Raw genomic sequence first — 72,089 nt, forward strand, 5'->3', positions numbered from 1 at the left:
TGTTGTTTAAAAAAAAGATAATCCCTTTATTACCCATTCCCCAGCTTTTCATAACCAACACTGTTATAGAAATACATTTTTACCTCTGTGATTGCCTTGTATCTAAGCCTCTGCAGACTGCCCCCTTATTTCAGTTCTTTTGACAAACTTGCATTTTAGCCAATCAGTGCTCACTCCAGGGTAACTTCATGTGCATGCGTTCAATGTTATCTATATGAAACACATTAACTAATGCCATCTAGTTGTCAAAATGCTTTCAGATTAGAGACAGTCTTCAAGGTCTAAGAAATTAGTATATGACCCTCCTAGGTTTAGCTTTCAACTAAGAATAGCAAAAGAACAAAACAAAATTAGTGATAAAAGTACATGGGAAAGTTGTTTAAAATTACATTCCCTATTTAAATCATGAAAGTTTTTTTGGGACTTGACTGTCTCTTTAATGGTAATTAGAGACACTTTCCTAAAAAAATATGCTTTCATGTCAATCATGTCACAGGGAATGTGTTAGCTAAATTGTTATAGTGAAATATGCAGAGATTCAGAAACGTACAGACTAGGTGTGATGATAAGATGTGCCAGCTAAATATACCATAAGAACATGCAAATGTGTGAGGCAACTGAAACTGTACCAAAGTGAAAAAAACTGTTTATGAAATGAAGTCACCTGCAGAAAATTTATATCATAATAGTATGTTATTGAGTTATTATTGTTTATTTTATTTTATTTATTTACTTTATGTATTTATTTTTAATTCATAATGTGTATGTGCTTGTTTTGTAAATGGATTTCATAATCGTTATTCTCACATTCCTAAAAAGTCTGCAGCATCTGCACTTATTGACAGTGCATATTAAAATTAAAGTAGACTTATTTTTATTCTGGCTCATAGACTCAAAGCAAATTCATGCATATTTTGCTTCTATTATCAAATTTCTACATGCAAACCTGTGCCCCATAGCTTAAAGTGCTATAAAACATGTTGAAATCTGTGCATATCCTAAAAGGTCTAATTAAGTAAAATTAATTTGCATAAAAAAATGTTTAAAAATTGCTGGCATTTTAAAATAATTTTCAAAAATAAGCTAAATTTGTTACATAGCCATGCTGTCTGTAGTGGTCTGATCCACCCCATTATCAGTGTTTAGCATAAGAAACACAGGCATTGTATTTCAACTGAGTTCACAGCAGCTTATTTGCTTCTAGTTATGCTCCAGCAGATACTGAGTATTAAAGGGAGATGAAACCCAAATTTTTACTTTCATGAATTAGAAAGAGCGTTTAATTTTAAACAACTTTCTAATTTACTTCTATTATCTAATTTGCTTCATTTTCTTGATATACTTTGCCGAAAAGCATATCTAGATAGGCTCAGTAGCTGCTGATTGGTGGCTGCACATAGATGCCTCGTGTGATTGGGTCACACATGTTAATTGCTATTTATTCAACAAAGGATATCTAAAGAATGAAGCAAATTAGATAATAGAAGTAAATTGGAAAGTTGTTTAAAATGGAATTCTCTACCTGAATTATGAAAGAAATATGTTGGGTTTAGTGTCCCTTTAAAGTCTTGCATTCTACCCTATCAATGGTGGATATATATTCAGCCATAAAAGGAATTGTGTGGGGGGAGTTAGAGCTGTACAATTCGGAAACTTAAAAGAAAGGGTTAATGACGAGGCACTGCAGTATAAAATTGCAGGTAAAGTAATTAAAGTACATATTATATTTTGTCTCTATCCCAACTTGTTCTCCTTTAAAAAGCTGCAAATTTACTTCTACCTCTGATTATAGGTTTAACCCTTTTGATGAAGTTTAACACATAGAAAGAGAAAGATGTTTGTTTAAAAAGAAAACACTCTTATGAAATAGAGAATGTATATGGTATATTAACTGATCACTGGGCATCTATTGTTCAAAGGTTAATATTTAATTGTTAGTACTACTTATTTGTCTATTGTATTAACAACCAGAAGTAACAACAAAAATCTTCACAGTCTTCAAAGGGACACTAAAGTCAAAATTACACTCATTACACATTGCACAGATCATGCAGTTTTAAGAGAGTTTCCTATTGACTTCTATTAACAAATTTTGCACGGTCTTTTTATATTTACACTTTCTGAGGCACAAGCTCCTACTTAGTTAACAGGGTATACGTATACTAATCTGTGATCGGCTGAAGGCTGTCACATAATACAGGGGGCCAGCAAATGGGCGGGGGATACATTTGTTAGAAAAAAAAACTGTTTTATTTGAAATTAAGAGTGTTATTGCATTGTCTTTTTTTTATTGTGCACCTGATAATTATGCAATTCTACTGTATTTGGTGGTCCTTTAACCTTTGGCATTCATAGGAGGCTGCCATGAATTGCCAAGCAAGTGGTTCCTGCCCTCTCTGGCAGCCAATAAGGTTAGTTTAGATTTTCATTGTTTCCTCCAGTTGAGACGTTTTACTGATAATACATTTATTCCAAAGTCTGGAAAGAACATGTCATTTTAATGTGTACAGTGTAAAAGAGTGGCAAGGAAATTTGCAAATTGTTACACTCACAAGCCCCAAGGCAGAACGCGCTGTGATGTGAGATGTCATCGCAGAAAATGCAGCATGTCTGCAGAAAGAACAGGACACATCCAGGAACTGTTAGTGCTTATCTTTGCTGTGCTGTTCCTTTCAAAAAGCACTGTGCTCTGGCTGCACTTTGTATGTTTTCCTTAATACAGTGCAGCCAGAGTTGCATGCTTTTTGATGAGAACAGTCAAATATGGGGCAACGTATTGTTTAGGATTTTTTAACCCCACACCTCTTAGTCTTTTACCGGTTTGCAAAGCTGTGACTACTGAATGCAAGATGTTCTTGTGAGCAATACACCTTTTTTATTACTAGATTTGTACCTTGTAATTATGTGAGGTTACACCAAGAGCAAAGGAAACATTTACTCAAGAGACATTTTAAAAACATAACAAAAAGTATTTTTTTTTTCTCTGCAGCTAATTTGCAATGCAATTTTCAGCTGCTGCAATATATTATAAAACGTTATTCTCCATTTAACTAACACATTATTTAGTTGGTGCTTTAGTATAACTGCCTAATTTAAAATTGAATTTCAAAATTACCTGCAGAAAAATGTCACAAATAAATTTCATTGCAGAAAGAGAAAAAGAGGTTCTGCTTACAGGCTCACAAGTGCAAAATAGCCCATAATTGACCATAAAAAGAAAGCAATAACATTAATAGAAATATTAAAACATAAGGATCTCTGTTAAAAATAATGTGAAAACAAGAGAATATACCTTCACATTAAAAGGACATGACAGTTAAAATGAAACTTTCATGATTTATATAGATCATACAATTATAAAAAGTCTTTTCAATTTACTTCTGTTATCAAATTTACTTTATTCTCTTTGTCTCCTTTGTTGAAAAGCATACATATATAGGCTCAGGAGCAGAAATGAAGTACTAAGTGCTAGCTGGTGATTGGTGGCTACACACATGTCTCTAGTTATTTGCTCACCAGATATGTTCAGCTAGTTCCCAGTAGTGCATTGCTGCTCTGGAGCTGACTTAAAATATGCAAATGTTAAACACATAGGGCTAGATTACAAGTGGAGCGCAAATGTGCCCATTTGTGGGAGCATGATAATTAACCAGCCATTACAAGTGGCTGGTTATTGCTACTACTCAGAAAATTAACCAAAGATTAGATTTAATAATAAAAAAATAAAAAAAACTGCACTAGGCAGTTTTTGGGCTTTAAAGTTGGTGGGGGTGGGGTGTTAGAAAAAAAAAAAAAGGTACTGAAAAGTGTCTTTACATTGCGGTCTATGGGAACTGAATGTTCCCATAGACCGCAATGTAAATATATATGTGTTAATATGGGTATATACACATATTGCACATTCACAAAAGAAGGTAGACTTAGTCCCTCATAGTAAACCTTTCAAACTTGAAATGCTGCTCTGATAAATACTCATTGTCCACTCTTCTTGAGCCACAACGATTAAAACAGCAATTCCGGATATCTTTGTGAGGAGCCACACCACTGTAAACTCTGCTTTGCAATATCGGTGTCTCTGCTCTACTCACTGCTGGAACCTTGCTGTACGTGAGACACGGCTCACGGCGTGCTCCCCCGGTGATGGATGATGAAGTCACTCCTGGATGCGACTGTCCACTGTGATCAGAGTAGCAATAGCAGAGCGGGTGGATGCGCTTAGCTGGAACTTGAAACCTGATTCACAAAAAGAAGTAAGCGCTCCATTCTTTTAAAAACAAAAACATCTTTATTGCGTCCATTAAAAATAGTCCATCTGGATAATACAAAAACAGAAATAGGTGGTGTAGTGGAAGCAGGACTATGTATAGACAAACTATTTTTAATGGACACAATAAAGATGTTTTTGTTTTTAAAAGAATGGAGCGCTTACTTATTTTTGTGAATCAGGTATATACACATATTAACACATAAATATATATAGTAAATATACTATGTGACAGCACCGCTTATCTAATAAGCCAGTTAACAACAAATGGTATGCCCCGTGCCCGGGATAAGATGTAGTCTGACCACCCTAATAATATATAATACAAAAAGATCCCAGCACTGGATTATATAACAATTTATTCAGATATATGATGACATCGTTGTAATGATTTAAGTATCTATATCTGAATAAATTGTTATATAATCCAGTGCTGGAATCTTTTTGTATTACATAAATATATATGTATATTTTCATATACATTCATATTAAAAAATGCTGCCCATCAATGTGCTAGTTACATTCTTCGCTGCGTGGGGTGGTTCTAATGCCTTCTGTGATGGCATCAGAATGGGGCTCCCTTAGGAACCTATGGAAGCGCGCCCTTGTGCGCTAGTATTAGACAGTGGAGTGCTAATATCGCTTTCATGCAACCAATATTTAGTGCTCCACTTGTAATCTGCCCATAGTTATATATAACCAAAGTGTAATAATAAAATGCTCTAACACATTAGAGCATTTTCTTTTTTAACTTTTTATGTCTCTTTAAGGGAAATAAGAATGGAGAATATTAAATTCTACCTATCTTTTACTTTGACTTTTACTGATAAAAACAGCAAAACAATGCATTCTATACTAACAATATGACTATTGCTAGCCTTGTTGTTTGCAGGCCCAAGCCGGGATTGGCTAAGCACATTTTAGATCTTGACAAACTTGCATTGGGTATATGAATAAGTGCAAATAATGTGAGAGTAAGATGTATTTATTTATTATAGTAAACTTCAAAAGCTTTCAGTGCATGTCACTAAAGTGTGAAAGGCGAGTGCACTTAAAAAAATGAGAGGGCAAGTCCTGGAGTATCCCATATTTATGGCTCAAGTACCCTCAGCTATACATATTCAAAGGTAGAAAAACTTGGTTCTTAACAATAGCATTTGGGGGGTTGACTACAAAGCTAGATATATAGGTTGCAGGGAGCATTGGCCTACTTGCTAACTATCCCAAATTTCCAGGAACAGTCAGTTGTTTGGCCTCCTATTCCTTGTTACAACTATCTAAGGAATCCTTCCTAGAATGAAAATATCTGCCCTGAGGTGTGGGATTGGCACAGACTGTGGGCATCAGAGATGAGGTCTTTGTGGTTCCTATGTGTGTATTTTCTTGTTTTTTTGTGGGATCAGAGTCTTGTGCACTTTACATTAAAAAAGCAAATTAATGAAATATTATATTTAATTTTGCATACGTTAAACTACTTCAGTTTACAGATTAGATTGGATAATTCAAGAGTGGAAACTTTCAAATGTTGACATCTTGTTAGGGTTTTCTATTACCTATTCCTATCTGTGCAGCCCTACAAGACTCAACACACACAGGACATGATTCTATACCATTACAGCTGTATAATGCATGAGACAGCCCAGCAATTCAAAACGCTTAATTCATTTAGGTCCCTGTACAACCATGTAGGTCATTATACATTTATATAGGATAAACCCTCCCATATTCAGTCTTAGGAATAAAATACCAAGAGATTTATTTTCTGCTCTTTTGAAAGACCAAGGCTTCAAAAGACCTTTTCACTTTTCAGTATATTTATGGGTCTTCTAGAAATAGCCTCTATTTATGTAAAAGAAGGGAATTTCACGGGCCCTCTGTAGAGAGATTTCCATTCATTCATTCATCTCAGTGACATTTTATTAGGGTAGGATAATAGGACAGGTTTATTGGGATATTGCTTCAGGGAAATGTCTAATGATGATTTGATTTACAAGATGCAGAATGCACATGGCAGAGGGATGGCAAAGTCATAGATCCTTACATGCAGTATACTAAGGGCTTGTACTTCAATGTTCTAGTGCAAGAAAGCGGAAAGCTTTTTAATGACAAAACAATTCAAACCCAATATTTAACAGATACTTTGTAACAGTGCAGATAGCCTGAGATTCTATTTCATTTATCCGACAAAGACAAAGAAAGGAGTTAATGATACAGAAAAAATATATTAACTTAAAATACACGTACAATGACAAAATGACCTAACTTCCTAAATGGGACAACTTAATGTTCAGATATAAATGGTTATTTAGCTTCCAGGAAGGAATCACTCTGAATGTAGAGTTTTAAGATTTATTCAGGTAAAACTCATAACCTGATATATATATTCCTAATATGAAAGTGACATCTTTAAATAATGGAGAAGCTCAGACTGAAATCTGATTCTTATAATTGTTTAATTACCTGTATTTCCCCTACAGGAGTAATAAGATTTGTTTTTGCTACACATCAGTAAACCACAGCTCCTACTATTTTATTCATATACTGTAGATTAATGCACATTTATCTATATATAAAACCCTTGTCTAGCATCTATCTAGCTGGCTACTAAGATTGGTACATTTATCAAGCTATGTTCTATGGTACAAATGAGATACCGTTTAATTGTTCAAATAATTTAAACAGTCTGCAAACTGATTTTTGTAATGCAATAAACTTGAGGTTCCTCTTAATGACAGACAGCACCCTCCTTTTTCTGCATGCACCCATCTGTTGTGCAATATCACTAAAATGTTTTAGGCAGAAGCTTGTTACTCCAAAGGCTTTTGTGCTGAAATTTATGATCACCAAGGCAGGCACCCCCCGTGCCACACTTCTAAACGACAACTATTCTTGTGCCTTTGTGCCCTTTTTAAAGCATTACTTACACTTGCCCAGATTTGCCCTGGTTACCTGAAAACACAAAGGTTTACAGCCCATCTGTACAGAGTAGGTCTGTGGCCCCTGACATCTGTCTTAACATTGCAGTTACTCACAGCCAGTTTATACTGACCTCAGGTCACCTCAGTACAAATATAGGGAGTTGGTGGCTTGTCTGTCTTTGTCACAAAATTAACTCCAATGCTTGTAAGGCAGAAGGGGACGTGTGCCTACTTCAAACATAGAAAAAGTACAGGAAAGTAGCATATTTTAGGTGGGAAAATATCATGCATTAGTAAAGGGGGTAATGGTCGAGGGAGTGGGAGTTGCATTTGTTTTGAGTTATGATCCAATTCCTAATATTTTGTCATTTTTTATTCCCTACTAGTAAAATCTCTATGTAACTTGATACAGTTACTATAGCTCTAAGACACATGCCATTTAAATATATATATAAATATATATATATATATATATATATATATATATATATATATATATATATATATATATATATATATATATACATACATACATACATACATACACACACACCTGGAACTCAGTACTGGAGTCTGGTTTGGTAAGATAAAAAAAAAAACAATGTTTAAGATAGATGTCAAATGCTAGATTCCAGCACTTTGACTTGCACGCAAACACTGCCAGAAGAAAAAAATTTATGCGCACGTTAGTGCATGTATTACAAGCTTAAAGTAAAATATTTGTGCACGAGTGAAACTAGTCATGCGATAACTTCAGGACTTCAGATATCACGATCGCCCTAACTTCTCCCCATAGACTTCAATGGAGAGTGCAAACTTGAAAAAAATAACTAACACATATCGCTCACGTGGTAACCCAACAGGACTTAAACCTGCAGTGCTGCTTATGAAATTTTTACATAGGTATAGGTACTGTATATACAGATATATATAGGTATATATTTTTAAAATTACATAGAACATTTTCCCCTATGTGAAGGACATTGGAATGTAAAATATTTATAGTAAATAAACACTAAAACATATTTTAAATATTAAATTGAATAAAAAAAATTTTTTTCCTTATTTTCAGGTATTTAAATGGAAAGGGTTCCAAAAGTATATATGTATGCATATACATATATACACATTTAAACATAAATACACAAGTATACACACATATACATATGTAGATATACATACATACACACATATATGTATGTATATATACACATTATAGCCTTTTCCATTGAAATACCTTATCATATACCAAATACCTTTTAACCCTTATAACGTTTTATTAGATATTATATATATGAGTGTAACACTTTATTTTAATGTATTTAGGTTGTGTTAAATGCAACTTTTTTTAACCCTAAAACTTTACTCAAGGTCTTTAGTTGCACTAACCAATGAGTGCAAATTTAGTTTGCGCTTCTGCTATCGTGTTTACTTTCAACTTGTAATTCGAGCACAAGTTAACGCAGCCAGGATATTTTAATATTGCTTTTGCGCTAACATTAGTGCACCACTTGTAATCTAGCCGTATATCTATAATAATAAAAAAAAAATGATAGATGAAAAATGGTCTTGATGATGGAAAGTGATCTCTTTTACTTCTGTACACTATTGTTGAATAGTAATTGACAGGACACCCTAAGTTGTCTTGACTCATAACATTTGAAAGGTGAAAATATTGCAGATATCTCATGGTTAATGTAAATTAAGTATTATTGTGTTTGTAATGAAATGTAAACTTTTAGTGATACATTGGTGGGATTACTGAGTGTTTGCACCAGGGAGAGCACTAAGGAAACTATAAGTACTGAATCAAGGGGGACACAGGAAATGTGTGAAATAGATCACTTTTATTGACAACTTATACAAAACAAATTAAAGATTATATATTAGACAATACTTTCGGCTAGATTACGAGTTTTGCGGTAAACTGAAAAAGCAGCGTGAACAGGTCCGACTCCTAACGCTGCTTTTTCACTACCGCTGCAATTACGAGTCTTGCAGGTTTAGGGGCCCGCACACTTTTTTGGCCTTAACGCAAAATGACTTATGTAAACTTCGTAAACCCTTTTTTCTATGGGACTTCCATAGCGCCGGTATTACGAGTCTGTCCTGGGAGGCCAAAAAGTGAGCGGTACAACCTCTACCTCCAAGATTCCTAACGCATTCTAAAGTCAGTAGTTATGAGTTTTACACTACAATGCCGTAGCATAAAACTCATAACTAAAGTGCTAAAAAGTACACTAACACCCATAAACTACCTATTAACCCCTAAACCGAGGCCCTCCCGCATTGCAAACACTATAATAAATTTTTTAACCCCTAATCTGCTGCTCCGGACATCGCCGCCACTAGAATAAACATATTAACCCCTAAACTGCCGCACTTCCACCTCGCAAACACTAGTTAAATATTATTAACCCCTAATCTGCCGCCCCTAACATCACCGCAACCTACATTATATTTATTAACCCCTAATCTGCCGCCCCTAACATCGCCACCACCTACATTATATTTATTAACCCCTAATCTGCCGCCCCCAATGTCGCTGCAACCTACCTACACTTATTAACCCCTAATCTGCCGCCCCAACGTTGCAGCCACTATTCTAAATTTATTAACCCCTAAACCTGTCTACCCTAACACCCCCTAACTTAAATATAATTAAAATAAATCTAAATAAAACCTACAATTATTATCTAAATTATTCCTATTTAAAACTAAATACTTACCTATAAAATAAACCCTAAGCTAGCTACAATATAACTAATAGTTACATTGTATCTAGCTTAGGGTTTATTTTTATTTTACAGGCAAGTTTGTATTTATTTTAACTAGGTACAATAGTTACTAAATAGTGATTAACTATTTACTAACTACCTAGCTAAAATAAATACAAATTTACCTGTAAAATGAAACCTAACCTAAGTTACACTAACATTTAACACTACACTACAATTAAATCAGTTACCTACATTAAATACAATTAAATAAATTAAATTAAATTAGCTAAATCACAAAAAAACAAGCAAACACTAAATTACAGAAAATAAAAAAACAAATTACAAGATATTTAAACTAATTACACCTAATCTAATAGCCCTATAAAAATAAACCCCCCCCCCCCAAATAAAAAAACCCCACCACCCACACAACCAACCCCCAAAATAAAAGCCTAACTAAAAAAACCTAAGATCCCCATTGCCCTGAAAAGGGCATTTGGATGGGCATTGCCCTTAAAAGGGCATTTAGCTCTATTGCAGACCCAAAGCCCTAACCTAAAAAATAAACCCACCCAATACACCCTTAAAAACATCCTAACACTAACCCCCAAAGACTCACTTACCGGGAGAAGTCTTCATCCAAGCGGCAAGATGTCCTCAACGAAGCCGGCAAAAGTGGTCCCCCAGACAGGCAGAAATGGTCCTCCAGATGGGCAGAAGTCTTCATCCAGATGGCATCTTCTATCTTCATCCTTCTGGCGCGGAGCGGGTCCATCTTCAAGACATCCGACACGGAGCATCTTCTTCAACCAACGGACTGAAGTTACCTTTAAATGACGTCATCCAAGATGGCATCCCTTAGATTCCGATTGGCTGATAGAATTCTATCAGCCAATCGGAATTAAGGTAGAAAAATGATTGGATCAGCCAATAGGATTGAGCTCGCATTCCATTGGCTGATTGGAACAGGATGAAGATAGAAGATTCCATCTGGATGAAGACTTCTGCCCATCTGGAGGACCACTTCTGCCAGCTTTGTTGAGGACATCTTGCCGCTTGGATGAAGACTTCTCCCGGTAAGTGAATCTTCGGGGGTTAGTGTTAGGATTTAAGGGTGTATTGGGTGGGTTTATTTTTTAGGTTAGGGCTTTGGGCCTGCAATAGAGCTAAATGCCCTTTATTGGCTTTTTTATTTTGATAGGGCTATTAGATTAGGTGTAATTAGTTTAAATATCTTGTAATTTGTTTTTTATTTTCTGTAATTTACTGTTTTTGTTTGTGATTTAGCTAATTTAATTTATTTAATTGTATTTAATTTAGGTAATTGATTTAATTGTAGTGTAGTGTTAGGTGTTAGTGTAACTTAAGTTAGGTTTTATTTTACAGGTAAATTTGTATTTATTTTAGCTAGGTAGTTATTAAATAGTTAATAACTATTTAATAACTATTCTACCTAGTTAAAATAAATACAAATTTGCCTGTAAAATAAAAATAAACCCTAAGATAGCTACAATGTAACTATTAGTTATATTGTAGCTAGCTTAGGGTTTATTTTATAGGTAAGTATTTAGTTTTAAATAGGAATTATTTAGTTAATGATAGTAATTTTTATTTAGATTTATTTAAGTTAGGGGGTGTTAGGTTTAGGGTTAGACGTAGGTTAAGGGGTTAATAAATTTAGAATAGTGGCTGCGACGTTGGGGGCGGCAGATTAGGGGTTAATAAATATAATGTAGGTGTCGGCGATGTTGAGGGCTGCAGATTAGGGGTTAATAAATATAATGTAGGTGGCGGCGATGTCCGGAGCGGCAGATTAGGGCTTAATAAGTATAATGTAGGTGACGGCGGTGGCAGATTAGGGGTTAATAAGTGTAAGATTAGGGGTGTTTAACTGTAAACATAACTTTAGTTTCCCCATAGGAATCAATGGGGCTGTGTTACTGAGATTTACGCTGCTTTTTTGCAGGTGTTAAAAGACTTTTTCTCATTCGACTCTCCCATTGATGTCTATTGGGAGATCGTGCACAAGCACGTACGACCAGCTCACCGCTGACTTAAGCAGCGCTGGTATTGGAGTGTAGTGTGGAGCTCAATTTTGCTCTATGCTCACTTCTTGTCTTTTAACGCCGGATTTGTAAAAACCCGTAATACCAGCACTGCAGGTAAGTGAGCGGTGAGAAAAAACTGCACGGTAGCACCGCACAGCTCATAACGCAAAACATATCTGGCCGTTTGATTGTTAATGGCTTGTTAGTTGCTAAAGATGACATACACTGGCAGGGAAGAAGATAACAGTCATCAAACACAGGAGGAACTCCATCTTGTCAGGTGACTTTGTAGAAGATATTCAGCCAAGTCTTATCTCGAATGGAAAAGTCCAGGTTCAATACTGAAGCAACCAAACTTTCTGGCTGCATTTATATCTCCCTGCATGGTGTCAGAGAGACAGTTGTGGCTTGCCTGCAGCTCTTTGCCCCCCTTCCATCGAATCACAGAACTAACGTTTTAGCAGTGACGGTGCTACTGTCAAACAAATTGTTTAAAAATATTATTTCAAGGACCACTCAATGCAGTGGAATTGCATAATTAACAAGTTCATAATAAAAAGACAACTATTTAACAACTGCTCTGAATTTCAAATAAGCAGTAGATTTTTTTCTGACAAATGTATTTTCCCCCCCATTTTCCGGCCCCCTGTATCATGTGACAGACATCAGCCAATCACAGACTAGTTTAAGTATACCTTGTGTGCTTGTGCACATGCTCAGTAGTGTGTATATAAAAAGACTGTGCAAAATTTGATAATGGATATAAACTGGAAAGTGTCTTAAAACTGCATGCTCTTTTTGAATCATAAAAGTTTATTTTGACTTCAGTTTCCTTTTAATTAATCATGATAAATGTAGTTTCTCATAGCTCTATGCAGTACTGAAAGCCTATATTGTTTATGTCGTGCAAAGAGCTGAAATGTAAGCAAGGCCTTATTTCCAAGGCCTTAGCTGACCTGCAATTATATGTGTTAACTAAAAGCACAGTTTTAATATGAAGTGCTAATACATTAAGGGCCAGATTATGAGTGGAGTGCAAAATTGCACTTTCGCAAGCATGATATTTGCGCTCCACTAAGTAATACCTGTGCACACAGATGTGCTTTGGTATTCCAAGTAAAGTGCAATGCGAACGCGACCTCACGTTCACATTGCAGGGAAGCTTTGTGCTCACGAGAGCGCATTTCCATAGGCTCCAATGGAGCCTCGTTCTCATGCCGTGAGACACGCTGGGAACCTAGCGCAGCAATGGGCAGCAAAGTGTAAACCTACAGTATATGTATATGAATATTTACATATATATTTATGTGTTTGTATATACACATATTAACACATGCATATAAGCATATACATATATATTTACAGTGAACACACAGTCCCCATAGGCCGCACGTTTTAGTGACTTTTTTTTTTTTTTTAACACCCCACATCCGCACTCTTTAAGCCCTAAAACTGCTTTGTGCAGTTATCAGTTAAAAAAATAAAAAATGCTGCTCTTTTCTTATTTTATAAAACTACACTACACTGTATTGTGGGGGCAATTGGCAGACCTTTTTAAAATTAAGCAGAGATCTAATTTAAGGAGCACTAATTGCTACTGTGTGCTCGCGGTAGCATTAACCAGCCACTTGTAATGGCTGGTTATTTATTGTCTGCCCGTAAACAGGCAAATTTGCCCATTTACAGGCGTGCGATAAATTAGGGCCCTAACTGATTAATTATTTGTGCATGGAATCATGAATAGTTTCCAATTCATTATAAGTAACACAAGTGGAGAATCTCCAGTACCTCATACAGCTGTCCCAATAACATTCCCCAAAATGTTTACAATCTATTGTTATAATCATGGTGTCTGCTTTTCACATAAACCAGTGGGATGTCTTGAATAGCTTGCTATAAGCAATGTAAGGTCTGGTGATATGAAGAAAAAGATAACTACATATTTTGGTGTCATATTGGGGCATCCTACACATAGAATCCCCCCCCCCCCTACTTACTGAAGGTCCAACAACTGAATTAAGAGTCTCATCAACTCAAAAAGCCATCTAGCAGTGTTCTTATAAATAAATGGAAATGTTGTCACATACAGGCAACTGGTAAAGTAGGAGACAAGGTGCTTATAATCTAGTGCAGATATGTTTTAATATGGATTTATGCCCACAGCTTGGGTGTCACGCAGAGTAAAAAGTTGATAAGGAGATTTTATAATTTTACTATTGCTTGCATATGACTATAGGCAAGATTACAAATCAAGTTGCAAATCAGTTGCAAAAACACAGCACGCATTATGGCTTTTTTGCATTTGTGGTTGCGCAGCTATTATAAGTTGCAAAATAACTTATATTGCAGGTGTGTTAAGCCACAAATCTAAACAGCCAAATCACGTGCGCGTTCACGTATTCCAGATAGAAGTCAATGGAGAAGAGAAATAGAAAAACCCCCCACAAAAACCCTAATATGTTGCGCAAAGCTCTTGATGTATTCTCCTCGAAAAGTGTATATGAAAAAGGGAATTCTTCATATTGTGAAAATGTTTTCTTGACGGAATATGTTTTATTTATAAATAAATATTTCTCTATATATGTGATGATTTTTGGACTGATGTATCTATTTATAGCGAGATATGAATATATATATATATATATGTCTAGACATCTCGAGATCTATATGCGAAAATCCCTCTGAGATATTGTTTAATGTGCATAAGATTGAAATGTAAAACCTTTTCATTATCTCCATAGCTAAACATATCTCTATACATATAAATCCATGTTTCTCTATGTATGTATGTGTATGTAGGTCAATGTAAAATACCTGCGTCTGCTTTTTTTTTCTAACACCCGAGATCCCGTATTTTTGATACGTTACAATTTTGGTGTGCAATATTTTTTTTTACATTTTTATTAGACAGTGTTAATATGAGTAACTGTACTTTGTATTGTATTTTTGAAGTGTTTTGCGAAACTTTTATGTTACGCAAAACTGTTAACTACAGCTTTTCGAGCACGGAAAAGATTGTTGCATAAAAGGCGAATGCACACTCACAATCACAATTTTTCAAGACTTGTAATAGCTGTGTTATGGAAATTAATTGTGAGAAGACCATATCGTGCGTGGAAAACTCATAACGCGTGACTTGTAATCTTGCATTAAGTGTTTAACCCCTGCAGAGAGGTTTAGTCAGCTCCAGAGCAGCAATGGGAACTAGTTGAGCAAAACTAGAAAGCCATTTGCAGGAGGCATATGTATATAGCAACCAATCACCAGCTAGATCCCAGTAGAGTTTTGCAGCTTCTTAGCCTATATATGTATGTTTTTTTTAACGAGATAGCAAGTAGCTATGAACTCTAGTTGTATATTAAGAGACCCTATTCCAATGAGCTCTACAGTTTAGTTGTATAATAGTTGATCATGTGCCAAGTAGTGTGAACGCTAGTTGTATATTGGAAGACTCTATTCCAAGGATCTCTACATTCTAGTGGTATAATGGGAGATTAGGTGCAGAGAAGCTTGTACTGTAGTTGTTTAACTAGCAACAGTGTCTGTGCCAAGGAGTTGCAAACTAAACTGTATAGTGGAAGACCTTGTGCCAAGGAGTTGCAAACTAAACTGTATAGTGGAAGACCTTGTGCCAAGGAGTTGCAAACTAAACTGTATAATGGTAGACCTGGTGCCAAGGAGTTGCAAACTAAACTGTATAGTGGTAGACCTGGTGCCAAGGAGTTGCAAACTAAACTGAATAATGGAAGACCTTGTGCCAAGGAGTTGCAAACTAAACTGTATAATGGAAGACCTTGTGCCAAGGAGTTGCAAACTAAACTGTATAATGGAAGACCTTGTGCCAAGGAGTTGCAAACTAAACTGTATAGTGGGAGACCCTGTACCAGTTGCACCCTAGTTGTATTAAGGGAGACCCTGTGCCAAGGAGCTTGAACTCTAATCTTATAATGTGAGTCCTTGCCCAATGGGTTCTATATTCTAATAGTATAATCAAAGGCTGTATACCATGTTTGTTACACTTTAGTGCCATATTGAAACGTCAGGCCCAACTCAAGCAAGTCTGCAGCCCTCCCTACACGTACAAAAGTAAAAGTTATTTTGCGGGTGAGATATATAGGGATACACAGTGGTCCCTATGGGTCTGTTTCAGATTTTAATATATACAGTGTAAGTAAAATTAGATTAGGCCTATAGTATACAGTTCTATTTTTCTGTATGATTTCCTTCTGCACACTGAGCACATGGTATACATAGAAGAAATCTTTAATTTCCCTTTAAAATGTGACAGTCAAATAATATATAAATAGAAGAACATGAAAAACACAACACAGCAGTATGTTTTGCAAAATGAGTACTGAGCAAGAGTAAGACATAAATATAAATTCCTTCAAGGTTGACTGAAGGACTGAATAGCCATAGCTTCCAACAAACATATATGTTTCTTATATTACAAACAAGTTAATGTGACACACTATTTGAGGTCTGTTCACCAGGACACACTATTGTTTAGAAAAATCACACAAATAAATTAAAAATCAAATTGTACAAATCCCTTCCTGTATGAACTCTTAGAATCTGAAATCTGCAACAGGAGTAAGTTTGTCATGTCTCACACATAGGGCTAGATTACAAGTGGAGCGGTATTTTGCACTTCCACTAGAGCGCTATCGTCACTAGGATTAAGCTTCTTGCGCTAGTTGGGTTGTGTTCGTATTACAAGTTGAAAGTAAGCTGTTTTTACTCTAGCGGTAACCCGACTAATGCAAAAATCCGAACTTAGAATATAAAACCAAACTCTTGCGCAAACCCGATCGCATATTCTCATTTGCACTAATCCAACATGAAAATATGAATATTTCATATTCCAATGTTCTTTACATAACTGAATAGGTTCTATGTATTCATAAATACATATTTCTACATATATCTGATTTGTTTTTTTGCATACATATATAGTTATACCTATGCATATAGATGATTATATATAGGTATAGATATATACAGATATATATATATAAGAATATCTATTTAAAAATTACATACAACATATTCTGCTTTGTGCAGAACATTGGAACAGGGTTGGTCCCAGAAGAAATTAAATGGGGGGCATTTTTTTTCACGAGGGGACACGCATTTACAAAGCATGTATGAGTGTGAAAATAAGAGCAGAGTGACTGTCTATGATTAAGGCTCCATAGGAGCTGAAACGCGTCAGACGCCCACCCCAGCCCCCCTCACGGCCTTACCCATAGCCATTTCATCAGCCTAAGTTACACGGAGCTCTTACTTTTAATAAACTCACCTTGCTTTGAGCCTTTTGTCTGGACCTTCTTTCCTTGTGTGTATATATATATATATATATATATATATATATATATATATATATATATATATATGTTTATATGTGTATATATATATATATATATATATATATATATGTGTGTGTGTATATATATATATATATATATATGTTTATATGTGTGTATATATATATATATATATATATATATATATACAGGGAGTGCAGAATTATTAGGCAAATTAGTATTTTGACCACATCATCCTCTTTATGCATGTTGTCTTACTCCAAGCTGTATAGGCTCGAAAGCCTACTACCAATTAAGCATATTAGGTGATGTGCATCTCTGTAATGAGAAGGGGTGTGGTATAATGACATCAATACCCTATATCAGGTGTGCATAATTATTAGGCAACTTCCTTTCCTTTGGCAAAATGGGTCAAAAGAAGGACTTGACAGGCTCAGAAAAGTAAAAAATAGTGAGATATCTTGCAGAGGGATGCAGCACTCTTAAAATTGCAAAGCTTCTGAAGCGTGATCATCGAACAATCAAGCGTTTCATTCAAAATAGTCACAAGAAGCGTGTGGAAAAACCAAGGCGCAAAATAACTGCCCATGAACTGAGAAAAGTCAAGCATGCAGCTGCCAAGATGCCACTTGCCACCAGTTTGGCCATATTTCAGAGCTGCAACATCACTGGAGTGCCCAAAAGCACAAGGTGTGCAATACTCAGAGACATGGCCAAGGTAAGAAAGGCTGAAAGACGACCACCACTGAACAAGACACACAAGCTGAAACGTCAAGACTGGGCCAAGAAATATCTCAAGACTGATTTTTCTAAGGTTTTATGGACTGATGAAATGAGAGTGAGTCTTGATGGGCCAGATGGATGGGCCCGTGGCTGGATTGGTAAAGGGCAGAGAGCTCCAGTCTGACTCAGACGCCAGCAAGGTGGAGGTGGAGTATTGGACACACAAGGATAACAAGGGCACTATATAGGCAAGCTCCTCACTGGTTTCAATTATTTTAAGATACTGTATTTAATTGTAGTATCTTTATTCTATATTCCTTTTGAGGAGTGGTGCTAGCATCTAATACTGAACTTGCAGAAAAATTGGGATATTTTCCCAGGAAAGAAATGCTGTGTAGCACTCTCTGCCCAGACTGGGGTAGAGCCACTAGTACCTTTTAAAATTTAACTTTTATTTTTCACTTTAAAAAGAATGGGTGAACACAAACAAATTAAAATATCTCTATCTCTAAATAGCTAGTGCCAAATATTTCTGGTTGCTATTAAATTATTCAAGTGACCGGCTGTCTTTGATATTTTTATGTGTAGTTTTGTTAGATCAGTCGGTACTTTGTTATATTAGTCAAATCAGGTTGATCAAAACCTTGTAATGGGTATCTGTTGTGTTTAGCTGTCTCTTATATTTTTCGAGGCTTGTATTAGTGTAAAGTTGGTTAGAATTAAGCCTGAGTGATAGCAAGGATTGTCAGGTTTTATTCATATTTGTACATAGATCTTGGTAGTGGTTGGGTATTTTGAGATCTATTTTGCTTTATTATATAAGTGTACGTATGCCCTTATTTGGGTATCTCTTATATGCAGAGTTATTTTTATAAGTTCCACTCTTGTTTTACATAAATTCTGCAAGCATATAACTGAAATCGGTTATTTTCCTTATAAATAAAGTAATCTCTTATTTATGTTGCGTGTATTTTTTGTAAACACTTGATTCAATAAGAACACCAATGTGCCTGAATTTTTGCTAATAGTTTTTTCTAAGACCCACTGTTCAAAATCTTTCTTTCTATATATATCCTTTTTATTATCGATGGTGGGCTAATTATATATATATATCTCAGTTTCCTTCCTTATTAGGCACTCAGAGGCTGTTTTTATTTCTAGTTTCAGCTTCCACCTGAGATTTTTATCACTCAATGATGCTTTAATTCTTTGTTTTTGGTGTATTCCCGGGTAGGCATATAGATTCTATGTCCATATAATCTAGATTGTTATGTTAATTCCTACTTGGTGATACCCTAATCGTGTGTATGTGTCGCTCGTGCCTGCTCCAACAATGTTCATAAATACATATTTCTACATATATCTGATTTGTTTTTTTGCATACATATATAGTTATACCTATGCATATAGATGATTATATATAGGTATAGATATATACAGATATATATATATATAAGAATATCTATTTAAAAATTACATACAACATATTCTGCTTTGTGCAGAACATTGGAACAGGGTTGGTCCCAGAAGAAATTAAATGGGGGGCATTTTTTTTCACGAGGGGACACGCATTTACAAAGCATGTATGAGTGTGAAAATAAGAGCAGACCTACATATTCTGCAGGAAAATGTAGCTTCTGGCTGGCTTATCCCGCACTATTAACATTTGGATAATATGTGCTAAATCACTAGGTAAAAGAATGAAGTCTACATTCTATGCAGTGCACTAAAACAGAGCCATTAAACTCGAGACCCCTGGTCCAATAGCTCCTTAAAAACAATTCACTCCTTAACCACCATGATCCAAAACCCTTAAACTCATTCTCACAGTTCGGCAGCTAACTCCGCCCCCAGCATGCAGAATTACATAACAATTCATTATTGTATTTATTATTTTTAAAACTTAAATGATCATAACAATATTTCTTGAGGGGGCACAGCATTTCATTTGGGTGGGCGTTGCCCCCCAATGCCCCCCTTGGAGCGGACCCTGCATTGGAATGGGAAATATTTACAGTAAATACATAGTTAAAACCTTTATTAAAGGGATATGAAACCCCAAAAACTATTTTGTGATTCAGACAGAGCAAACCATTTAAAGAAAAGTTTCCAATCTACTTCTATTATCAAATTTGCTATGTTCCCATGATATTCTGTATTGAAGTGATACCTAGGTAGGCATCTGGAGCACTACATGGGCGAAAATAGCGCTGCCATCTAGAACTCTTGCAAATGGGTAGCATTTTTGCAAAACTGCTGCCATATAGTGCTCCAGAAATGGTCCGACTTCTAAACATATGTCCCTGCTTTTCAACAAAAGATACCAAGAGAGCAATGAGAAATTGATAATAGAAGTAAATAAGAAAGTTGTTTAAAATCGCATCCTCTACCTGAATCACGAAATAAATATATTGGGTTTCATATCCCTTTAAATATGAATATTGGAAAAATATGTTTTTACATATTTTCATCTACTGTACGGCAAAGGGCTCTAATGCACTTTTATATATGTCTGTATATGTGTGTGTATATATACAGGGAGTGCAGAATTATTAGGCAAATGAGTATTTTGACCACATCATCCTCTTTATGCATGTTGTCTTACTCCAAGCTGTATAGGCTCGAAAGCCTACTACCAATTAAGCATATTAGGTGATGTGCATCTCTGTAACGCGTTGCTGATTTTAAAACATTTTAAATAAATTGTTTTTAGTGTACCTCGTTTGGAGTGGGTTTTACTTTCACTCTAGCACTGTTACCAATCAATATCTTGAAACCGCAGTGTATGGGACACCTGGTTTGTCTACACTGTGATCCTATTTTTTGAATCGGACGTCTGCAAGGAAGGTGTGTGAGCCCAAAGAAACGGTGATTGGCTACAACATTCACGTGACTGCGGGAGTTTGGTGCATGCCATTGGTTGGTCTTCCGGGCAACGGTTGAGGTCCCGGTCTGTCTCACTAGGCACAATTTGGTGCCGTTTCGTTTGTAAGTATTCCATCTATATGTTACTTGAGCGTGTTTGCAGATTGTAACAATATTACCCTATGTCTGGCGCCTTCTTACTTTCAATCTAGATTCGTGCATAATTATTAGGCAACTTCCTTTCCTTTGGCAAAATGGGTCAAAAGAAGGACTTGACAGGCTCAGAAAAGTCAAAAATAGTGAGATATCTTGCAGAGGGATGCAGCACTCTTAAAATTGCAAAGCTTCTGAAGCGTGATCATCGAGCAATCAAGCGTTTCATTCAAAATAGTCAACAGGGTCGCAAGAAGCGTGTGGAAAAACCAAGGCGCAAAATAACTGCCCATGAACTGAGAAAAGTCAAGCGTGCAGCTGCCAAGATGCCACTTGCCACCAGTTTGGCCATATTTCAGAGCTGCAACATCACTGGAGTGCCCAAAAGCACAAGGTGTGCAATACTCAGAGACATGGCCAAGGTAAGAAAGGCTGAAAGACGACCACCACTGAACAAGACACACAAGCTGAAACGTCAAGACTGGGCCAAGAAATATCTCAAGACTGATTTTTCTAAGGTTTTATGGACTGATGAAATGAGAGTGAGTCTTGATGGGCCAGATGGATGGGCCCGTGGCTGGATTGGTAAAGGGCAGAGAGCTCCAGTCCGACTCAGACGCCAGCAAGGCGGAGGTGGAGTATTGGTTTGGGCTGGTATCATTAAAGATGAGCTTGTGGGGCCTTTTCGGGTTGAGGATGGAGTCAAGCTCAACTCCCAGTCCTACTGCCAATTTCTGGAAGACACCTTCTTCAAGCAGTGGTACAGGAAGAAGTCTGCATCCTTCAAGAAAAACATGATTTTCATGCAGGACAATGCTCCATCACACGCGTCCAAGTACTCCACAGCGTGGCTGGCAAGAAAGGGTATAAAAGAAGAAAATCTAATGACATGGCCTCCTTGTTCACCTGATCTGAACCCGTTGAGAACCTGTGGTCCATCATCAAATGTGAGATTTACAAGGAGGGAAAACAGTACACCTCTCTGAACAGTGTCTGGGAGGCTGTGGTTGCTGCTGCACGCAATGTTGATGGTGAACAGATCAAAACACTGACAGAATCCATGGATGGCAGGCTTTTGAGTGTCCTTGCAAAGAAAGGTGGCTATATTGGTCACTGATTTGTTTTTGTTTTGTTTTTGAATGTCAGAAATGTATATTTGTGAATGTTGAGATGTTATATTGGTTTCACTGGTAAAAATAAATAATTGAAATGGGTATATATTTGTTTTTTGTTAAGTTGCCTAATAATTATGCACAGTAATAGTCACCTGCACACACAGATATCCCCCTAAAATAGCTATAACTAAAAACAAACTAAAAACTACTTCCAAAACTATTCAGCTTTGATATTAATGAGTTTTTTGGGTTCATTGAGAACATGGTTGTTGTTCAATAATAAAATTAATCCTCAAAAATACAACTTGCCTAATAATTCTGCACTCCCTGTATATGTCTGTATATGTATGTGTATATATATATATACCTGCTGGCACCCTGGCACTAAAGAACTCTGAAAGTGAGAGTGCTCTCTATATACTATATATATATATATATATATATATATATATATATATATATATATATATATATATATATATATATACACACATACATATACATCTTTAGCAATTTATATGCATGTATCTCTATGTTAAAGCCCTTTTCCAGTTTTTTTTCTAACACCTGCGATCTCATATCTTTGAGCCTTTATAACTTTTGCGTGCAATATTTTTTAGGAAGATAGTGTTATTATTAGATAACTATTAGATAGTGTTATTATGACTGTAACTGTACATTGTAATGTATTTTTGATGTGTTTTGTGCAACTTTATATTTTCACAGAACAGTTTTACCACAGCTCTGAGATTGAGGTAATGATTGTAGCGTAATTCGCAATTGTACTCACACAATCACATTTACTGTCAACTTGTAATACGAGTTTTAAGCTTGATGAGCACAAACCCTGGTAATATACCCCTTATCACTCAGGCACAAACAATTGCGCCCCACTTGTAATCTAGCCCATAATGTGGTTCTGTTACAATAAAAGCACTAAATAAATAAAAAAAATCGAAAATCGATTAAATTTTACAAAGTACAATAAATCAATATTATCATTTAATAATATATGACTCTTGTTATAATATATTTGAATTCTCAAAATAAGATTTTTGTTTTAATTAGGTTTGTAAAGTATTAAAAGGAAGAATGCATTTTAATGCAGTTGTAAAGCAAATACCTTGGTAATACAAAGGTTTATTTATTAACAACTAAGATTCAGATTTCAAATTCTATTTGATGAGCTTATTCTCAAAAATATTGAGCAACAAATTAGAGGGACATGTTATGAAAAACAAATCTTACTATTCAGAGTATTCTGTGACAACACTAGGCATGCAATTTAAAGCAAACTATAAAATATTTTTCAAAGTTGTCAGGTCTGCAAATGCTATTCCAAACCCTTGCTCTATAATGTGTAGCCGTGGGAGACCATCCATTTAATGTTGCACAAGGTGGAAAATAGATTATTAAACCTTTAAATGCTAGCCCACAGCAATTACCTTTTGTTCCTTCAATCCCACCCTGATTTAGTTAAGAGAAAGAACTGAACCAGGGGCTTTGTCCAACACTTTACCACTGTGTCTTAAACTCTAACTGCAGACCCATAACATTTGCATTTCTGTAACTCAATGTTACTGACTTTTCAGGGTTAACCATTACCCCTCCCTTTATGCTTAATTATATTTTATGGCTTCTTTACATGGGATAATGAGTGCTGAGATCAGAACTTTTTAGAATAAAAGACCTAAACGAATCCCTCCAAAAATCCTTGCTTATCTGAAACTGTGTATCTTTTTGGGAATAAGGAACATGTTATTGTTATATAGTACATTTTGACTCAGTATAAAAAAGTACTGCTTGCAACAATAACAACTAATAATAATAATAACAATAATAATAATAAAAACAACAAATTTGCTTATATAAATGCTATTTTACTAATTTATTAATCTAATGTATTAACAAGTAAAAAGCTAATAAAGGAAAGGCTACATTAAAACAAATATGCATAGGTTTATAAGAAAGTCATATTGAAAATAATGCATTGAAATAATAATAATATTAATAAAAAAATACAATTATATACAGTTAGTGGTATCTTCAAGATTGAAGCTACAAGTAATTCTGTGCATTTCAACTGAATAATTTGCTAGACATGGGCATTGTTGCTACATTTCTGCAACTAGATTATAAATATATAGTCTTGTCCATAAGAAGGTAATTTAGATACTTTTTCAAATTTGTTTTTATAGTAGTATTGCCAAAATACATTTTACATCATGTCTCATACACTGTGTATTGGGGTGTGTATGGTATTAACTCATATGAAATGATGTGTATTTACCACCGTTTAAAAAGTGACCCAATATAAGGAGGCAAAATGACAAGTGAATCGGTATCGATAACGCAGGGTGCGCACACTCTGTTACTTTAAAGTGAATGTCAATTTTGATGCTAAAGTGCCCAGTTTTTAAAAATTTGATTAAAAACAGGGGCACTTTAATTCATCAAAATTTACATTTCACTCCTGTTGAGTAAAAAAACTTACCTTTTAATCTTCACAGCAGCTCCAGCTTCCTCCGCCTGTTGCAAAGCCTCTTCCTGGGTCTAAAATGAGGAATCCAGCTTCCTCCAATCACGGCATTGCATCAGACACTAATTCCCCGGGGGGAAGCCGTGATTGGAGGATAACCTATCCATCATTTCTGATGTCAGAAATGGCTTGCAATGACCGGAGGAAGCTGGAGCTGCTGTGAAGATTAAGAGGTACGTTTTTTTTCTCAACAGGAATGAAATGTAAATTTTGATGAATTAAAGTGCACCTGTTTTTAATCGAATTTTTTTAAAACTGGGCATTTTAGCATCAAAATTGACATTCACTTTAAGTAAATGGTTAAAGAGACATGAAACCCAACATTTTTCTTCCTATTATTTTTCATGATTCAAATAGAGCATGTGATTTTAATCAACTTTCCAATTTAATTTTTTTAATCCAATTTACTTCATTCTTCTGGTATCCTTTTTTGAAGGAGCAGCTATGCGCGACTGGGGGCTATCTGTAGACATCTAGTGAACCAATGAAAAGAGGCATTTTTGTGCAGCCACAAATCAGGAGCTACCTCACAGTACTGCATTGCTGCTTGTGTGCCTATCTAGATATGCTTTTAAATTAAGGATACCAACAGAATGAAGCAATTTAGATAATAGAAGCAAATAGGAAATTTGTTTAAAATCACATGCTCTGTCTGTTTCCATTTTCTGTCCGTTTGGGACCAAGGCTATTTTTACATTTGTGTGGTGTTTGTGTTTAGCTGTAATTTTCCTCTTACTTATTTACTGTACCAACACATATTATATACCGTATTTCTCGCCATTAAATGGACTTTCTAAAGATACCATTATTTTCATCATATCTTATAATTTACTATAGAAAAAAATTATAAAATATGAGAAGAAAATGGAAAAAAATACACTTTTTCTAACTTTGACCCCCAAAATCTGTTACACATCTACAACCACCAAAAAACACCCATGCTACATAGTTTCTAAATTTTGTCCTGAGTTTAGAAATACCAAATTTTTACATGTTTTTTGCTTTTTTTGTAAGTTAGCTATTTCCAAACCACTTTTTTTTCAAAATTAACGCTAGTTACATTGGAACACTGATATCTGTCAGGAATCCCTGAATATCCCTTGACATGTATATATTTTTTTTAGAAGACATCCCAAAGTATTAATCTAGTTCCATTTTGATATATTTTATGCCACCATTTCACCGCCAAATGCCATCAAATATAAAAAATTGTTCACTTTTTCACAAATTTTTTCACAAACTTTAGGTTTCTCACTGAAATTATTTACAAACAGCTTGTGCAATTATGGCACAAATGGTTGTAAATGCTTCTCTGGGATCCCCTTTGTTCAGAAATAGCAGACATATATGGCTTTGGCGTTGCTTTTTGGTAAGTAGAAGGCTGCTAAATGCCGCTGCGCAAAACACATGTATTATGCCCAGCAGTGCAGGGGTTAATTAGGGAGCTTGTAGGGTTAATTTTAGCTTTAGTGTAATGTGGTAAACAACCCAAAGTATTGATCTAGGCCCATTTTGGTATATTTCATGCCACCATTTCACCGTCAAATGCGATCAAATAAAAACAATTGTTCCCTTTTTCACAAACTTTTTCACAAACTTTAGGTTTCTCACTGAAATTATTTACAAACAGCTTGTGCAATTATGGCACAGATGGTTGTAAATGCTTCTCTGGGATCTCCTTTGTTCAGAAATAGCAGACATATATGGCTTTGGCGTTGCTTTTTGGTAATTAGAAGGCAGCTAAATGCCGCTGCGCATCACACGTGTATTATGGCTAGCAGTGACGGGGTTAATTAGGTAGCTTGTAGGGAGCTTGCAGGGTTAATTTTAGCTTTAGTGTAGAGATCAGCCTCCCACCTGACACATCACACCCCCTGATCCCTCCCAAACAGCTTTCTTCCCTCCCCCACCCCACAATTGTCTCCGCCGTCTTAAGTACTGGCAGAAAGTCTGCCAGTACTAAAATAAAAGGTGTGTGTGTGTGTATATATATATATATATATATATATATATATATTTGTTAAAAAAAAGTTAAAGCATATTTACATATACTGATGTGTAGGATCTGGATAGTATTTTTCTTCATACTATTATATTATGTCTTTAAATTGTGATTAAGTAAGATCAAAACAGCAACTTTTCTCCTCTTATCTAATAATATGTACTACAGTGTTATACATTTTATGTTAGTTTTCAGAGGGCAAATAACATAAATGCCTAAAACGCTAACCCTTAATGGTAAAATTTACAATTTTTTGTCTATGTATTCGCCCTAGATTATTGTCTATTATCTTCACTAACTGGCTGCTGTTGCTAACTCATGTCTACCCAGTTTCCCACTATCCTCTTTCGTCATAATATTGTACTATGTCTCTAGAGTATGTTTGTGTCGAGTCAAGACAGCAGTTCATCTAATATTTCAATATTTGCTGGCCAATCCTACCTTATCTTCTGTTCCCCCGTTCTCCCCCCTTGAACTTATCCATGTAACCAATAATTAGGCAAAAATCCAGAATAAAATACAATTTTTTATTTTTATTTTTTTCTGTAGTGTAGATTCCCCCCCAAAGACCAACCTCCCAGATCCCTTAGATCAGTTTTTTTATTCATTCCCTCCCCCCTTTCTCCCACTTATTGACTAACATTTTTCTGTAGTGTAGTGGTTCCCACCCGCTCTCTCCCTGTGTAGGCGCCCACCCGCCGCCCCCCGTGCACGCGCGTCCATGTGCGCCCCCGATCCCGCCCCTCTCTTAATGATAGGAACCATCGATGGCCGCCCACCCACCAACGATGTGGGACATTGATGTCCAGTGCAGAGAGGGCCACAGAGTGGCTCTCTCTGCACCGGCAGGGTAAGAAAGTTTATTGCAGGATGCCTCGATATCGAGGCATCACTGTAATAACCGGAAAGCAGCTGGAAGCTATCAGGATCGCTTCCACTGCTTTCCAAGACCGACGCCGTACGTCCTCAGGCATTAACTGTATTTTTTTAAGGACATACGGCGTCGGTCATTAAGGGGTTAAACAGAATAATCAGAAGTTAATAATGTGAGTTATTTTAATTTTTTAATTTTAAAAATATATAGCTGAAATTGTTTTGTTTTTCACTCATTTTAAAAAAAGAATACACATGTGTATATTTGTGTGTGTGTATATGTGTGTATATATATATATATACACACACACACATATACACATATAGATATGACATATACAGTTGTATGTAAAAGTTTAGGCACCCTCTGACAATTTCCATGATTTTCATTTATAAATAATTGGGTGTTTGGATCAACAATTTCATTTTGATCTATCAAATAACTGAAGGAGTAGTAAAATAAGGTTTATTGGTTAACAGAAAATGTGCAATATGTATCAAAATGAAATTAGACAGGTGCATACATTTGGGCACCTTTGTCATTTTGTTGATTTGAATACCTGTAACTACCTAGCACTGATTAATTGGAACACACAATTGGTTCGGGGAGCCCATTAAGCCTTGAACTTCATAGACAGATGCATCCAATCATGAGAAAAGGTATTTAAGGTGGCCAATTGCAAGTTGTTGTTCTCTTTGACTCTCCTCTGAAGAGTGGCAACATGGGGGACTCAAAACAACTCTCAAATGACCTGAAAACAAAGATTGTTCAACATTATGGTTTAGGGGAAGGCTACAAAAAGTTATTGCAGAGATTTAAGCTGTGAGGAATTGGAAGACCACAGTCACAGTTCTTGTTAAGGCCAGAAGTGGCAGGCCAAGTAAAATATCGGAGTGGCAAAGGCAAAGGATGGTGAGAACGGTCAAAAACAGCCCACAGACCACCTCCAAAGACCTACAACATCATCTTGCTGCAGATGGTGTCACTGTACATTGTTCAACAATTCAGTGCACTTTGCACAAGGAGAAGCTGTATGGGAGAGTGATGCGGAAGAAGCTTTTTCTGCACACACGCCACAAACTGAGTCGCTTGAGGTATGCAAACACACATTTGGACAAGCCAGCTTCATTTTGGAAGAAGGTGCTGTGGACTGATGAAACAAAGATTGAGTTATTTGGTCATAACAAGGGGCGTTATGCATGGCGGCAAAAGAACACAGTGTTCCAAGACAAAGACTTGCTACCCACAGTAAAATTTGGTGGATGTTCCATCATGCTGTGGGGCTCTGTGGCCAGTGCCGGTACTGGGAATCTTGTTGAAGTTGAGGGTTGCATGGATTCTACTCAATATCAGCAGATACTTGAGAATAATGTTGAGGAATCAGTCACAAAGTTGAAGTTACGCCGGGGCTGAAAATATTTCAACAAGACAACGACCTAAAACACTGCTCCAAATCTACTCTGGCATTTATGCAGAGGAACAAGTACAATGTTCTGGAATAGCCATCCCAGTACCCAGACCTGAATATCATTGAAAATCTGCATGCTATCCATGCTCGGCAACCATCAAACCTAACTGAACTGGAGATGTGTTGCAAGGAGGAATGGTCCAAAATACCTTCATCCAGAATCCAGACACTCATTACAGGCTATAGGAAGTGTCTATGGGCTGTTATTTCTGCTAAAGGAGGCTCTACATGCAATATTTTTCTTGAGGTGCCCAAATTTATGCACCTGTCTAATTTCGTTTTGATGCATATTGCACATTTTCGGTTAATCCAATAAACCTCATTTTACTACTGAAATATTACTGTGTCCTTCAGTTATTTGATAGATCAAAATGAAATTGCTGATCCATACACCCAATTATTTATAAATGAAAATCATGGAAATATGTTTGAAATAAATATAACATTTTTCTAAGTCATTCCAATTATTAATTAAAGTCCCCAGTTGAATTACAAAATAATATAACGGAAAAAAGTATATAAAAACATGATACATATTTGAAAAAACTGTAAGCAACAGGTATATTACATTATTTTCAAGGGTATGTCACTGGGATTGTTATAGTCCTTCGTGAAAACAAAAATATGTTTCCAATGCAAGAGTAAAACATTAAAACATGCACGTTAATTAATATGTGTCCAAGCTTCATGATTTATTTTGAAATTGTTTTTATTTGCAATTTTATCATGTTTACAGATATATTAATCATAACTTTTCAGTATGATAACAATATCAACATATCTCAACAGTTATCTTTTTTGTACTATTTATGAACAAATAAAACTTTTGAAACAGTCTTATGCTTCTTTGTATCATTATAAATCAAATGGTAACATGGTCTGGTTTGGTTCAGCGAATGGCCATCGTTTCACTAACGGTTTTGTGCTAACTTTTTAACAAGTGTCTAGGTTCTAATATATTAATGTGCATATAGGATTAAAAAGTGGGCGGGTATGTAAGTCTGTAGGTCTCAGCTTCCTGCGCGAAGCGTCCTCTTCATACGGTCGCCACCGTACACTGAAGTTAAATGCAAGGTAGCCGTTTCAAAATGGCGTACCTTGCATTCCTATTGGCTGATTTGATTCTTCATATTCCAATCAGCCAATAGGATGAGAGCTTCTGAAATCCTATTGGTTTTTGAAAACAGCCAGAAACGCTTGGGGTATCCACCTTCGCTACCTTAAAAAATCAATATCACCTTAAAAATACTGACTTTTATGCGTACTTACAAGTGCGGCACTGGTACACTGAGACCATTAAAGACCCAGCTAGAGATCACCTACATCCAGGCATTAAAATGGGTCTTGCCCTATTTAAGGCAGGCAAACACGCAATTAGTTACTGGTATAAAATGATGCTTCTCGAGTCCGGTGAAACAAATCTGGCAGACATTCATTTAAAATGGAGCAGAGACATTCAAACCTTAGAGCCCGTTACAATTAAACATAGCATAGTAATGGTGGAACGCGCCACTTTATCAGCCTCATGGCGAGAGTCACATTTTAAACTTATAAACCGTATCCATATAACTCCGGCCAACTTAAATAGATGGCGTGGAAACTCATCTCACTTGTGCCCTCGCTGCAGCTCAGCCGATGCCGACCTGGTCCACATGATTTGGCGATGTCCAAAGATCCAACACTTTTGGTGTAAAATCCAATTCTGGTTGAATAGAGTACTTAATATCCATCTAGTTCTGGACTTACAACACGTTATCTTTCTAGCAGATCGGAACGACATAGTAGAATATGCCCCTAACATTGAGCTAATTAACACTGCAATTTTGGGGGGGGCGATACCTCATTTTGAAAAACTGGAAATCCAGCAGAGCACCAACAATTAATAACTTAACCTACCTGCTACACTCGCAATATACATTAGAACAGCTTGATAGTCTTAATAATGGAATAAGTCATCAGCACAGATTTGAATGCAAGTGGTTAGACTTTATTAGAAGCTACAGAAATAGCTCAGATAACTAGTTGAAAAATCTCTCCCCCATCTTCTCTCCCCTTTTCTTTTTTTTTTTTTTTTTTTCTCTTCTTTCTCCTCCTCTTCCCTCTTATTTTCCGGCCGGGCACCATCCCCCCCCTGGGATCCAAGCCCGTCTTTATAATGGCTTCAGCTTGAATATGTCGAGAAGACACTAGCCGATAAATATTTTCTCTTTTTGCTCAAATAAATACTTGATATAGAAAACTACTGGTAGTAATTTTAGGTTACAGCTTGAACTAGCATAATGCTAAGCTAACTTTGCTCGGCTATGAGTGCTCTCTTTCTTTTTTCTTTTTTGAGTGTTCTTTCTTTTTTCTCCTCTTATATATATAAAGATTTTATATCCAAGAATAGTATGACTAATCAATGAGAGTGATGTATCATCTATATCTAAGAATTTTTAACAATTTGCTGGATAGCCTCGAGGGATAGTCCCTTATCTAGTGTAAAGTTGTTTTCATATATATTTGTACATTTTATTTTGTAGCACTATTACCGTCGTTGCTAAATAGGCCTAAGAACGGCCTTTCGAATGCCACAGAAACCGTATATTTTCCTTCTGTTTTCTTTTACTTCCTTCTGGCTGTTTCCATGTCATGTAATTACTGATTATGAATACTTAACGTACAGATTGCATTTTTTTATTTTTCTTTCATGTTTGTTTTGCAATTGAAACTGTACGTTTTGGATGTACTAATTGCTGTACTTGTTTATTTTACTTTTTCTTTTCATTTTGAAAAATTTAATAAAAACAAAAATTAAAAAAAAAAAAAACAGCCAATAGGATGAGAGCTACTGAAATCTTATTGGTTGTTCAAATCAGCCAATAGGATTTCAGTAGCTCTCATCCTATTGGCTGTTTTGAACAGCTACCTTGCATTCAACTTCAGTGTACGTCGGCGACCGTATGAAGTGGACGCTCCGCTTGTTTTTTTGGGGGGGTTTTTTTGGTTTGTTTTTTTAAGATTAGGGTTTGGGCTTTGAAAAAGAGCTGAATGCCCATACAAATGCCCCTTTAGGAGCAATGGGTAGCTAATTATTTTTTTTAGAGTTAGGTGTTTTATTTTGGGGGGTGGTTGGGTGGTGGGTTCTACTGTTGGGGGGACTTTGTATTTTTTTTACGGGTAAAAGAGCTGATTTCTTTAGGGCAATGCCCTACAAAAGGCCCTTTTAAAGGTCTATTTGTAGTTTATTGTAGGCTAGGGGGTGTTTTTATTTTGGGGGTCTTTTTTATTTTTATAGGGCTATTGGATTAGGTGTAATTGTTTTTATTTTTGATAATTTTGTTTGTGTTTTTTATTTTTCGTGATTTTAGTGTTATTTATTATTTAGTTGAAATTTCAATTTTTTTAAATTTTTTCGTAGTGTTAGTTTTTTTTAAATTTGTAATTTAGATATTTGTAATTTAGATATTTTAATTGGTAGTATTTTTTATTTTATTAGATTAGTTATGTTAGGTTAATTTATAGTTTAATGTTTGGTTTATATTTATTTCACAGGTAAGTTTTCATTTATTAAAATATAGTTATATTGTAATTTTAATTTATAGTTAGGGGGGTGTTAGGTTTAGGGGTTAATAGTTTAATTTAGTGTTTTGTGATGTGGGGGCTGGCGGTTTAGGAGTTAATAGGTTTATTTAGTGGCTGAGATGTGGGAGGCCGGAGGTTTAGGGGTTAATAACTTTATTTAGTGGCAGCGATGTCGGGGAGCGGCAGAATAGGGGTTAATAACTTTATTATAGTGGTGGCGATGTCGGGGTGCGGAGGCAGATTAGGGATTAATAACTTTATTGAATAGTTGTGATGTGGGTGGGCGGCAGATTAGGGGTTTAATATAATATATTTGTAGTTGTAATTTAATATATTTAAATAGTGTTGGCTGTGGGTGGGCGGCAGATTAGGGGTTAATAACTTTATTGAATAGTTGTGATGTGGGTGGGCGGCAAATTAGGGGTTAATAGGTTTAATTTAGTGTTTGCAATGTGGGAGGGTGGCGGTTTAGGGGTTAATAGGTAGTTTATGGGTGTTAGTGTACTTTGTAACAGTTTAGTTATGAGTTTTGTGAAACATTTTTGTTACACAAAATCCATAACTACTGCTCTCTGATGGCGGTATGGGTCGTGTCGGTATAGGCTGTAACGCAAGCATTTTTTTGAGTGCGGGATTGACGTTGCGTTATAGGCTAAAATGCTTGCGGTATAGCTATACAATAGTGCGTTCCTGCTTTTATGCTGAAATCTAAAAGAATTTCAGCGTTAAAAGTCACAACGCAAAACTCATAATCTAGGTGTTTTTTGTTGTTGTTGATGATAGCCTTTTTACCCTGCCAGATAAATCGTAATATATCCTTTTGTAATTTATGTAATTCTGAGGTAGGGACTGAGATGGGAAGTGATCGAAAAAGGTATAGTAATTTAGAGAATAGAGTCATTTTAGTTGTGATGATCAAGCTTCATGTTTTAAAAACTGTGACTTAAACTTAATTTTTAACATTTTATTTATAAGAAATACATTTATTAAAATTTTAACTCAACATGTGTAATAACTTTTCTTGATTTAAATGCTAGTATCAAATTGTTCCAATGCAAGTTATAGGGAATGTTTTGTGCCATGACTGCAATTAAAAACCTTAATGCATTTGGGCTTTTGAGAGGTTGCTGAACAATTTGGAATGGGTTTATATTTGAAATCATCAGAAAAAGTGAATTCCTCTTGACTGGAACGGGCTGAGTATTTCTATTTCAAACTATAAGAATGTGTTAATAAATGGCAGTCTAACTTAACTGAAATTAATGTAAAATTATGCATTTTGGGAGCACAAATAAGATTGACACCTACTACCAAGCTTTGGGGAATCAGAGGTGAAAATGTTTAAACAAAGTAGTGCTCAATGTCAGACAGCAACTTCTCACATTAAATTGATATCAAACAGTTTGTTTCATTGTTGTAATAAAAAAAGCACTAAGCAGTGGGTTATACTTAATACAAAATATTATAATATGTATCTTCATCATTTTAAAAGGATTTTTCCTTTTATTTATATTTTTAACTTCATTTGACCAGTGTCTATTACTTCCTTTCACAGCCCTACAAGGAGGCTGTGGTTTCTACAGGAAGGCGTATCTAGCTAGATGTCATAAAACTTCTAGCTAGTTTATTATTCAGATAATGCTTATGAGATAGTAAGTTACTAGTTTGCTCATGCTCAGAAGTGGCAGAATGCAACTTAAAGGGACAGTCTAGTCAAAATTAAACTTTCATGATTCAGATAGGGCATGCAATAATAAACAACTGTTCAATTTACTTTTATCATCAAATTTGCTTGTTCTCTTGGTATTCTTTATTGAAAGCCAAACCTAGGTAGGCTCATATGCTAATTTCTAAGTCCTTAAAGGGCGACTCTTATCTCAGTGCATTTCGACAGTTTTCCACAGGTAGACAACGCTATTTCACGTGTGCCATACATATAACTGTGCTCACTCCCATGGAGTTATTTATGAGTCAGTACTGATTGGCTAAAATGCAAGTCTGTCAAAAGAATGAAATAAGGATGTAGTCTGCACAGGCTTAGATAGAGGGTAATCACAGAGGTAAAAAAGTATATTAATATAACAAGTAAGCATGCTCACGAAACACGTCTGCGCTGTATGCTGACACACAACAGATGATTTTAATCGTGTGTGCTTAAAGGGACACTCAATCAAAATTAAACTTTCATTATTCAGATAGAACAGCAATGTTAAACAACTTTCCAATTTACTTCCATTAACAAAATGTGCACAGTCTTTTTATATTTAAACGTTTTGAGTCACCAGCTCCCTACTGAGCATGTGCAAGAATAAGTGTGTATGTATTTGTGAATGGCTGATGGCTGTCACATGGTACGTGTATGCATTTGTGAATGGCTGATGGCTGTCACATGGTACAGGGGGAGTGGAAAAAGACATAACTTTAAAAATGGTCATAAAAAAAAAATCTACTACTCATTTGAAGTTCAGACCAAGTGCTATTGCATTGTCTTGTTACCTTGCATTTGTTGATTATGCAAATCTACAGTGTTGACTGGTCCTTTAAATGGCCTTTGATCCCTTTTGTGTTTTTAACTTTTGCCACAATAAAAGATTTATTGTTTTACATTGTGAGTCTTGGTGCTGCTGACTGCGCATCGCCTCTCCTGGATTTCTATATTAATAAAATTCAGTGTTGGTTATGCAAAACTGGGGAATGGATAATAAAGGGATTATCTATTTATTTAAACAATAACAATTCTGGAGTAGACTGTCCCGCTAAGTTCCAAATCTGTTTCTTTTCATATTTACCTTGATTTAACATATTTGTTTTTACTAAATGAGCATGGTTTACTATCCCTTTAATATTCACAAGAAAGGAGCTTGGATGAAGGGAATAAACCATAGGTATTGTGATAGTAAAGTCAGTGGATAGCTCTGAAACAAGCAGGGAATATATGTGATCAGGGAATATATGTGATCAGGGAATATATGTGATCAGGGAATACATGTGCTCAGGGAATACATGTGAGCAGGGAATACATGTGATCAGGGAATATATGTGATCAGGGAATACATGTGATCAGGGAATACATGTGATCAGGGAATACATGTGATCAGAGAATATATGTGATCAGGGAATATATGTGATCAGGGAATACATGTGATCAGGGAATACATGTGATCAGAGAATATATGTGATCAGGGAATACATGTGATCAGGGCATACATGTGATCAGGGCATACATGTGATCAGGGAATACATGTGCTCAGGGAATACATGTGCTCAGGGAATACATGTGATCAGGGCATACATGTGATCAGGGCATACATGTGATCAGGGAATACATGTGATCAGGGCATACATGTGATCAGGGCATACATGTGATCAGGGAATACATGTGATCAGGGAATACATGTGATCAGGGCATACATGTGATCAGGGCATACATGTGATCAGGGAATACATGTGATCAGGGAATACATGTGATCAGGGCATACATGTGATCAGGGCATACATGTGATCAGGGAATACATGTGATCAGGGAATACATGTGATCAGGGCATACATGTGATCAGGGCATACATGTGATCAGGGAATACATGTGATCAGGGCATACATGTGATCAGGGCATACATGTGATCAGGGCATACATGTGATCAGGGAATACATGTGATCAGGGAATACATGTGATCAGGGCATACATGTGATCAGGGCATACATGTGATCAGGGAATACATGTGATCAGGGCATACATGTGATCAGGGCATACATGTGATCAGGGAATACATGTCTCCCCCTTGAACTCCCTTAGCATTTAAGCCTACGAGCCCAGCTGTTTTGTAGATCACATTCATGAGCGGTCATTTACCACAGTGCAACTCTTGGCAGGGTCCTCTACGCATTTGTCTCCTTTAAATGCTACCTTTGCATATTATTCCTATGTTTATAATGCTGCTGAATCTGTTGGTGCTCTACAAATAACTGGTAATTATAATAATTAACCTCTTTTTAAATAAATTTAAAATAAAAATGAAGGAAATAAATAAGGTATACTTTTAAGAGGTAAAATATACAAAATGGGGCAAACTAAATAATGCATATGTAAAATTAGCTCTCTCATAAGAAATGTAATTTTGATGCTCATGCACCTAGGTGATTAAATAATGATTTGCAGCAACTGTCAGCACAGCTAAGGATATGGGCAGAATGCAGCGTCACAGACAGAAGCAACGACTGACCCACAGCAGTAAGTTTTATAACTTCTAAAATGAAGTGACATGTAATACAGCAAAGTTGAAAAGTCAAATAGCTATATGCGGCCATCTCTGCTTATATGTGAGCATATTAACATCTGCATTTTAATAGTAAAACCTCATTCACCATTCCCTGAGAATCCTAGTCTGGCTCAGTGAGCCTAGTATTTGCTGTCTGCTGTCACATCAATGTAGGGTTAATGGAAGAACCACACAGTTATTCTCTACAGAATATCTGCTGTGACGCCTTGGAGGGAGGGCGGAGAAGCGAGATGCAGAAATGCTAAAAAGGAACCTATTGAAAGGCTTTGATGTTGGATAGTGTATGGGAAAGAGGTGTAGGAAGAGTCAGAGTAATGAACAACTAGATCCACTTCTATATCAGTTCAAGTTACAGGGCGGATCACAATCTTGTGTCCGCTTTTAACAGTTAACAATTTCTAAACATTAGATGGTATTGTCAGTGTGTTTTCCTAAATCCTAAAGTGCTTCTGCAGCTAATACCCCTTATGTACGAAATTATTACCCCCACAACATAATACAAACTATTTGCCAAACAAGTAATTATGAATGAAGAGGAGGTACATATAAATAAATGAAGTGACATTAATGTTTCTCAATACATTTTTAGAGACATGCCATATCACTAAGATGATTAAACCTTTGGTAAAGATATTCACTCGTACATAAATGCATAATATCTACATAGACATAAAACATTAAGTTCAAATGAAAATCCGAATTAAAATTCAAAATTCTCATGAGTGTCAGGTTAGGTAAGGTCTGGAATCAGACCCAAATGCTAGAGTAAACTCAAATAACACTCTAGCACACTGAGTATAACCCAGGATGTGACCCCACGACAACCTCTATAAAACAAGGTACTCACACAGAGGGACAGGTGGTTCTTGAGGTTCAGGATAGGAGTACTAGGACACTTGATAGAAGGAGGTGTGGGATCAGGAATAGGTGAAGTCAGTTCAGCAGAGTTTGGCAACTTGTAATCAGGCAGTTCAGGGTTAGACAATAGCGTAGTTAGTGAAGCAGAGTTTGGCAACTTGTAATCAGGCAGTTCTGGGTTAAACAATACCGTAGTCAGTGAAGTAGTTTGGCAACTTGTAATCAGGCAGTTCAGGGTTAAACAATACCGTAGTCAGTGAAGCAGAGTTTGGCAACTTGTAATCAGGCAGTTCAGGGTTAAACAATAGTGTAGTTAGTGAAGCAGAGTTTGGCAACTTGTAATCAGGCAGTTCAGGGTTAAACAATAGCGTAGTTAGTGAAGCAGAGTTTGGCAACTTGTAATCAGGCAGTTCAGGGTTAAACAATAGCGTAGTCAGTGAAGCAGAGTTTGGCAACTTGTAATCAGGCAGTTTGGGGTTAAACAATAGTATAGTCAGTTCAGCAGAGTTTGGCAACTTGTAATCAGGCAGTTTAGGGTTAAACAATAGCGTAGTCAGTGAAGCAGAGTTTGGCAACTTGTAATCAGGCAGTTTAGGGTTAAACAATAGTGTAGTTAGTGAAGCAGAGTTTGGCAACTTGTAATCAGGCAGTTCAGGGTTAAACAATAGTGTAGTCAGTGAAGCAGAGTTTGGCAACTTGTAATCAGGCAGTTCAGGGTTAAACAATACCGTAGTCAGTGAAGCAGAGTTTGGCAACTTGTAATCAGGCAGTTCAGGGTTAAACAATAGCGTAGTTAGTGAAGCAGAGTTTGGCAACTTGTAATCAGGCAGTTTAGGGTTAAACAATACCGTAGTCAGTGAAGCAGAGTTTGGCAACTTGTAATCAGGCAGTTTAGGGTTAAACAATAGTGTAGTCAGTGAAGCAGAGTTTGGCAACTTGTAATCAGGCAGTTCAGGGTTAAACAATAGTGTAGTCAGTGAAGCAGAGTTTGGCAACTTGTAATCAGGCAGTTCAGGGTTAAACAATACCGTAGTCAGTGAAGCAGAGTTTGGCAACTTGTAATCAGGCAGTTTAGGGTTAAACAATACCGTAGTCAGTGAAGCAGAGTTTGGCAACTTGTAATCAGGCAGTTTAGGGTTAAACAATAGCGTAGTCAGTGAAGCAGAGTTTGGCAACTTGTAATCAGGCAGTTCAGGGTTAAACAATAGTGTAGTTAGTGAAGCAGAGTTTGGCAACTTGTAATCAGGCAGTTTAGGGTTAAACAATACCGTAGTCAGTGAAGCAGAGTTTGGCAACTTGTAATCAGGCAGTTCAGGGTTAAACAATAGTGTAGTTAGTGAAGCAGAGTTTGGCAACTTGTAATCAGGCAGTTTAGGGTTAAACAATAGTGTAGTCAGTGAAGCAGAGTTTGGCAACTTGTAATCAGGCAGTTCAGGGTTAAACAATAGTGTAGTTAGTGAAGCAGAGTTTGGCAACTTGTAATCAGGCAGTTCAGGGTTAAACAATACCGTAGTTAGTGAAGCAGAGTTTGGCAACTTGTAATCAGGCAGTTCAGGGTTAAACAATACCGTAGTTAGTGAAGCAGAGTTTGGCAACTTGTAATCAGGCAGTTTAGGGTTAAACAATACCGTAGTTAGTGAAGCAGAGTTTGGCAACTTGTAATCAGGCAGTTTAGGGTTAAACAATAGCGTAGTCAGTGAAGCAGAGTTTGGCAACTTGTAATCAGGCAGTTCAGGGTTAAACAATACCGTAGTTAGTGAAGCAGAGTTTGGCAACTTGTAATCAGGCAGTTCAGGGTTAAACAATAGTGTAGTTAGTGAAGCAGAGTTTGGCAACTTGTAATCAGGCAGTTTAGGGTTAAACAATACCGTAGTCAGTTCAGCAGAGTTTGGCAACTTGTAATCAGGCAGTTCAGGGTTAAACAATACCGTAGTTAGTGAAGCAGAGTTTGGCAACTTGTAATCAGGCAGTTTGGGGTTAAACAATAGTATAGTCAGTTCAGCAGAGTTTGGCAACTTGTAATCAGGCAGTTCAGGGTTAAACAATAGCGTAGTCAGTAAAGCAGAGTTTGGCAACTTGTAATCAGGCAGTTCAGGGTTAAACAATAGCGTAGTCAGTGAAGCAGAGTTTGGCAACTTGTAATCAGGCAGTTCAGGGTTAAACAATACCGTAGTCAGTGAAGCAGAGTTTGGCAACTTGTAATCAGGCAGTTTAGGGTTAAACAATAGCGTAGTCAGTGAAGCAGAGTTTGGCAACTTGTAATCAGGCAGTTCAGGGTTAGACAATACCGTAGTTAGTGAAGCAGAGTTTGGCAACTTGTAATCAGGCAGTTTAGGGTTAAACAATAGCGTAGTCAGTGAAGCAGAGTTTGGCAACTTGTAATCAGGCAGTTCAGGGTTAGACAATAGCGTAGTTAGTGAAGCAGAGTTTGGCAACTTGTAATCAGGCAGTTCAGGGTTAAACAATAGCGTAGTCAGTGAAGCAGAGTTTGGCAACTTGTAATCAGGCAGTTCAGGGTTAAACAATAGCGTAGTCAGTAAAGCAGAGTTTGGCAACTTGTAATCAGGCAGTTCAGGGTTAAACAATAGTATAGTCAGTTCAGCAGAGTTTGGCAACTTGTAATCAGGCAGTTCAGGGTTAAACAATAGCGTAGTTAGTGAAGCAGAGTTTGGCAACTTGTAATCAGGCAGTTTAGGGTTAAACAATAGTGTAGTCAGTGAAGCAGAGTTTGGCAACTTGTAATCAGGCAGTTCAGGGTTAAACAATAGCGTAGTCAGTGAAGCAGAGTTTGGCAACTTGTAATCAGGCAGTTCAGGGTTAAACAATAGTATAGTCAGTTCAGCAGAGTTTGGCAACTTGTAATCAGGCAGTTCAGGGTTAAACAATAGCGTAGTCAGTGAAGCAGAGTTTGGCAACTTTTAATCAGGCAGTTTAGGGTTAAACAATACCGTAGTCAGTGAAGCAGAGTTTGGCAACTTGTAATCAGGCAGTTTGGGGTTAAACAATAGCGTAGTTAGTGAAGCAGAGTTTGGCAACTTGTAATCAGGCAGTTCAGGGTTAAACAATAGCGTAGTTAGTGAAGCAGAGTTTGGCAACTTGTAATCAGGCAGTTCAGGGTTAAACAATAGCGTAGTCAGTAAAGCAGAGTTTGGCAACTTGTAATCAGGCAGTTCAGGGTTAAACAATAGTATAGTCAGTTCAGCAGAGTTTGGCAACTTGTAATCAGGCAGTTCAGGGTTAAACAATAGCGTAGTTAGTGAAGCAGAGTTTGGCAACTTGTAATCAGGCAGTTTAGGGTTAAACAATAGTGTAGTCAGTGAAGCAGAGTTTGGCAACTTGTAATCAGGCAGTTCAGGGTTAAACAATACCGTAGTTAGTGAAGCAGAGTTTGGCAACTTGTAATCAGGCAGTTCAGGGTTAAACAATACCGTAGTCAGTGAAGCAGAGTTTGGCAACTTGTAATCAGGCAGTTCAGGGTTAAACAATAGCGTAGTCAGTGAAGCAGAGTTTGGCAACTTGTAATCAGGCAGTTCAGGGTTAAACAATACCGTAGTCAGTGAAGCAGAGTTTGGCAACTTGTAATCAGGCAGTTCAGGGTTAAACAATAGCGTAGTCAGTGAAGCAGAGTTTGGCAACTTGTAATCAGGCAGTTTAGGGTTAAACAATACCGTAGTCAGTGAAGCAGAGTTTGGCAACTTGTAATCAGGCAGTTCAGGGTTAAACAATACCGTAGTTAGTGAAGCAGAGTTTGGCAACTTGTAATCAGGCAGTTCAGGGTTAAACAATACCGTAGTCAGTGAAGCAGAGTTTGGCAACTTGTAATCAGGCAGTTCAGGGTTAAACAATACCGTAGTCAGTGAAGCAGAGTTTGGCAACTTGTAATCAGGCAGTTTAGGGTTAAACAATAGCGTAGTCAGTGAAGCAGAGTTTGGCAACTTGTAATCAGGCAGTTCAGGGTTAAACAATAGCGTAGTCAGTAAAGCAGAGTTTGGCAACTTGTAATCAGGCAGTTCAGGGTTAAACAATAGCGTAGTTAGTGAAGCAGAGTTTGGCAACTTGTAATCAGGCAGTTTAGGGTTAAACAATACCGTAGTCAGTGAAGCAGAGTTTGGCAACTTGTAATCAGGCAGTTCAGGGTTAAACAATACCGTAGTTAGTGAAGCAGAGTTTGGCAACTTGTAATCAGGCAGTTCAGGGTTAAACAATAGTGTAGTCAGTGAAGCAGAGTTTGGCAACTTGTAATCAGGCAGTTCAGGGTTAAACAATACCGTAGTCAGTGAAGCAGAGTTTGGCAACTTGTAATCAGGCAGTTCAGGGTTAAACAATACCGTAGTCAGTGAAGCAGAGTTTGGCAACTTGTAATCAGGCAGTTCAGGGTTAAACAATACCGTAGTCAGTGAAGCAGAGTTTGGCAACTTGTAATCAGGCAGTTCAGGGTTAAACAATACCGTAGTTAGTGAAGCAGAGTTTGGCAACTTGTAATCAGGCAGTTCAGGGTTAAACAATAGCGTAGTCAGTGAAGCAGAGTTTGGCAACTTGTAATCAGGCAGTTCAGGGTTAAACAATAGCGTAGTCAGTGAAGCAGAGTTTGGCAACTTGTAATCAGGCAGTTTAGGGTTAAACAATAGCGTAGTCATTGAAGCAGAGTTTGGCAACTTGTAATCAGGCAGTTTAGGGTTAAAGTCCAGTAACAAGATAATTTGAGTGCTCACAGAAGAAAAAACTAACGGGCACCAGGAGATCGTGCCACCGGAATATGAAGCCCGCCTGATGCCAGCAGAGGAGGATGGCTCAGAATGTGTGCAGCGTTGCTAAGCAACGTAACGCACAGGACAGAGTAGCCAGAAGAACCGGAAGAAGAGGAACGGAGATTTGCGAGCGTGACAATGAGAAATGATCTCTGCCAATAATTTATAATGTCAAATTCCGAACTGAAACCTATTCGAACCAAGCTATTCAGCTTAAAGATCCAATAGGTTTCCTGTCTACAAAGTAATGAAAACGTATCCCCACCTCTAGGTAGTCTCTGGATCTGCTCAATTGCTTTCCATTTAAACGTATCCATGTTCTTATGGTGGATCTCCAGAAAATGTCTGGACAGGGCTGAGCAAGGTTTCTCACCCGAGATGTAGGACAAGTGTTCCCAAATACGGATACCAACTTCTCTAGTTGTTTTACCTACATGTGCCCTGTTACATTCAATGCATTCCACTAGGTAAATGACATACATACTCTTGCAATTCACACAACCCTTAGTGGGGAATTCCTCCCCTGTTTGATAGGAGGTGAATGATTTTGAAACCTGTACATAATCACAAGAAGTGCATGGTCTCCTGCCACATCTATAGGTACTAGTACAGTGTAGCCAGGAGCTCCCAGAAGAATTGTCTTTCAAGAGGGGATAGGGGATAACATGTTCCCCAAACTAACATTTCTTTTCGCAGTGAAAGCACATCCTTTTTCCACATTCTTTCTCAGTTTTTTGTCACCCATCAATATTGGCAAATTTCTATTTATGATTTTACAGATCTGATCATATTGATTCGAGAAACAAGTCACAAATCTAGGTTGAAATTGGTCAGTCCTGGACACATCCATAAGTATAAATTCTCTATTCATGTATTGTACTTCCTTATAGACTCTATCCACCACCCTTTTTGGATAGCCTCTATTCTTCAATCTTTGTCTTAGGTATCCACTCTCTTGCTGGAAAGAATCATTGAGTGAACAGTTTCTTTTCAGTCTTATAAACTGCCCCTTGGCTATGCCTCTGAAGACATGCCCGGGATGACTGCTCCGTGCATGTAATAAACTGTTCCCTGTAATGGGTTTCCTAAAAAGAGTGTAGATCACTTTCCCTGCTGACCTCATACCTCTCAAAGACACATCAAGAAAATTAATGCTATCCTTCTGCCATTCATAGGTAAATTGAATCCTTATAGTATTTCTGTTCAAGTGTCTCACAAAATATTCCGCCTATTCTTGATCAGAAGACCATACAATTAGTAGATCATCGATGAACCTTATATATTTAACAATGTATGCTGAGGGGACGCCAGTACCTTCATAGACGTGGCACCTCTCCCACATCTCCTATGTGCTTTTTATTATTTTTTATTTTTTGATCTAATAAAGTTTGACTTTTTACTTTATTACTCTTTGTCTAAGGCTCTATGGTCTCTATTTTTTTCTCCCTTTTAATAGTGTTTAGTTAAACTAATAGATGATGTGTGCAATTAACATCTGTGTTGCAAAGCCTTAGAGATATATGTGTATAGCTCTCCAAGAGATTTGAACAGGTGCATTATGGGTACAGTAGGCATGTGTGTTGTGTTAATTCTTTCTCTAACATTTATTAGTTTTAACTTTAACTGATTGAGCATGTAGTATTTGTATCTGTTTGGTAATTTTGCTTACTAATGTCATCCAATATGGCAGGGGTAATGTTAGTGTGTTTTGCACATACACAAACTAGTTCTGTATCATTTAAGAGTATCTGTAATAAGCTGAAAAGTGTTGTTTGGGGTTTATTAAGTCCTTTTAGCTGTGAAATTCACTAAGGGCCCAATTCTATAAAACTCTCTGGGCTTGTGAGATTCTATAATCTCTCCAGTGCTATGAAGCCCGTGCCCTAATTCTCTACAGTTTTTACCTTGAGAACTGTGTCTTACAAAGGGGTGTTCCCTGACTTTAAGTATGTAAAGACAAGGCATGTGTTACAATAGGACTTACAAAAATTTTATTTTTAAAAATCGTATAAAATACTGAAATAAAAATATGTGGTAAAAACTTGGATCGTTTAATCGCATTAAAAATCTATATATAAAAAAAATGTCTACAAAAATTGCACTTTATGAAAAAATAAAAAATCATATTAATTTTTTTCAAGAAAGAGAAACAATTTAAGGTGCACTAAAAATCATAATACAACTACACTGCACATGCAAAAAAGGTTTCCCCCCCTCTGCTCATGGGCTAAAACAGGGGTGTTTTATGGGTGCAGCTGAAATTTCTCCTCCAGGTCTGGTGTATTCTATAAACATTTCCCCTGTAGTTCTTACTGTTTTTTAAAATGTGTCAAGATTGTGTGAAAATACTCAAAACACTTATTATCTGAACAGAAAAAAACACATTTATATAATAAAATTTATTAGAGTTTATTATTCGCTGAAAGCAAAGTAATCAGAGTTGTATTGGCTGCAGAATTTAATTTTAAGCCTCGTCCTTCCTGCTATCTTTATTCTCCCTTTCCAGTGAACTCCATTACTTTCAAGGCTGACATCTCACCACTTGAAGGGACAGCCCCTTTTTTATACAATTTCCTCAGGGCAGCCTCTGCGAGTGTTGGTGTGGAAAACCATGTCTGACCTACGGAAGTTTTTAAGACTTAAGCCTAATTGAAAATGGCCCTTAAAGGGTGGAGCTAGCCTTCGGACGGATCAGACATGTACCTCTGTAGCTCCAGTTCTCATATAAAATATAGTGAACATTTTTGAGCATTTAACCAAAATAACTAACAATACCTACCTACATTTTAACCTACAAGTGTCCCTGTTGACATGACTGCTATGATCAGGTGATTTTACAGAGCAGGAGCGATAGTGCGACATTTCTTCATAGTGCGACATTCCTTCATAGTGTGACATTCCTTCATAGTGCGACATTCCTTCATAAAGTAGCACTGATTTTAGGAAAATAGAAAGAACAAGAAGGCGCTCCAATGGATCATTATTTCAAATAGAGTCTCCCAAACCGAGACCCACACATTTTTTACACCGTTGAGATATACTCACAAAAGTGATGCACTATGGATAAGTGCAATTCATGCAAGCTGGATGTATTGCAGCTCCCCAGCTGCAGGTACAAAGGTTCAGCAGACAATTAGTAATGGTAAAGTCCCAACATAGAATTCCCCACCAGATGAACCTGAAGAAAAAAAAGAAAAATGGCACTGAAAATGTGTTGATAATTACCAAGAATTTGGACTGTGAAAAAAAAACAATAATGTAACAATTGTTTCTGATAATCAATAAAAATGGATGATTGTGATCATGTCAACATTGAAAACTGGTTATCTGCAGCCATTAATATACTTATAATTATCAATCGATAGATTGTGATCAACCCTATGCTTCTTTACTTGTTAATATTTATTGATCCTGCGAGTGGCGAGCTGTCTCCCATAGAAATAACGAGAGCTCTTTGTTATGTAAAAGTTTGCAATGGATGACAAAGTACACACAAAGAACTCAGCATATGCCTAAAACAGATCAAAATGCACAGTTTTCAGTGCACTGTAGCTTAAAATTACACTTTGTACTTTGTACTATGAATTTCTATGGGGACAATTTTATCAAATGGCGGGCGCACATGATACGCTGTCGGCATTTAACATTGCACAAGCATTTCTGGTGAAATGCTTGTGCAATACCGCCCCCTACACATTCGTGGCCAATGGGCCGCTTGCAGAGGGTGTCAATCATCCCAATCGTATCTGATAAGAATGGTTGCTGTCTGCCACCTAAACGGTGTCGGAGAAGTTAAGGAGCATCTGTTTCCCTATGTGTTTTTTTGCACATTCAGTGTACTTAAATTACAATTTATACTGTGCATATTTAATATAATTTATTCCTGTGTAATTGAAATACAATTTTTATGTTTTTAATAAAATATGATTTTCGGTTAACATTTATGATTTTGTGTGAATTGCACAGTTATTCATTTTTAATGCTTTTTTAAAAATTAAGATTTTCCCTGTGTACTTTTGTAATGTATGCATCTCCTCCCCATACAAAAAAATTGCAGTATATGCCCCTTAGCGAGACACCTTGTTTTCAGTGTAAAAAGTGGCTTTAAAGGAATAGTCTAGTCAATATTTAGCTTTCGTGATTTAGATAGAGCATGCAATTTTAAGCAACTTTTTAATTTACTTCTATTATCAAATTTTCTTCATTCTCTTGCTATCTTTGTTTGAATTTATGCTTAGGAGCCGGACCATTTTTGGTTCAGCACCTGGGTAGCGCTTGCTGATTGGCGGCTACATTTAGACACCAATCATAAAGTGCTACCCAGGTGATGAACCAAAAATGGGCCGACCCCTATGCTTACATTCTTGCTTTTTCAAATAAAGATACCAAGAGAATGAAGAAAGATTGATAAATGGAATAAATTAGAAAGTTGCTTAAATTTGTCTGCTCTATCTGAATCATGAAAGTTTAATTTTGACTAGACTATTCCTTTAAAGAATTCCGCCAGGCAAACAGAAGCATTTGCAAGCATTGTAAAATAATCTCGTCAGCCCAGAGACCTTTAGATCACTGGACCCTGAGTGTGCTCTCTCACCAACTTTCGTGTAGCGAGTTGTCTCGAGCCATGTGGGCCTGTACGCTAGTCAGATGCTCTGGTTCTCGCCAATACTTATTAAGGAGCCTCAGTTCCTAAACACTATGCTGGATCAAATACTGCCTTGTCAAGTGAGCTGCACCAGTGTATGTTAAACAATAACTTTATTATAACCCAAGGATGACTAAATGGTGGCCCCGGGGCCACATGTGACCCTATGCACACATTTTTGCAGCCCTGAATAAAAGGAAAACTAAGAATTTCTATCATTGTTTTTGTGGTCCCAGGAAAAAGTGGAAAAAATGTGGGCTTTGGGAACATCTAGAGGGTGGGCAAACAAGGTAGCCACAGCTCAAAAAGATCCTTTGTAGGGGATAATAGCAGATCAAGGGTAGTGGTACCATAATCTTATGTAAATCAGCCTCTGTGCTACTGGAAGAAAATGATTTATTTGTTCTCCAGCTTTATTAAGAACAAATAGAAATACAAGTGAAAGGGATGAAATACAAAATATGAAATATTTTATTTATGGGTAATGCCTCTTCTAATAATATAATAAACGCTGGGGTATTTTAAAACAAAACATAAATTGCAAGATGACTAAATAAAGAAAATACAAACTAATCCTATTCTCCTTGAATGATCAAAAGGTTATCCTAAAAGTGGTTATATATTTACAACCTCACCATATTAAATTGATTAAATAAATAAGTTATCCCAAGTGGCTTTCAAATATGCATTTATGTCTCATTTGTCCTGCATAAGATAATAGTATTCTTCTAAATTCAAAACATCTGAGACTTTGGCCCCTATTTATCAAAGGTCTTGCAGACCTGATCCGACAGTGCGCATCAGGTCCGCAAGACCTCACTAAATGCGGAGAGCAATACGCTCTCCGCATTTAACATTGCACCAGCAGCTCACAAGAACTGCTGGTGCAACGTCGCCCCTTGCAGACTCGTGGCCAATCGGTCGCCAGCAGGGGGTGTCAATCAACCCGATCGTACTCGATCGGGTCGATTTCCTGCGATGTCTGTCCGCCTGCTCAGAGCAGGCGGACAGGTTATGGAGCAGCGGTCTTTGTGACTGCTGCTTCATAACTGCTGTTTCTGGCTAGTCTGAAGACTCGCCAGTAACACGGGCCGTCAAGCTCCTTTCGGAGCTTGATAGATAGGCCCCCAAATGTCTCCACATAGAAATTGTTGGGATGTCTTTCAATTCCCAGTTTAGGGTTAATTATTTGTGCTAACTTTCTGTCAGGTTTAAATTTTAATTTTACGGTTTATTTAATAGTCAGATTATCAAAACCATGTGACAGTTAATATTATATATTTTCTCAAACTCTTTGCTTACAGGTAACCATAGGCCCTGAATGAGAGGACACTAACACCACGTGTGAGCCATACCACTATCAACATGCCCATATCCCCAGCATTTAGTACTCCTGGGCACATACAAAGGATGCAATTTCTGGGGTGTGAAGTGCCATCTTCACAAGATTTTGAAGTTGATTTCCATCAATATGGAAGATTTAGCAGCTTAATTAAATACAATGTGATTTTGAGGTAATATTACTGCACCCAAATACCTGTCCCAGCTATATATTTGCTGGAGTGAACCCTGGCATAGGTTGAATTTTTTTTTTTTTTTAAATCATTTTTTATTGAGGTTTTTGTATAACAAACATAAAACATAGTACACCTTTTTTTTTGTCAAAAGCACGAAATACATACAAGATTGACCGAAACATTTCGGCAGCTATATAATACATTGGTGAAAGGCTAATGAAACCTCAGTTTTTCAATAATATATCAGGAATGACTGACCAGTTGGGAATATAGTTTAAGGCCCTATGGGCCAAAAGTATAGAAAATAAGAGATATCTGATGGCCAGATGTCCAGCTCTTTAGGAGCTTCAAAGAGCGCGTGATTGCGTGTATAGAGAAGGGGGAGGGGGAAATTCAGCGGGTAAGCACCGCTATATCTAGGGGGGAAAAGGTGGAGGGCGGAGCCATAGATATATGAAAATTTTTTAGGAAACTTTAGTGACATGAGGAATAAACTGATACCATACATGGGAGAGAAAGCAACAGTTAAAACATATCAATAAGGCTAAGACCATGTCTGACATATGTAACCTAGAGAGCCACTGAGCCTGACAGTGATAGGGTAATATCATAGTTCCTGAGTTTTGGTCAGTGTCTAAATGTCACTGTACTATTAATATTACTATGATCCCCACTAAACTGTGGAATGTTAAAGTGTGAAACTAAAAGTAGTAAATAAATGCATAAAAGAGTTTCTAGAGCCATAAGTTTCTAGAGGGTAAACCCTAGATATATCCCCCTACAAGCCTTACTTGTGTGTATCTTATAAACTAGGTAAAAAGATTACATAAGCATAACTATAATATATTTACAAGGCTTACTGTTAGCTATGTCATTTGCGCTGAGACCCCAGTGACACTATTGGGGACAGGCAAGGCATAAAATATATTTAAAGCATGAGTAAGGCGCAGTATAATACATAACATCAATATATTTCTAAGGTATCTCTAATGTCTTTCTAAAGACAAAAACTCAAACCTTAAATTGCAAACTATCTGTATTATTTTGTCTTTAATACATGCTCTGACCTTATAAGGCTGGATACAGAAATACAAAAGCAATGCCTCCTTTACCATTTTATATCAATGACTCTAAGTGTCAGCCAGAAAGGTATACCCAAGTATATAAAAAGCAGCTTATGAGCTATCAGTGGAGCTATAGTAATCTTAATATGGCTATATGCAAAGGGTCTAGATAGCAAATTAGGGGTGGTACAGCAATAGATTATAGAATGAGGGATGATCCCACGTATAATGTCTCCAGGCCATTTAAACTAGCTTATATTTACACCCTTGAGGCTCAGACTCCAGAATTAGGCAACATGTATAAAGATAATGTCAACATGTGGAGCTCTAAAACCCGCTAACATCAGCATTCGCATCAGTAAACTAAATCCCGCTAACTCCGTAGTATGTATATCCGTTACAACAGGGTAAAGGATATCTGTGTATAGTAGCTGTAGGTGGTGCCCTAGCACATATATAGCAACTTGATTTCTACAACAATATATCTTGACATGTATATAACATAATAATAACATAATATAGCTGCCAAGATTTATCAATAGGAGACCCTGCGACAATATTTTAAGGTGTATGGGCTGCTGGGGATTCCTGTCTTATAATGTATAGTGTTTTATAGGGACTACAAGATCATGTCTAGAGGCTTAGTCAATATAGAGACTGCAGAAATGATAGGTTTTGTGAAAAATATATCTTTGCTATCTCCTCTAATTGTAAATATGGTAGGGAAGATTTACCAATAGTCATATGGGTGTTTAGACATAAAATTGCAATAATTCCTCAGCCCCCTATTCATGTTCTAGGGCATAGCTGATCTCAAATATAAATGTTAGTAGGCCTAGATGCATATGTAGTACATTGTTGTAGATATGGGACATGTTGGAGTATACAATTCAGTCGCTATGTTACATCTCTCTTTTTTAGTTGGCTATAAGTAGTAAAGGACAATCTAACACATGGATTACTTGGCTGCTATCAGAATCACCTCCACAACATTCAATGTAACATATACACTATATTAAGGTTCTGGGAGTGTTGCAGTGAAGAGGTAAAGGTTATGCTCATGTGGAGCCAACCAATAAGGTGCCAATATTTAAAATAAAAGCTCAATAACATAGAAGATAAGAAATTAAAGAAGTTTCACACAATGCAGTGTAAACATTTCGCTAGGACAGGGAAATTATCAATACCTATGATCTATATTATGCAAACGGTAAATAGCTCACTTAAACTAAGAAACATATCCAGTACCCTAGGGTAACAAGTCTACTATAGGGTATTCCAGTATATATATATTTATGTTAAGCTAAATTAATGTTAGTAAATTAGTAAATTCTAGTAGGTAAAACAGAAGACAACTGACTATAGAGTGCTGCTAGTAGATAAAGTAGTCACAATGCCATTTAGAGCTTTAGCTGTTAGGTGAACCTATTGCGCTCGTATAGCTAATAGAGGACAATAACAACTGCATCCAACAAAACATAACCCCACAGAGTAAGGATCAGTAACATCCATTCTCAGTATATGAAAATATTTGAGCTAAGTTTATAAGTTTATAGGTTAGCGATGAGTAGTTGTTAATATAAGTTTTTCAAACACTGTAAGTAAGGGATAGCATGAGAGCAAAGTGAAATTGAGACCATATGCACATAATAAATCACCACATCCGACATGTTAATCATATCACCATTAACAATAATCAGTGGAGCTGAGAAATAACTAAAATATCTTGAAAAGCCATGTTAAGATTTTAAACAATAGTAGGTGAGAGAACAAACATCAGTAATGCAACAGTAATGAGGTTTTTTAACTAGAAAATGAACATATAAAATCAAATAGAGAAACTAACATCATTTGCTAAAGTAGATGTAAGCGTTCCTGTAGTCCACTATATCTAGTATAGGAGTACAACCACAATGTCAGCCTTGATCCGGGGTAGCATAGCTACATGAGGAGAATGTGCCTTTAATTAAAACAAGTGCAGAAGATCTCATGTTAAGGATTGTATTTTCGCAATAGCAGTGTATTGCCCCTGGACACTGCTGCGCTATACCCCATGCATAGTACTGACCAACTCCCTGTTTGTCCAGATTACCTCTGATAGTATAGGTTGACAGATGATAGTCTCTATGTAGATAGGGGATCAGAACAGACCTTAGCCAATGCCCGGTAAACAGTAGCACTGGCCCCCTGGATCATAAGGGCCTTTCAGTATGCTGCTGCAAACTATGTCATCCAATCTGAGAGTCCCGTATGGGGGTTTGCCTTGAGTCGCAGGATCAGGCCCACTAGGTAGGTAAGGGTACGGATAAAAAGACTGTCTTGTTTGCTGGTCGAATCCACTGCTATTACCGCTGCTCCCCAAAAAACACATTCCGCTCAAAGTGTTGTGCGCTTTAGCCCGTTGCGGCCCAAAGTGAATACTGCCTAGTCGGTGATCTCGTGCTCCGTGCTCTGTTTGTAGCCGTCCGCCTGCCTTCACAGCATTAAAGGTTATCTGCATTAGCCCGGGACTCACACCATCTAGTTGTTCTGCCGGGGGTAAAGTTATATAAGGGTAGTGCAATTTTACTGATGGCTCGTCGCCAATTAGGTTATAGTTAGTACTCGATTCCTCAGTAGGTGATGGCACATTAAGATCAGCCTCAAGTATCCCAGGCTGAGTCGGGTAGCGTTCAGAGTTAGAGATTGTGCAGTAGTCGATTTCCACAGGAGCAAGTGGTTTCTCAACTAGTCCTAGAACAACGCGGTTCTCCGCCATTTTAATTGCTGTGTAACCCTCTTTGGCGCGTGCATCTCTAACGAGAGAAGTGAGTTCGGCAAAGTGATTAGTCATCTGTTGATCAAGCTTGTAGAGGAGTGCTCGTATTGCTCCCATGATCGATTAGAGCAGACACAGATAACTGATTATCTTTCAAACTTCAGGCTTCTTGCAGCAATGAATCGCTACTCGCAACACGGAGGCTCTCTCCTGTCCAATTTGTTAATCTTTGTGTTATTGATTTTGTTCAAAGCCCACAGTGGTTATGAATCAATTGTTGGTATTATATGAGCGAAATTAATCGCCTAATTAGCAAAAAAGAATGTTTTATGGAGCCGTGCTCCAGGAGCTCAAAGAATATGCGACCATTAGCTTCGGCTTCAGGCTCCGCCCCCCGGCATGGGTTGAATTTTAATCTAATATATTATAGATAATAAACTGGGGTTTTTAAAAGGACATGAAACCAAAATATTTTCTTTTATGATTCAGTTATATCATACAATTTTTTTTTTAAAATTTACATTTTTATTGATTTTTCAACAAATTTATACATAGATAAGAAGGAAGGATAAACAACTACAGAACATAAATATTCAATTCAAAATCAGAGGAACATTATATATCTAGTTAACTCCTAGATAATTTATTAAAAAAAAAAAAAAAAAAAAAAAGGAATTCTTTTTAACTAGTACTTTGTAATTTTCCATTGGATGTTCCTCTTTTTCCTTTCATTTCTTCCCCTTTCCCTCATTCTTCCCCTACACCCTTCCCCCTCTCTGCTTCTGCCCTTCCTCTGAGTGCCCCCTTCCCTTTCTCTCTGAGAAGGAAAGGCTACACAGAACAGGACAGTCCAAAAAGATAATACTAAGATAAAATAATAAAAAAAAATAAAAAATAAAAAATTCACAATTCTTTGAAGGCATTGGGCACTACCATAGCCCCAGAAGAACTAGTTCTGTATTTCTAAACGGGTATATTAAATATTCAATTTCACTTGGGGTAAAAGATTTAATGAAAATTGACCACTTTCTGAAAAATCGTGTTACATTATTTTCATCATTTGGGTCTGTGTCTATCTGCTCAAGGGTACACTGTTTTTTTAGACAGTTTTTAACCTCTTGGATGCTGGGGGGTGACTTATTTTTCCATTTTTTAAGAATTAGATATCTTACCGCTAAAATACTTAAATTTACAATCTTGGTATTTATGAGCCGTTCCTGCGGGTCTTTCCAAAGATATATTATATGTAATGGTGATAAGGTCGGAGGAGAGGCTCCTATTGCTCTGAGCCAATATTGTATTTTTAACCAAAATTGTTGACTAACTGGGCAATCCCATATCATGTGTATGAGATTTGCCGACGGTAATGAGCATTTTGGACAGTTTATAAAGTCAGCGCTCCCACATCTATAACCCTTTTCGGGAGTAAAAAAAAGTCATCAGTAGTAGTTTTACATGGGATTCTCTCCATGTGGATGAGAGAGTTATTTTAGAGACCAAATTCAGATCTCCTTTTAAGGAGCTTAAATCTAGATAACTAGAGGAAATAGACATAATACCATTTTTGGCTAAGACCAGCCATTTTTCTATAGCCCCAAGTGTCCAGTTCCATCCACAATTTAATATTATGCTCGAGGCAAAATGCCTCACTTGCAGAAAGGCAAAAAAGTCCTTGTGTGGAATATTAAATTCTTCTCTTAGAGAAGCAAAGTTTTTATACATTTCCTATCAAGATCTAATAATTGTAGGATCTTGCTTAAACCCAGCGTTTCCCATCTTTGAAAGAGGGGTGATTGGATTCCAGCTTGAAATTGCGGATTCCCTGTTATCGGCATCAGTTTGGACACCCTATGATCTATATTTAAGAATTTGCATACTTTCCACCAGACCTTAAGTGGGTTGAGAATGGATCTCATTTTTTTTTACCTCTTTAGGTACAGAGCTAGGAGTACAATGAATAATTGCCAATGGGGCATATGGAAATAATATATTCTTCTCAAGTTCATTATCAGTCACATAGTTTTTTTCTTTAATCCAGTCCATTATTAGACGAACTCGACATGCATAATTATATGTCTTTATGTCGGGTAAGGCTAGTCCCGCATATTCTCTGGGAAAGGATAATTTAGATAAGGAGATTCTGGGCTTTTTATTTTGCCAGATACATTTTCTTAATGCAGTATTAAATGTTAAAATATCTTTTCCTTTAAGAATTAGGGGGGTATTTTGAAGAATATATAATATTTTAGGGAGGCAGACCATTTTAAAGCGAGCAATGCGACCGGATAGTGAAAGAGGAAGGGTTTGCCAGTTTTTTAGATTATCTTTAATTTTATTAAAAACTGGAAGAATATTAAAATTATACCAGGCCTCGGGGTTGGGTGCAATTGTAATACCCAAATATCTGAAAGAATTGATCACTACTTTAAATGGTATGTTCAGTAGGGAATCTTTGGTTTGGTTGATCCAGAGTAATTCAGTTTTGGAGGTATTTACCCTATAGCCCGAAAATGACCCAAATTGCTCTATGATAGATACTAACTTAGGGATATTTGTAGAAGTATTAGAAATGTATATTAAAATATCGTCTGCATAGAGTGCAATTCTCATTTCTTTCTTGTAAATTGTAATACCGCTAAGATGTTGCCTGATATATATGGCTAGGGGCTCAATGGATATATTGAAGAGAAGGGGGGAGAGAGGGCACCCCTGTCGAGTTCCTCTTTTGAGGAAAATATCTGAAGAAATCAGTCCATTAACTAATAATCTAGTAGAGGCTTTTCTATATAAGTTATTAATGATGTTAAGAAAGTTACCATGAAAGCCAAATCGTTGGAGAGAATGAAGCAGATGGTCAAAATGAGTCAAAAGCTTTTTCTGCATCTATTGATATAATTGCGGAATCAGGAGAGCCTCTCTCATCCCAGACATTTTTCTGTGTCTATTTTTCTCCCCAGCCTTGCCTTTTGCTGGTTTTGTACCTTTTCCTGCTATCTTTACAGCGGTTGTAGCTGTTCACTTTTTAATTGCTACTCAAATAAAGATTTACCGTTTTAAGATATCCTCAGCAGTGCCTGCATTTCTTCCTTTTCCTGCACTTACATAGTGGCTTGGTTTCGCCACTGCTACGGCACTCCGTTGGCTCCCTATGGAAAGACTACACTGAAACCGACGTCACTTCCGGTTGTCTTGCCGAGTCCGCAGACGCTGCCAGGAACGCTGCACTCCCGTGTCCTTCCTCTCTCATCCCCCCCTGCTGTCTCGTCCTTGGTTTTGTAATAATCAATAGTGAGAAAAAGTTCTCTTATCTTAGCTGATGAATTTCTTTTGAACATGAAACCTGCCTGATCTTTGTGTATAATTTTGGGGAGTAATAATTGTAATCTTGAGGCTAGAATTGATGACATTATTTTATAATCTACATTTAACAATGCTATGGGCCTATAGGATTCTTTCTTATCAGGCTCTTTCCCAGGTTTGAGTATTAGGGTAGTATATGAGGCCGTAAAGGTTGATGGTGGAGTATTATTCTTTACATAAATGTCATTGTATACTGAGGATAAGTATGGTAATATTGCCGGGGAGAGCATTTTGTAAAATTCATTGTGAAGCCCGTCCGGGCCCTGGGCTTTACTAAGGGAAAGGTTCTGTATTGCCCTTGAAATTTCAGATTCCGATATGGGGGAATTAAGGGGTTCAACTAAGTCTGAAGACAAAGTTTCAAAGGAGATTTTTCCCCAGAAATTTTCTTGTTCCGTATAGTTCGAAACTTTTAATGAATATAGATCTTGGTAATATTCAGAAAAGTATTGTAAAAGTTCTTCTGGTGCTGTTATATTTTTACCTTCTTTCGGTAGTGAGTCGATAATTGGGGATTGTTTCTCCCTTTTTACTAGATTAGCTAGAAGCTTTCCTGTTTTACTACCATACCTATACAGCTTGGCTTGGAATTTTAAATCTTTCTGGGTAGTCTTGTATAGTAAAAAGGAATCCCTCACTTTCAGCGCTTTTGAATATCTTGCCCAATTTTCAGTCGTTTTTTCTAGCAGATAGGAATTGTATGAGTTAGAGATGGATTTCAGAATTTCTTTTTCCCTAAGCTTGAACTTTTTGGTTTTGCTAATGCTATAGGCTAGGATCTCTCCCCTTAATACTGCTTTAGCAGTTTCCCAAAAAATAATAGGACGATTTATGTATTCTATATTAAAAAAAAAAAATCTTGAAATTTAGCATTCAGCCAGTTCTTAAACTTAAGGTCTGCTGCTAGATAATTTGGGAAGAAAAATCTTGAGTATCTTGGGGTGATATTAGTGGGACCGAATTCTAAAGAAATTGGGGCATGATCTGATATACAGATAGGAAGGATTCCTGCAGTTAGTCTTAGTTTAGATAGTCTTTCATCTATAAGAAATAGATCAATCCGCGAGAGGGACTTATGTGCCTTGGATAAACAAGTATAATTTCTTGAGTCTGGGTTTTGTGCCCTCCAAATATCTATGACCCTGAGGTTCTGATAAAGTTTTAAAAACATCTTAGATTCTAGATTATCTCTCTTGGTTCTAAGGGTAAAGTTTTTGTGTCTTAATCTATCTAAAGGATATTGAGGTGACATGTTAAAGTCTCCTCCAATTATTAAAAATCCCTCTGCGTAAGTTAATAAATTAACTTGTAAAGTATCCCATATATCATACAATTTTAAACAACTTTCCAATGTACTTCTATAATCGAATTTGCTTCGTTATCATGATATCCTTTGTTGAAAAGAATACCTAGGTAGGCTCAAGAGCTGGGATTTAGCTGCTGATTCGTGGCTTGTGTTCAGCAAGCCCCCAGTAATGCATTGCTGCTTCTCCAAAAAAAGATACAAAGTGAATTAAACAAAATTGATAATAGAAGTAAATTGGAAAGTTGTTTAAAATTGTATGTTCTGTCTAAATCATGAAAGAAAACCTTTGGGTTTCACGTCCCTTTAATGTGCTGAGTTTTTTGAAGTTTGTAATAAATGTAGTCTATGTTTATGGGTTTGTTCATTATTATGATTTTGATAATATCTGAACCAATTCTGTAAATAAAGCGATTGTGATCAAGATATTTTTGTTATGTTTATATTGAGCATCCTTGGTAATTTCTAAATTTGGTATGTCACTTGCAGAGCTTGACATCCTAAAGAGTTCATCATTATCTATGCGTGAAGTTAGATGGGATGGTATATAAGAAATATGAGGAAAGTCTCTCAACAGTTAGGGCGCAATCACATATGTAGCGTAATTTTCAGCGCAACTGCTGAAACCCACGTCGCCCATAAGTTTACCTCGCACATCGGATGAATCACATAACACACACCGCCATATGATAAACTGACGAGGTTCAGAAATGTGAGCAAATGCACATTTCTGGCATCACCAGTAATTTACTCCAGTATATTGCACATGTAAATTAAAAATAGAGTAGTTTGTTTTTTATGATAAATTCACACGTAATAAATCAAAACCAAAAGAAATGAATAAACCGACACGTCAAAACGCCATTCAAAACCCCTAAACCGCCCCCCCACATCACAAACACTAGTTAAACATATTAACCCCTAAACCGCCATCCCCCACAAGTATTAAATTAATATCTAAACCCCCTAACCTAACACCCCCTAACTTAACCCCAATTCAAATACACCTAAATTAAAGTAAAAATAAACTAATCACCTTAAAAAAATTAAAACTTACCTGTAAAACAAAATGAAAACCTATAAAGCTATAACAAAAAAAATGTATTTATATGTGTATATACAGTATGTATTTACAGACATATATACACATCTAAACAGATAAATTCATTTGTACACATAAATAGACGTATTTATTTGTGTGTATATGTATTTACAGACATATATACACATCTAAACAGATAAATTCATTTGTACACATAAATAGACGTATTTATTTGTGTGTATATGTATTTACAGACATATATACACATCTAAACACATAAATTCATATGTATACATAAAAAGACATAAATATATACATACATATAAATTTTTAGACATGTATATCTATGTAGCTCTATGTTAAAGCTCTTTGCCTGCTTTTTTTTCTAACACGCGAGACCTCACGCGAGACCTCAAATCTTTGAGCCCTTACAACTTTTTTTGCAATATTTTATTTTTTTAATAGATTTTTTTTAGATAGTGTTGCATATATAAGTGCATTTCAGCCCTTTGCAGTAAGTAGATGAAAACATGTAAAAAAATAATAAAGGTTTTAACTATGTATTTACAGTAAATATTTCACATTCCAAATTATTTATAAAAATATATATATATATGGTACAATATATATTTATACCTGTGTGTGTGTGTGTGTGTGTATGTTTATATATATATATATATATATATATTATATATATATATATGGTACAATATATATTTATACCTATTTACACATATATATGCACCTCCAGGTCCTAGGATTATAACTGCACTGAACATTCGTCAAAGATCTCTTTCCATTGGTGGCGAGTGGTCATAAGGTGAGGGGCTGTATTTCATATCCGGGTGAATTCAGCATTGTTTTTCACTGGATGGTGTGAGGAAAAGAGGAGCTGCGGAAGTAACCAGTAACAAGTGGCTGCTGCACTATTACAGGAAGCTTCTAACCCCTGAAAGCTAAGGAGGTAACTTGTTGGATCATAGGGCGCGTCTCGCCTCTTGATGTTCTGTGGAAAATGGCAGATTGGAAGACGAGCACTGCACGCCCGGACACCATTGAAGTAAGTTTTTCCCTTACCTTGGGGCTTAACCATTGCAGCCTCTTCTTGCATTAACATTACACAGCAGACAACTCCCACACACACCCCATCACTCCAGCCACACTGAAGGTCTCAAACTCTGGACTAAAATGGTTTTGAGCACCTTTGACTACATCACTTGTTGACATGAGCACAGGCATTTGGGGACTCCTTCTTGATTATATATATGTATATTTGTATTTATGAATAAATAGAACATACTTTGCTATGTGAAGAACAATGGAATGTGAAATATGAGAATATGAACATGAGAATATGCAATCGGGTTTGTATGCTAGTTGAGTGTTATTTTTTTCCTTTTTTTTTTTTCTCCATTGACTTCTTTGGGGGAATAGGTTATCACGCGTGCAATATTCAGCTTTTTGCACTTATCGGGTTAGGGCATGAGCGAAAACCATTTACGTTCAACTCATAATACAAGTGCAACCCCATGTGTGCAAAAAGCTTACTTCTAGCAGAGTTAACGCTTGAGCGGGAGCATTAAATAATCTAGCCCTATTGTTTGTTTGTTATCCAACACAACATATATAAGTAGTGTTTGTGTTTGAGGTTATGTTCTAACTCGACCAATAATATATAGTCAAATTGTACCCGCCATTCAACTATTCTTTGTAAACATATTGCCTACCAGCACATTTCTAAGTTAGATGCACCAAAGCCATCCTGGGAGATAGGGATCGTCATAACAGCTTTATTCATTGTTGTTTTTTGTTCCAAATAAAATCATAGAACGATTTTTATAAGAAAGTAAAATATGTTGCCAGAACAGGTATAGGAAGAATTTGCATAATATATAGAAGGCGTGGAAATATATTATTTTTTGGAAGTATATTATTATTTGTGTGCTTCATAGTCAAATATTTATATGCGGCTTCTAAAATATTTATCAGCAGCCCCATGTGTTAGGAAGTTGGCCATCATTAACAATTAACTGTCCATCTAATCAGTACAGCAGCATGGAAACAGAGGACAAGCCAATACATGCCATTGCTAACAGCTGACAAATTTTGGCTTAGTCCCTGACCACAGCCCATAGGGGTAATCTGAAACAGTCGTCAACTAGTCACATGCTTATATATGTATATGAGATGTGAACGTTTTGCTTTTCAGTATAGGATACCAAAAGAACAAGGTAGATTTGATCATTTTAATTTTCTGTAATTGCTTTATCAGAATCAAGAAGTTTAATTTTTTGCATTTATGTCCCTTTAAACACCCATGTAGTATCTGATGAATCAATGGAAGGAGAACTTTTAGAGCCCCTATTCCTTCCCCAAAACACAGAGGGTATGAAACCCTAGTTTTCAAATAGGGGAACCGCCTCTCTCTAATATAGGTCTCATACCCCTGTCATTGACATTAAAATACCAATCACCTATCTAATTAATTTACTGTATGGAGGCAGTTGCTCGTATCTCCTAGACACAGCATACAACACACGCATAATATCACTTACATCATTGCTTCTTAACCGCGGTCCTCAAGGACCCCCAACAGGACAGGTTTTCATTATAGCTGAACCAGTGCACAGGTGAAATAATCAGTTGGGTGAGAGCAGGTTAGTAACCATGGTTACTGATCAGCTGATTACTTCACCTGTTCACTGGTTCAGCTATAATTAAAATTTGGCCTGTTGGGGGTACTTGAGGACCGCTGTTGAGAAACACTGATGAAACAGCAGATTACCCATTTTCAAATGAGGGATCCCATGCCCATTTAGGTAGCAGGTGAGTGTTACAGTAATTGTAATTACTTGTCTGCACAGTGATTTTTATAGTGCTTTGGCTTTCAACTCCTTGTGGCATATGGATGTAGGTACTATGTCACACAGTAATTTCCTCTGTAACGATCATTCGTTGGTGCCGAGTGGAAGTGGTGGGAGGGAAGGGCGCGTTCCCTAATATACAGAAATTTATTTTAAAGGGAGAGGGAGGGATGGGTCCCTTCACTATGGAAAATTATTTTGGAGGGAGTGGGAGGGATAGGCCCTACACTACAGAATAAAAAAATGATTTTGGTGGGGGATGGGTCCCTAATCTGAAAAACAAAGATATTAAATATAAACATTTTAAAAAGGTGCTTCTCTGCTCTTTCTAAAATGAATATCTATGAACCCAGAACACCTGCAATAGCTATTTTACGTGTGGGCCTACATACCCTCTCTAAGCACCACAGTCTTTTATGCATATTCCTTTTCTCTTCCACCAAAACCAATATTGCTTGGGCCTGGCAAAGGGCCTGAAAAAGGGAAACCCCCCCAAAATTGTCTGAAGTTCTAAACACAATGGCATACCTATACACCATGGAAAAATAAATGTTTTACTCACTTAACAAATCTGACTTATTTGAATTTACTTGGTCTGACTGGAAGGAAACTTATGACACTCCCTGGCACCCAACGGTTGTATCATAGGACCCTCACATGCAATCCAACTGACTACATGACCCCCCCTTTCCTTCCTTCCTTATGCCTCCTACATATACACAATATGAATGTAATGTATCAACTTTCTTTGATTCCATTTTCTATTTAAAAACCATCCTTTCAATGAGACGGAAGGACTATATATAGAATTATGGTTCTTTACAATGACTACTTTTGGACCTATGTGTCCATATACTTTTGACTTGTGTCTACTGGAAAAGGGGCAGGGTCGTATTATGGCCTAGGCCAACAAGGCCAGTGCCTAGGGCAGCAGATTTGGGAGGGTCAGCACATCTGTCCTATCCTCTCTCTAAAAGCCAGCACACAGTACAGTGAGCGATAAAGTGCAGGCTTTTACAGAGAAGACAAGGCACATGCGCTGATTAAGGTCGCTCTTTACATGCAGTGCTCCTTTTAACTGTTGCTTCATTTAGAGCCGCCGGCATTTTTGCAGTGGAAGCATTCTTGGTGAAAAACTTGACCGGGGATATGCTTCCAAGGTGAGGCTGGAGGAGAAGACCTTGTGCCGATATGCTGCCTCCCCTTATTAGCTGTAGTGGTTCTTCAAGCGCAGTACTTATTGAAGGTTTTAGCAGCTAACAGACTGGATGTTTCTGTGCACTGCTCAGATCAGCTTGTGATGTCTAATCATAAACTCTCAGTGCTAATGTATGTTAGCTACTAATAGCTAGCTTTCTCTGCATTTAGGAACCCACAGAGTAAATAGTAAATGGACACTTAAAAAGTTTAAGTACTTGAATAATGGTAATTAATGTATTTTGTTGCATGTAAAGGGCAGTGATTGTTTCAAAGTGTATTCTTCTTTCCCTCCATTCCTCTCTCCCTTCTTTTCCTTCCTCCCTCAACTCACTACCTCCCATAACTCCCTCCCTTCTTTCCCTCCCTTCTTTCTCTCAACTCCCTCCCTTGCTCCCTTCTTTCACTCCTTTCTTTCCCTCACCAGTTTTCTCTTCTCTCTCTCCCTCCCTTCCTGCTTTCCTTTCCCTCCCTTTTTCCCCTCCCCTTCTTTTCTCTCCCTTCTCTCAGGCAGAAAATGGTATGAGATGCATGCAATTCAACCCACCTGTATGCAAGTGTTTTGCTAGGCAATTTTCTTTTTAATTGTTATGAAAAAAAACAAACAAAACAAAAACATTTTATACACTGACCCCAAAAATATGAAGTGGAAAAAAGGACTAAAACCTTTGAGGGGGGGGGCAGCAGAATTTTAAGTGCCTAGGGCAGCACAAAACATAAATACGCCACTGAACAGGGGTCCTGCGTGTCCCCAATCATTCTTATATTTAATCCAGTGATGTATGTGATTTTCCTTGGTCTTTTGGATTTTAATAAAAATCATTTAAAAAAAAAAAAATTGAAAAAAGAAGAATTTGTTACTGGCAGACTAGTTGCCAGTAACAAATATGGCGACAAGCAGTGGGGGGAGAGGGAGGTTAAAGAGCTGTTTAGAGGGGATCAGGGAATATGAGCATGAGGAGGGACTACACTACAGAAACAAATAAAAATAATAATAATAATAAATATATATATATATATATATATATATATATATATATATATATATATATATATAGAGAGAGAGAGAGAGAGAGAGAGAGAGAGAGAGAGAATTCCAATATTAGATAGAGGCGCTCAACTATAGGAAAAATATTACGAATTCCTGTTATCTTGGCTAAATGTACATATGAAATTACATATAAAACCATAAGATAATGAGAGGTTGAAGCTTGTATCAGGATGCCAATCTTAACAAAAGTTCAGTAAAGTAAGTTGTTACTGCTTACCAGCTGTTACCTCAATCTTATGAGGTAAGATGTGAGCCCGGTTTAAAGATGGAACACTGTATGTTACTTTCCTGATGTTAATCCGAGAATAGTCCTCTCTCTGGACCTGTCAAACTTGTTCAAATGTAGATCCTGGACTTTGAAACTTCAGGATGTAGGTGCTTGGTTTGAATCTTGATAAATACTGTAATCCAAAAGATGTCAGCTCCTGTTTGTTCTCAGAGCAGAACACATTATAGTAAAGATATTTATCTTCCCCTTTCTCACAGTGCAAAATAGGAAGCTAATTCTTGTTGCTCCTCCAGTCCAGCCAGGTGGGAGGTAGTGAGAAATACCAGTAGAGGAAACAGAGTAACTACAAATGCACCATGTGAGTAAGGGGCATACTGGCAGACTGGCAGTACCTAAAATGGTGGTGACCAGTGGGTGGGGAGGGAAGAGGGATGTTTGGGAGGGATCAGGGGGTGGAAGGTGTCAGGAGGGAGGGTAATCCCTACACTACAGCAAATATTAACCTAAAAAGCTAACCGATCAACCCCTTCACTGCTGGGAATTTCAGAAGTGTGGTGTTCAACAGTGCCTTCTAATTGCACCAAAGGCAACGCCATGCATGTCTGCTGTTTCTGAACAAAAGAGAACCGAGAGTAGCATTTACAACCATTTGTCTTTTGGCTGCTGGAGTTGTGTATAAATAATTTCAATGAGAACCCCAAAGTTCTTTGGGCAAATTCTGAAATTCCCAAAAGAATTTAGGAGTTAAAAGGGACCATATCACTCCAAAATAAGCACTGCAACAGGGCAAGTGATAGGCCTCTCTTTCAAATGGCAATGGTAAGCTACCCCTCTGGAAAATGGAAATTGAATGTAAAATGTAATTTTAAAATGTATCTAATATTTTTATGGGTGTATTTTCTATACTTATTAATTTCTGCACAAATTGCAAGATGGTACATATTGACAAAAATAATAACTGTTACCTTTCAATCACTCATTTTTACAAAACAATATTTGTATACAATGATAAATGTTGATGCTATAGGAAAGTGAACTGATGCTAAATGTGCGACCATAAAAAGTGGGCTTGAAATTTATTTTGCATTTCCTATTGTTCTGTTTTCCCATATTACGGTATTATAGTATTTCTACAAGCTAAATTTGTTTTCTAAAAATGTTTGGTGTGCTTAAAAAACAGGTATGATTTGTGTGGGTTAAAATTTATGTGTAGATGCAATAAGGGACAAACAAATAAAGTCAGTTTTACTACAGGTTGTAAAATGGCTCACTACTAAAGGGGTTAAACAAATAGATGTATATTACAGTAAAGATATTTAAACACGGCCAAATATTTTTGTTTCAATTAATTTCTAAGGTTTGAAAGTTAACAAAAACGACACGTATTACCAACAACTTTCTATTTTTTACAACCAACATTTATTTTTCATCTAGTATGTTGGTTTTTAAGAAAAAAAAGGAAAAAAAGCAGCTCAACATTCAATGTTTATGAAAATGAGGCAAAAATAGTATTTTTGCAACTTTATTTTTTTAATACATTTTTTACATTTTTAAAAAGATATTTTTGAATTGGCAAATATTTTAATTTAATACATTATTTTTAAAGTAGCTGCTCAACATGCAATAATATTTCACCCATTTAATTTACAAATCTACTATTATTTATGTTGTCCCAAGTTAAATGAATACAAATACAAATTCAATTTGACCTACATTTTTATTATGCAGTTAAGCTCTATTTATTAATACGTAAAATGAAACACGTTGCATACAATAGAAATCTGAACAGTTAATTTGTGTAGTGTTTCTTTCCTTCATTGTAAGTGTGCAGTTTTTCCTCCCACACAGTTGCACTGAGCCCTTGTGAGTTATTCAAAAGCAAAGTTAAAAGGTTACAAGGAAGTCACTAGAGGTTAAGGACTCGTCATCACAGAGGTTTGATCGTGTCACCTTTTGTGATTCTGAACAAGGCTGGTTAATATCAGAACACAGTCATGCTGATTTATCCCGTCAGTTAATTCCTAACATATAAGACACTGTGGGGGGGAAGCGCAAGCAAGGAATCTCATGAGAAGACTACAAGAATGGCAATGTCAGGGAAAGCTTTGATATAAAAGAGAGACAATATGGAGTGGGTGTTTGTTTTCACTCTCATGAGACCTGACAAAAAAGAAAATCTCCAATTCTAATTTGTATTTATTTTACCTAAACTGCTGCTAACTGAGTGTTTGACCTGAAGAACATAGACATGTACAATATAATGTGCATATGAACCCCATCATTACTCTTTACCCTCAAGAAGCTTACTATAGTGGTGTCCTCCCTGACTCATTGTTATACTGATACCTAAACACATAACATGTATGTGCTGTGATTGGAACACCATCCTACTTAGCCCTAATTATTTTATTCTTACTGCCTTTTACTTGTGCATAGCCAAATCATTTTGCAGTTGAGGTAGAGAAGGAAATAGTGCATAGGTTTAATGATATTTCATTATGAAAAAGGATGTTATGTTGTGGTTCTAGACTGCAAGTAGCAGACAGATATGAGGGTAGTAAGTTTCCTGATCAAAAAGATAAGAGAAGGGTAGGTGTGAGCATGTGGGGGAGGAACACATTGGGTTTTATACAGAGATGAACAAATGGTTCTGGGCATTTGTTACAAATGATAAATGACCGAATGTGTTTTGTTTTAAACATATGGGACGTGAAATGTTTGCTGGCATTTTGAATGTCATTGCGTGGTTCAAGGTATTGAACTGGGAAGGGTTTTTAAATATTGAACATTCAGTTTAAGAAAAAATACATGAGAAAAAGTGAAATTTAAATGTATTAAAGTAATAAGAATAAGAATAATAACAATAGTAATGATGATGACAGTGAAAATAATAATAATAATAAGTATTATTACTATGTGATATTTATAAAGCATCAGCGTGTTACACAGTATAATACATTCTAAGGGGCACATTACAATTCGTGCATGAACAAGTAAAATAAGTTGTATTTCCAAACAAATTCTTATTAGGATTTTTAATCTTCTTTAGGATCAACTCGATAAGCAATGAAGTTGTCATAATTCTTACCATTTGGCAACCTTGGCACCTGCCTTGTATCACCAATGTGTTCCATTTGTGACATGGCTGTTGTGCGCACATTTAACACCTTTGCGTTTTTGTGTCACTGTATGCTGCATTGTTGTGTGATATGCAAAACATTTTTGCATTTTTCAGACACGACTATAAATATGTATGTGTATTCTATTTCTGATCTCTTAGCCATTTATTTCACCCTATACCTGTCCTGTCTGTCCTGATAATGTAACAGGCATAAACGTTCCCCCTAGAATTTTGCTCATTATATCCCAGTCTAAGCACTTACTTGAGTCACTTTTTTGATGCCAATATGCCACCATATTTAAAATAGAGTGCAGCACGTGTGTACAACAAGCATCTCTCTCTCTCTCTCTGGGCCTGATATTTAAAAGCTCTCTGCTCAGGTGAGGTGACCTAAGACATCTCGTCAGTATGGAGAGGTTCTCAAACAATGTTAGAAACACAAATTTAATTTGAAAGGCGTTTATCTCACTATGTAGGGTTCTTGATGTGAAGGAGAGATGCTTTCATTATAGTATACGGTCTAAAAAAAATGCCAAAGATTTTGCATGATTTCTCTTCGTGCCAGCGAGCTTTTGAATATCAGGCCTTCTAGCACTTATGTTTAGGACATTTATGTTTTTTGCCTCTGATCTACTATTTCATGATGGACCTATTAGTAGTTTCCCATTCCAAAAATGACTTGCTTTACTTCCCAATAATGTAAACCCTAAATATTAAATGTCATACTCTTATTGTTTGCTGGGCTCTGCAGACTACATTCAGCCACCAATCAGCAAGCGCTACTCAGGTGCTGAACAAAAAATGGGCCAGCTGCTAAGCTTACATTCCTGCTTTTCAAATAAAGATACCAAGAGAACGAAGAAAAAATGATAATAGGAGTAAATTAGAAAGTTGCTTAAAATTGCACTTAGGTTTGAGCAAGTAGGATAGCTAGCTGGTTGTTTGTGTTACTATCATGAAGTATTGCATTTTAAATCTTTGATATTTATCAAGGTATTTTTTGTTCCCAATGTTTTCATTTATATTTAATTTATTTCTGTTTTAATATATTTTTTTATTTTTTTAGATTTGTTCCTCAGATTCAAATATCAGAAAATTAATACATGTATGGGATTTTTTCTACACTTTTAAAATAAACAGGTTGTTGTTAATTGTCATTTCTTTCTCTTTTTTTATTTATTGATTTATTAATTTGTTTATATTGTACAAAAAAGAACACATAATAGAATAATAAGATATATAAGTAATGATACCAATCAGTACAATCACGTCCCACTCCCTCCCCTCTCTCTGATAGGTTAATTTACCATTCTTAGGCCTAGATTTGGAGTTTGGCGGTAGCCGTGAAAACCAGCGTTAGAGGCTCCTAACGCTGGTTTTAGGCTACCTCCGGTATTTGGAGTCACTCAAAAAAGGGTCTAACGCTCACTTTTCAGCCGCGACTTTTCCATACCGCAGATCCCCTTACGTAAATTGCGTATCCTATCTTTTCAATGGGATTTTTCTAACTCCGGTATTTAGAGTCGTGTCTGAAGTGAGCATTAGAAATCTAACGACAAAACTTCAGCCGCAGAAAAAAGTCAGTAGTTAAGAGCTTTCTGGGCTAACGCCGGTTCATAAAGCTCTTAACTACTGTACTCTAAAGTACACTAACACCCATAAACTACCTATGTACCCCTAAACCGAGGTCCCCCACATCGCCGCAACTCGATTAAATTTTTTAACCCCTAATCTGCCGACCCTACGTTATCCTTATGTACCCCTAATCTGCTGCCCCTAACACCGCTAACCCCTATATTATATTTATTAACCCCTAATCTGCCCCCCACAACGTCGCCACCAGCTACCTACACTTATTAACCCCTAATCTGCCGTCCGCACGCCGCCACCAGCTACATTATCCCTATGAACCCCTAATCTGCTGCCTTAACATCGCCAACCCCTATATTATATTTATTAACCCCTAACCTGCCCCCCACAACGTCGCCGCCACCTACCTACAATAATTAACCCCTAATCTGCCGACCGCAAAGAGCCGCCAGCTACATTATAGCTATGTACCCCTAATCTGCTGCCCCTAACACCGCCGACCCCTATATTATATTTATTAACCCCTAACCTGCCCTCCCTAACATCGCCGACACCTAACTTCAATTATTAACCCCTAATCTGCCGACTGAATCTCGCCGCTATTCTAATAAATGTATTAACCCCTAAAGCTAAGTCTAACCCTAACACTAACACCCCCCTAAATTAAATATAATTTTAATCTAACGAAATTAATTAACTCTTATTAAATAAATTATTCCTATTTAAAGATAAATACTTACCTGTAAAGTAAATCCTAATATAGCTACAACATAAATTATAATTATATTATAGCTATTTTAGGATTAATATTTATTTTACAGGTAACTTTGTATTTATTTTAACCAGGTACAATAGCTATTAAATAGTTAAGAACTATTTAATAGCTAAAATAGTTAAAATAATTACAAATTTACCTATAAAATAAATCCTAACCTAAGTTACAATTAAACCTAACACTACACTATCAATAAATTAATTAAATAAAATACCTACAATTACCTACAATTAAACCTAACACTACACTATCAATAAATAAATTAAATACAATACCTACAAATAACTACAATGAAATAAACTAACTAAAGTACAAAAAATAAAAAAGAACTAAGTTACAAAAAATAAAAAAATATTTACAAACATAAGAAAAATATTACAACAATTTTAAACTAATTACACCTACTCTAAGCCCCCTAATAAAATAACAAAGCCCCTCAAAATAAAAAAATGCCCTACCCTATTCTAAATTACTAAAGTTCAAAGCTCTTTTACCTTACCAGCCCTGAACAGGGCCCTTTGCGGGGCATGCCCCAAGAAGTTCAGCTCTTTTGCCTGTAAAAAAAAACATACAATACCCCCCCCCCCCCCAACATTACAACCCACCACCCACATACCCCTAATCTAACCCAAACCCCCCTTAAATAAACCTAACACTAAGCCCCTGAAGATCATCCTACCTTGTCTTCACCATACCAGGTTCACCGATCCGTCCTGGCTCCAAAATCTTCATCCAACCCAAGCGGGGGCTGGCGATCCATCTTCCGGCGGCTGAAGAGGTCCAGAAGAGGCTCCAAAGTCTTCATCCTATCCGGGAAGAAGAGTAGATCCGGACCGGCAACCATCATCTTCCAAGTGGCATCTTCTATCTTCATCCGATGAGGACCGGCTCCATCCTGAAGACCTCCACCGCGGACCCATCTTCATCCGGCGACATCCAACTGAAGAATGACGGTTCCTTTAAGGGACGTCATCCAAGATGGCGTCCCTCGAATTCCGATTGGCTGATAGGATTCTATCAGCCAATCGGAATTAAGGTAGGAATATTCTGATTGGCTGATGGAATCAGCCAATCAGAATCAAGATCAATCCGATTGGCTGATCCAATCAGCCAATCAGATTGAGCTCGCATTCTATTGGCTGATCGGAACAGGGGGGTGTTAGTGTTAGGGTTAGACTTAGCTTTAGGGGTTAATACATTTATTAGAATAGCGGTGAGCTCCAGTCGGCAGATTAGGGGTTAATAATTGAAGTTAGGTGTCGGTGATGTTAGGGAGGGCAGATTAGGGGTTAATACTATTTATTATAGGGTTAGTGAGATTAGGGATTAATAACTTTATTATAGTAGCGCTCAGGTCCGGTCGGCAGATTAGGGGTTAATAAGTGTAGGCAGGTGGAGGCGACGTTGTGGGGGGCAGATTAGTGGTTAATAAATATAATATAGGGGTCGGCAATGTTAGGGCAGCAGATTAGGGGTACATAGGGATAATGTAAGTAGCGGCGGTTTACGGAGCGGCAGAATAGGGGTTAATAATAATATGCAGGGGTCAGCGATAGCGGGGGCGGCAGATTAGGGGTTAATAAGTGTAAGGTTAGGGGTGTTTAGACTCGGGGTACATGTTAGAGTGTTAGGTGCAGACGTAGGAAGTGTTTCCGCATAGCAAACAATGGGGCTGCGTTAGGAGCTGAACGCGGCTTTTTTGCAGGTGTTAGTTTTTTTTTCAGCTCAAACAGCCCCATTGTTTCCTATGGGGGAATCGTGCACGAGCAAGTTTTTGAGGCTGGCCGCGTCCGTAAGCAACTCTGGTATCGAGAGTTGAAGCTGCGTTAAATATGCTCTACGCTCCTTTTTTGGAGCCTAACGCAGCCTTTATGTGGACTCTCAACACCAGAGTTATTTTTATGGTGCGGCCAGAAAAAAGCCGGCGTTAGCTACGCGTGTCCTTACCGACAAAACTCTAAATCTAGCCGTTAATAACTTGGCGATAAGCCTGCCCAGAGGGCAGTCTATTTAAAAAAAAAAAAAACTACAAACCCCAAAGCTAAAATTACACAAAATAAAAAATGTCAAATTACAGAAAAAAAATAAACAAAGCTATCCAAAATAAAAATTTGAAACCTAAACTAATACCCCTATAACCCCCCAAAAATAAAAGCACCTCCTAATCTAATACTAAACTACCAATATCCCTTAAAAGGGTTTTTGTAGGGCATTGCCTTAAGTTAAACAGCTCTTTTACCTAAACAAATTACCAATTACCCCCTAACAGTAAAACCCCCACCCACCAAACCACCCAAAATAAAAAATACCAACACTAAAAAAACCTAAACTACTTATTGCCTCCAAAGGGGGATTTGTATGGGCATTGCCCTTAAAAGGGCATTCAGCTCTTTTACTGCCCTTAAAAGGGAAATCAGCTATTTTTCAGCCCAAAAAACCCTAATCTAAAAAAAAAATAAGCCACCACAAAAAAAAAAACCAAAAAACTAAATGCAACCCCCAAATAGGTACTCACCGTTCCTGAAGTCCGGTGGAGAAGGTTTTCTTCCAGGCAGCGCCATCATCTTCTATCTTCATCCAAAACTATGGCTGCACGGAATGGAGGTGCGGAGCTGCCTTTCCCGATGCGTGGATCCTCAACGGCGGTCCTCAATAGCGGCGTTCCTAGGTGGTGGCAGGCGGCGTTCCTCAGCAGCGTGAAGGCTCCTCTCCATCCGATGTCTGTTATACACTGAAGATTGAATGCAATGTACCACATTCAATTTGGGGTACCTTGCATTCCTATTGGCTGAAATTTTGAAATCAGACAATAGGATTAGAGCTACTGAAATCCTATTGGCTGTTCAAATCAGCTAATAAGATTTCAGTAGCTCTCATCCTATTGGCTGATTTCAAAATTTCAGCCAATAGGAATGCAAGGTACCCCAATAAATATGGGGTGCCTTGCATTTAATCTTCAATGTGCGGCGGACGATCGCATGAAGAGGAGCTCCACACCTCTTTGGACCACCGCTGCTGAAGACCGTCGCTGAGGACCGCCGATGAGAACCACCGCTGAGGACTTCGGCTGAGGATCCGTGCATCAGGGTAGTCAGCTCCGCACCTCCTCT

Source organism: Bombina bombina, chromosome 3 (assembly GCF_027579735.1).
Source record: "Bombina bombina isolate aBomBom1 chromosome 3, aBomBom1.pri, whole genome shotgun sequence".
Taxonomy (NCBI): Eukaryota; Metazoa; Chordata; class Amphibia; order Anura; family Bombinatoridae; genus Bombina; species Bombina bombina.